Raw genomic sequence first — 72,089 nt, forward strand, 5'->3', positions numbered from 1 at the left:
AAACCAATTAATGAAGATTGGCGAACAGCAGAGGCAATTGACCACATGGGGTTTGGGTGTTGTATCCATAACATTAGTAATAAGGATCAAGATCAAAATCTCTGTTAGTATTAAGAAAGCAAAGAGGTCTGTTTACACTACTCAGCTTTCAATGGGCACTAACTATTTGGAAGGATATTGAGAAGCACCTTTGCAGGGAAAGTACACAGGGGGAGACTATCAGTGTGTGGTTGCATGAATTCTGTGCCCTGTAACACTTACACTGGCTTGCTTGATCTATCTATCTCTCGTCTTTGAGCCAAGCCACCCAGCAACCCCCGATTTAACCTTAGCCTAACCACAGGACAATTTACAGTGATCAGTTACCGACTAACTGCCATGTCTTTGGAATGTGGGAGGAAATCGGAGCAGCGGAAGAAAACCCACACATTCCATGGGGAGGAGGTACGCATTCCTTAGAGATGAGAGCAGAATTGAACTCCAAACTTCAACGCTCCAAGATGTACTAACAGTTGATATCACAGTCTCTCCTTACGACTGGCTTGGTGTTTTTGTAGTTGTCAGAAAACCTTCTTGCATATTTGCTCTGATTTCTCCTTCAATATATCATTTTAGGTAATCGCAAGAAATCCAAAGGAGTTATTCTAAAGAGAGCAGCAACGTCTTCCCAACTGTTCAGGTTAATGTGCAACCCTCATTGCCTAAAGGTTTAACTGGTATTCCTGGAGAGTTGTTGGTGAATGCTTGCTATGTCAAAATTGGTTCCAGGATTCCAAAATTAGATTAGATTAGATTAGATTCAACTTTATTGTCATTGTGTCAAGTACAGGTACAAAGCCAATGAAATGCAGTTAGCATCTAACCAGAAATGCAAAGAATAGTGTTATTTACAAAATAACTGCGAATAAAAAGTAAGTGCTGCAGCACACAAATATAAAAGTACTGAGACAGTACAATATGGGTGCAGTACTGCTTAGCGCTGTGATGTGAGGTTCAGCAGGGTCACAGCCTCAGGGAAGAAGGTCTTCCTGTGCCTGCTGGTGTGGGAACGGAGGCTCCTGTAGCGCCTACCGGATGGGAGGAGAGTAAAAAGTTCATGGTTAGGGTGAGATGCATCCTTGATAATGCTTTTCGCCCTGCCCAGGCAGCGTTTATGGTAGATGTTCTCAATGGTGGGAAATTAGGTGCCAATAATCCGCTGGGCAGTTTTCACCACACACTGGAGTGCTTTGCGGTCCAATACGGGACAATTGCCATACCACACTGAGATGCAGCTGGTGAGTATACTCTCAATGGTACAGTGGGAAAAGTCCGCAGTATCCTGGGACAGAGGTGAACTTTCTTGATGTTCCGCAGGAAATAAAAGCACTGTTGCGCCCTTTTGATCAGGATGAAGGAGTTCGGGGACCAGGTGAGATCCTCGGAAATGTGGACACCAAGGAATTTGAAGCTTGATACACGCTCCACTACAGCTCCATTAATGTAGATGGGGACGTGAGTGTGGCTCCTAGCATGCCTGAAGTCTACATTGACCTCCTTGGTCTTCTGGGTGTTAAGGGCCAGGTTGTTGTCGGCACACCGCGTGACCAGGTGCTGGATCTCGTCCCTGTAGGCCGTCTCATCATCCCCTCTGATCAGGCCAATCACTGTGGTGTTGTCTGCGAACTTGATTATGGAGTTAGAACCATGTACAGGAACTCAGTCATAGATGAAAAGGGAGTGTAGAAGAGGGCTCAGCACACAGCCTTGAGGCACGCCGGTGTTCAGGGTGAGAGTGGAGGAGGAGAGGTTGTCTAACTTAACTGATTGGGGTCTGTTAGTCAGATAATCCAAGGTCCAATTGCAGAGGAATGAGCTGATACCAAGCTGGGGAAGTTTGACGATCAGCTTGGAGGGGATCACAGTATTGAATGCCGAACTAAAGCCAATGAACAGCATTCTGACGTAAGAGTTGGGGCTGTCCAGGTGGGTCAGGACAGGGTGAAGTGCCGTGGAGATGGCGTCCTCTGTTGACCTGTTGGTGCGATAGGCAAATTGATGGGGGTCCAGGGTAGTGGGCAGACAGGATTTCAGATGTGATAGAACCAGTCTCTCAAAGCACTTTGCAATGATGGGGGTGGGTGCACCTAGGCGGAAGTCATTCAGGCCCGAGTGCAAAATATTGCAACGGTCACAATGCTCCTTGAAGAGCTTTATTGATTGTAAAATTTCAGATGTTCTGAGGTTATAAAGGTGGTAAATAAGTACAAATACTGTACTTCTTTCTCCAAAACTTCAAACAGATTTAGACTTCGCTCCTTTACCCTTAATGGCCAGGTCTGATTTGATCTGCATATATTTGTTGTACCAGTGTAATCTATATGGGATTGGTACTTTAAATCAACCAAAGAAAAATCACAAAGGATTCGTTTGCATTCTTCCAGTATAGTACTTTGCTTCAGTGCTGTGCCATTTTATTTTAAGAACAGGAAATCCAATGATTCATTGTGTTGTTCGTTCCAGTTAGCACAAAAGGGTAAAATAAGGTTTTGAGATTTGCTGTTGGTATAACACAACTCTTCTTGCCTACTGCTGTAGGGGAGGAAAGTGTTAAACATTCATAATTGTCTTGCTTTGGTGCCTAGGCATGTTGTTGAAAAGTCAGCAAATTTGTTGTGAGCTTTCCATTATGCATTCAGTCTACTTGCTTAAGGGTATATTTCAGCTGACTGGAGACTTATGGGAGCCTCCTTCTTTCATATTTCATCATATATTACTCACCTCAGTAGCTTTGTGTTCAGGTCATGGAAATAAAATTAGAACAGCCTTCATAACAAACAAGCCCTGTGTTTTTGGTCGTCTTGTGTGAAGCTGGCCGTGCAAGAAGGAGCTGTAGCACTTTGACGCATCCGTTGTAGCAGTCTGCAGATGTTTCATTCTGGTCTATAGCGTGAATCCTCATGATATCCATTCTGAGCTGCAGCTCAGCGGAATAATTTGCTACCAGTGTGTCAGAATGCTGAGTGTATGGTCAGATCCACTGTAATTTTAGAAGTGTAATCCATGTTGTTGCCTGACCCATCAGAGATCTCATTACTTCAAAGAGCAAGTAACCCCTTCCTACAGTCCTGGCTGATAGCTACCCCAAGGCCAACATGTCTAGATTATCTGGCTGTTACCACATTGATATTTATAGGACCCTGATGTGTATAAAGTGGCAAGTACATTTTCTGCATTGCAAATGTGCCTTAAAGCAAAAATACTTTGTTGGCTGTGAAGCACTTTGTGCAGTCTTAAGGTCATAAGAAATGCAAATTCCTTGATGTAGAACCTCTTGTATTTACACATTCCTGTTTCTTTTTTTAACAACAAAAGGTCTTGCAGAATGTCATTTTAGAAAGCTACCTGATACATAGAGACACTTGGTCCTCACAACACCAACGGCGATAGCAGTCTGCTGGACTTCAGCCCATGGTTTAGAATCAGGGCTTCTGGGAAAGTGTCTGATTCCAAAGAGTATGTAATTGCTCTCGTGGCTAAGATGCCAGTGGTTATTTTGAGGTTTGATACATTATTATCAAGTTTTGAGTGAATGATATATTAGTGAATGAGCTAAATTGTTGGACTGCTGTCCTTGGAAGTATAGCTCCCAACTAATTTGATGTTCCAAGCAGCCTTTCACTTGCCACTTTAACCTGTTGTGTGATGTTTCCCTTGTTTACTAACTGAACCAACATGTGAGATTTACACTCAGTGGCCACTTTGTTAGATACCTCCTGAGTTTCTGTTCATGGCCTTCTGCTGCTGTAGCCCAACCACTTTAAGGTTCGACATATTGTGCATTAGGAGATGCTCTTCCACGCACCACAGTTGTAACACGTGGTTATTTGAGTTACTGTTGCCTTCCTGCGTGTACCAGTCAGGCCATTCTCTGACCTCTCCCATTAACAAGGCATTTCTACCCACAGAACTGCCACTCACTGGATTTATTTTTGTTTCTCGCACCATTCTCCATAAACTCTAGAGACTATTGTGCATGGAAATCCCAGGAGAGCAGCAGTTTCCGAAATAGTTAACCCCCACCCCCCCCCCTTTCTGGCACAAACAACCGTTCCATGGTCAAAATTAGATCACATTTCTTTCCCATTCTGAACCTCTTGACCATGTCTGCATGCCTTTATGTATTGAGTTGCTGCCACGTGACTGGCTGATTAGATATTTCCATTAAGGAGCATGTGTACCTAATAAACTGGCCACAGAGTGTATACATTTTTAAAGGAACAGTTATGGATCATTCAGCATTTCAAGTCAATTTCACCTTTCACGGTGGTCTTGGCTGCCTTCTTTAAATTTGTCTGAGCCTGTTTTCCTTTCTCATGGTTTAGTATTTTAGCTAGAGATGCTAGCAGTGTTGACTGTTTTATAGAGCTCTCGAACCCATGGGTATTCCTGCCAGTTTGTAGTACCTCCATAATCCAAATACCCTTGACCTACAAACCCTTCATTTGGTCCAGTCCCAACAGATTTCATGGAGAGGAGTCCCAGTTTTCCACAGTTCATTGGATAAAACAGTTGTCTTTTGCCACTTAAAGCGTAGAGAACTTGTTATGAAGGGGCAGAATGCAGAATACAGGGGCATTTGTTCAAAGTAAATTTATTATCAATGTACATATGTCATCATGTAGAACCCTGGGATTTATTTTTTGTGGGCATACTCAAGAAATCCACAAAAGAATAATAAGCATAACAGAATCAGTGAAAGATGCACTAACATGGGAATTCAACCAAGGTTCAAAAGGCGCCAAAGCTGTTCAAATACAAAAAGAAAGGAATAATAATTAATACGCAGTAAATATCCAAGAACATGAGGTGAAGAATCCATGATAGTTGTGGGAACATGTCAGTGATGGGACAAGTGAAGTTATCCCCTTTGGTTCAAGAGTCTGATGGTTAAGGGGTAATAACTGTTCCTGAACTTGGTGGTGTGAGTTCGGAGGCTTCTGTACCTTCTGATGACAACAGCAAGAACATCAAGTGTAATCTTACTATGAGGAAGAGATTGCTTTTAAGATGTTTAGGACAATCCCTAGTACTTAGGGTCTTTTATTTACGGTAAGTGACTTTTACTAATCTGATCCTGGACAGGAAAGTGACTCCTATGGATTGCTTCAAAACCATGTGTTTGGTCTCTTATCTTTCACCTGACCAAATAATTCTTATTACTCATCAGAAAATATGGGCCTGTGGCTCCTTCTCTTACCATGGCCAACTGTCTGCCTGTTATCTGCATTAATAACAAGTGTAGTGCAGCCACACAGCCAAGTCTGACCTGGCCCCTAGGCATGGCAATGCTACCTGTTTGATCACCTGCCGAACCCAGGCTTCTAACAGCCGTTTTTCTGCTGCCCGGTCTTGAGTCGCATTGAAATTGGCAGAACAACGTGTATCGATGTCCCATCAGACTTCACAAAATATTAATGTGACCCAATTTCACATGAGCTACGTAAGGAGATATTGGGTTAAATGCCCAAGTGCATAGTCAGAAAAGTAGGTGTAACTCAGAGGGGAGTGTGGAAGAAAGACACATATATTTGGGGGGTGGGGGGGTCGGAATTCCAGAGTTATAGACCTAGGCAGTTCCAATTTATAGATCAAAGAAAGGCAAAGGCATGCAATTGCAAAGCATTCCATTTTAAATCTCCAGGCCCTGCCGTTTGTGTAATCTGGTGCTCCGAAGAGATTTCTCTTCTTCCACCTATGCGGCCAACAGGGCCGGACTTCAGGCAGGGCTAGGCTGGGCTGCAGCCCAGGGGCCCGAGCTGCAGAGGGGCCCAAAATAGGTAGCTATCATCATGGCGGACAAAAAAAAAATATGAGAGTGGAGCACAGAAAAGAAAAAGAAACAAGAAAAAGAGGACCGTGAGAAAGGAGCATTAAAAAAGACATTGAAATTGACAGAATTTTTAAACCTGTTCTCGATGATGCAGCAGTACCATAACACTTGTCACAGTCTGAGACCGGTGGACAAATGGAGACTTGTTCAACAGCTAGCGCTAACACCAGCGTTAGCACTGTTACCACCGACCTTGCCACAGTCAGCAGCTAACGTTGAAGAGGCAGAGAGCATGACCTTGGGATTCCCGACCACAGAGGCCTCCGACAACCATGTTGGGCCGCCATTAATGTTAACGTTACTGCTACTGATGATCCTTACAGCACTGATCCTGCTCGCTGGGGAAAGGAAACGTTAGATGATTCAGTCCGAGCATACTGGGCTAAGAAAGGGCCGGAGTCCTGCCAGAACAAGGATGTGGATATCAAAGCTTTGGAACGAGTATACAAACAGCAGAGACATTTTTTCCTCCAGATCTCACTTCAAACGCAAGCTCGTAAATGGTGAGTACATTATCAAGGCTGGCTTTCCACCAGCTGTGTGTTTTGTTTTGCATGCCGCATCTTCAGTGATGGTAGCTGTCAGCCCATCTTCGAAACTGGCTTTAGCGACTGGAAACATGCCGCTGAGCGCATAGGGGAGCATGAAAATAGCCAACACCACAGGAAAACGATACTGACCTACATTACACTAGCATCTAACAGTGGAAAAATAGATACAGAACTGCAAAAGCAGATGGAGCCAGAGTGTGTCTACTGGACCGACGTATTGAGAAGAGTGGTGGCGGTTGTGAAGTTTTTGGTCGAGAGGGGACTGGCTATCTGAAGCTCCTGTCACATATTTGGCAGGCCTGATAATGGCAACTACATAGGCATTCTAGAGGTAAATAAGTGAGTTTGACCTGTTTTTGAAGGTGCACATACAGAAATTTGGAAATGCAGGATCAGGCACCCCTTCAAATCTTTCACCTAAAACGTGAGGAGTTTATTGAGCTCATGAGTGATCGAGTTCTGTCAGGGATCGTCAGTGAAGTCAAAATGGCCAAATATTTTTCTATTAGCATCGATTCAAGCACAGATGTTGCACACGTAGATCAGTTCATATTCATTTTACGTTATGTGTCAACTAATGGAAACATTCAGGAACGATTCTTACGATTTCTACCCATTGAGAGTCAAACAGGGGAGGCTTTATGTGAGTGCGTGCTCAAAGTTTCAGGAGTGATGAATATTGACATAAGCAACTGCAGGGGCAGTGCTATGACAATGCTGCAAATATGTCCGGTGCATACAAGGGCTTACACTCCCGCATCAAGGAAATCAATCCACTTGCTGAGTGGGTTCCATGTGCAGCACACACATTGAATCTCGTTGGAATCAACAGTGTCAACTGTTGTGTTGAAACAGCTGATGTTGTCCTTCAAACTAAGAACCTGCATTACTTTTGTCCTCCCTCTTGAGGCCTGTGAGTTTATAGCCTACGTATTGTACTAAACCAGCGTCTTGGTCCACACCTTTGATATTTAGACCAGTACGACCTTTGCTTTTGATCTTTCCTTTTTTTGCTTGGTACAGCAGCATTTTACGGTGTTGACAAGGGCCCATCAGCACCTCCAGCCCAGGGGCCCCAGCCCCCCTAAATCCGGCCCTGGGGGCCAAGCTCATTCCTGTCTTTGAAATTCATTTCTACATGGGCAGTATGTGTGTCAGTTACATCATTGGAGATTTGTCTGAATTTTCTTTGATGGTAGCGGCTAATGCTGGCAGTTCAACACATTGCGATGGCTCTGGTAAATGTTCACACAGTAAATACTTGGTTCAAATGTTACACATGCCAGGTTATTTTATGGAAGGTATTTCTCTAAAAGCTGGAAGTATGTTTGAATCAATTTAAGTAGGTCCCTGTCAGACTGACATGCAGTTGATGACATCTTAGCTCGTATCGAGGCGCCATTGTCTCTGACACTTGTGACTTGTTCCACTATACCAGAGCTTGGGCATCTATATCTAGGTTGAATCCGAGCAACACACACAAAATGCTGGAGGAACTCAGCAGCCCAGGCAGCATCTATGGAAAAAAAAAGCATAGATCTATGCCAAAAGGGCTGAAACCTTTCAGCAGGACTGAAGAAAAAATGCTGAGGAGTAGATTTGAAAGGTGGAGGGAGGGAAGAGAGAAACGCCAGGAGATAGGTGAAACTTGGAGGGGGAAAGATGAAGTTGATTGGTGAAAGAGATAGAAGGCCATGAAAGAAAGTTGAAGGGGGGAGGAGTACCAGAGGGAGGTGATGGGCGGCCAAGGAGATTACATGAGAGGGACAAGGGGATGCTACTGGTGAGGGGGAAGTGGGGGGAGGCATTACTGGAGGTCTGAGAAATCGATGTTCGTGGCATCAGGTTGGAGGATACCCAAATGGAATATAAGGTGATGTTCCTCCAACCTAAGTGTGGCCTTATCCCGACAGTGGAGGAGGCCATGGATGAACATATCAGAATGGGAAGTGGAATTAAAATGGGTGGCCACTGGGAGATCCCTCTTGTTCTGGTGGACAGAGCGTGGATGCTCGGTGAAGCAGTCTCCCAATCTATGTCGGGTCTCACCAATATACAAGAGGCCACACAGGGAGCACCAAACACAGTATATGACCCCAACAGACTCACAGGTGAAGTGTCGCCTCACCTGGAAGGATTGTTTGGGGCCCTGAATGGTAGTGAGGAAGGAGGTGTAGGGGCAGGTGTAGCACTTGTTCGGCTTGCAAGGATAAGTGCCAGGAGGGAGACCAGTGGGGAGGAACGAATGGACAAGGGAGTCGTGTGGGGAGTGAACCCTGCAGAAAGTGGGGGGGGGGGGGGGAGGGGGAGGGAAAGATGTGCTTGGTGGTGGGATCCAGTTGGAGGTGGCGGAAGTTTTGGAGAATTATGTGCTGGATGCGGAGGCTGGAGGGGTGGTAGGTGAGCACAAGAGGAACCTTATCCCTGGTAGGCTGGAGGGAGGATGGGGTGAGAGCCAATGCTCTTGTCTCTAGGTTGAAGTTGGTTACAGCTGCCAGCCTTCAGATGTCAATTGTCATTGGGTCTAATCTGATATCTTCCAAGTCAGAGTACTCGAAGTATTCAGGATCAGTGACATAGCTAGAGGAGCTGCTGCCTCACAAGCACATTAATCCCAGACCTCATGTGCTGTCTGTGTGCAATTTGCATGTTCTCCCTGTGACCTCATGGGTTTCTTCAGGGTGCTCTTGTTTCCACCTAGATCCTGAATATCTGAGAGTTGATGGGTTAATTGATCATTCTGAATTGCAACTGATGTATAAATGGGCTGTACCAAATGTGGAAGGCAGATGATGGGAATGTGGTGAGAATAAAATGATCTAGGATAGGATTTGTATAAAGTTGGGGGGTTGATAATCAACATGGGCTCCGGGTTAAAGGGCCTGTGTCTGTGTTGTATTTCTATGTCCCTGTGACTAGAGTGTTTTAATTTCCTAGAAAGGGCGGAATTTATTTCCACATTTCATATCTTTCTTGCTCTGAATTTGTTTTTGATATAGAATGTCCCAATTATGATGAGCAAAAGCTGAAATCAGACAGCTTACAAGCCACCTGTGCATTTCTGCCACTCGGGTAACCAAAATTTGGCCTTAAAGAATTTGTAGCAGCAAAACCAAAGCAAAACAATTGTTGCTAGCCTGCCACCGATACTTGTGTGACACACCCCCAGCTGCAATGATTGCTCCAAAAGTCAAATCCCTTATTTGATCCTTTATTAGCAATTGGCAAACATGCAATCTTGAAGTGATGAAACTTAACTGTACCCATGTAAGCTAAGCATTATTCAGCGTTATCTTAGCGGTCAGCAAAAGATACAACCTCCATCGGTCCCAAGCTACAAACTGCCACGAAATAAGCAAGAAAACGTAACTTATTCTCCTTCACTTGTACCACACCCCTACTCATGAGACTGGTTACCATAATAAATACACAACACAGGAAACAAAGCAGATAGAGAACAGGTACGTGGCTCCTACAGAGTTCAAAAGTCACTGCTCAGAGATTTGAGGTACAGAATAAAATTCGCTCACACAGAAGATAAATGCAAAAGAGCAAATAAATCAATACATTTGCTTTTCCAACTCTCACTTCCTGGTGCATGTGTAGATGGTGCAGCTTTGCGCTACGCAAAGTTGGGATGTGCAAGAGTCGTCTGTATTTGGGTGGATGTGACGTTCACAATGAGAAGATGTTAGGGTTAGTACCATGCTGGGGTGACGTCAAATGGCCTGTTTGCCATTCAGTATGACAAATAACTTAAAGTATACTTGTATCTTTTTCAGAACCCAATGCACTGTAATCAATAAAACGTCACAGGAATCTTTGTGTGCTCTATTTTAATTCACTTTGGGACGGTTTTGGGCCAGACTTGGGTAGAAATATCTAAGCAGCTTTATTTGGAAGTTCAGAAGTTCTGCACCAGTGCAATTTTCAGATTCAGTAATGCCACACTAATTATGGGGCTTGCATGGAAGTGTTTCAGTTCTTTGATTTTTGGGCATAATTTTGAAGTCTTTAATTGAGAAACAAGAGGTGTTGTGTTTGTTTGTATATATATTTGTGTCCAGGTATTCTGTATCTCTTTCTGACATAGAAGGAGACTATTTTGGTCCATCAAGTCCATGTCACTTGCAGGGCAACTCCATTATCTCACTAATTTTTCTGGTACCCCTGCATTCCCATTAAACCCTCCTCCCCCCCCCCCCCCCCCAGATTCTCCACACCTGGGGCAATATATGGTGACTAATAATCTAACAACTTGCACATATTTGAAATGTGGGGAAAAAGTGGGGCACGGGGAAGAGATTCATGTGGTCTCAGGGAGAGAGTGCAAACTCCACACAGACAACAAGGGAGGTCTGGATTTGATCTGGGTTGCTGGGGCAGTGAGGCTGCGGGACTACCCTCTGTGCCGTGGTACGGCCCATCGATTTGGTCAGTCCTTGTTGGCCTGGGTCCTTGGACCATAATTGCTGCTGGTATATATAGCCATACTTCTGCTTCCCTGTGCTGGCTAGTCTCATTGGCCTGAATCATATTTTAATCAAAAGTATGATTAATCAAAAGTATTGTATTCATTTCTGGTTGTCCCATTACAGGAAGGATGCAGAGGGTTTGGAAAGGGTGCAGAAGAGGTTTACCTGGATTAGAGACCATGTACTATAAGGAGAGATTAGACAAACTGGGTTGTTTTCGTTGGAGCAACAGATGCTAAGGGGGAAACCTGATGGAAGTTTATAAGATTATGACAGGCATAGAGTAGACAGCTGGTATCTTTTGCAAACTATCTAGAGTGTATGCATTTAACATGGGGGGTGGGGTAAAAGGAGATGAGTGGAACAAGGTTTTTTTTTTTATGGTTTTGAGTGTCTGGATTGTGCTGCCGGCGTGTTGTTGGAGGCAAATACAATAGAGGCATTTAAGAGGCTCTTTTAGGCACGCGAATGAACAGAGAATGGAGGGGTATGGACATTGTGCAGGGAGAAATTTGGTTCAGTAGTTCCATTTAATATCAGAATGTATACAATATACAACTTGAAATTCTTATTCTTCACAGACATCCACAAAAACAGAAGAGTACCCAAAGAGTGAGTAGCAGTAAAAACATTAGAGCCCCAAAGTTCCCCTACTCCCCCCTCCCATGCACAAACAGAAGCAAAACAATGACCCTCCCCTCACTTATTTTAGCATAAAAGCATCAGCACCTTCCACCCACCAGGTAAGCAGTAGCAAAGCCCCCCAGGAGAAACCATGATCTGCAGTACAACAAAAACTAATTGTTCACCCAACAATTCGACATACCGCAGTTTCTCGTTCTCCCTTTAAAAAAGAGAGGGGAGATGAACAAGACAAAAAGAAACACTCATTCATTTATGGTGTTGAAGACTGCCATATCGCTTTATTGCCCCGAGTTCTCCAACTTGAGAACTGGCAACAAACTCTTCCCCCACCAAGGAGAGAGAGAAGGCAATTCGCTGAGTACTGTGTCCACCGACAGCCAATCCACTGTTCACAATATTCCGTTTTCTCCCACGATGCTTGAGTCAATGGCACTGGCATAGAATTGGCTCGTCCCCAGGGCCGCCAAGCCTCTGAACCCCTTAGGTGTGTTTGTCTTCTAGGCCGCATCCTTGGGATATTGAAAACGGCTGATCCGTGAGTCCTGGGAGCGGGTCCCATCGCTGCAAAGGATCGAAGTTTGAGTGTAGCTCCATGTCAGGGTCTTCGACAGAACACCGTCCACCTTGAAAAGGGAAAAGAGAAGCATTAAAGGTAGAAATTAAGCTGTTTCTGCAAATAAGCTTGAAGAAGTTGCTGTCTAGCGCCATTGTAGCTCTGCCCAAAAACCATCGTAGCTCCGTTCCACATCGTAGTTGGGCCTTTAATTACTTGTTCAAGCAAGACACACAAAATGCTAGAGGAACTCTGAGCCCTGATGAAGGGTCTCAGCCTGACTGATGAATTCCTCCAGCATTTTCTATGCGTTAATCAAGATCTCCAGCATCTGCAGCATCTCTTGTGCTTATAGTTACTAGTTTGCAACAACACTGTGAGCTGAAGGGCCCATTTCTGGGCTGTATAGTAGAGTTTACAATGTTGATCTGGAGGGCAGCATGGATTTTCTGACACAGTGAAATGGCTCAGTCTCAAGGGTGAAAGTGACATAGATTATTCATCCATGGTCTATTTTTTGGAGGTGATACCCCCAAAGTTGGAGGCAATCTAAAAAAGTTTCTCTAGGCTATGTTCAGTGTTCAGAACTGTGTTTGGTTCTGGTCAGCTCACAACAGGAAGGATGTGGATACTATAAAGCAGTGGTCCCCAACCACTGGGCCGCAGACCGGTACTGGGCTGCAGAGCGTGTGCTACCGGGCCGTGAAGAAATGATATGAGTCAGCTGCACCTTTCCTCATTCCCCGTTACGCACTGTTGAACTTGAACATAGGGTTGCCCACTGTCCCATATTTGCCAGGACATCCCGTATATTGGGCTAAATTGGTTTGTCCCATACGGGACCACCCTTGTCCCGTATTTCCCCTGCTAAGGTAGAGCGTTCCTATGAAACCTTTCGTGCCGAAATGGCGTGAGGCGACGAAGCAATTACCATTAATTTATACAGGAAAAATTTTTGAGCGTTCCCAGACCCAAAAAATAACCTACCAAATCATACCAAATAACACATAAAACCAAAAATAAATAACACTATCATATTGTACAAGCAGGAATGATATGATAAATACACAGCCTATATAAAGTAGAAATAATGCATGTACAGTGTAGTCGGGAAGATGAAGGCAAAACCCATTTGTGGGGGAAAAATCGGCACGTACGCACATGTGCACATCACATGCGCACGTCATGTATGCGCACACAGGTGCCCGCGCAAGGATTCATGGTCATGGTAGTCTTTCCTGGGGTAAAGTGTCCCAGGATTTGACTGCTACTTTTGTCCTTTATTTGGGAGTGAGAAAGTTGGCAACCCTAACTGTGAAAGACATGTTGAGGTGAGTTTAACCCTACTTGAACACCCCCCCCCCCACCCCCAGGTCAGCCGGTCCGCAAAAATATTGTCAATATTAAACTGGTCCGCAGTGCAAAAAAGGTTGGGGACCCCTGCTATACAGAGAGTGCAGAGGAAATTTACAAGGATGTTGCCTGGATTGGGGAGCATGCCTTATGAGAATAGGTTGAGTGAACTTGGCCTTTTTCTCCTTGGAGCGACAGAGGATGAGAGGTGACCTGATAGAGGAGTATAAGATGATGAGGGGCATTGATCATGTGGATAGCCAGATATTTTTTTCCCAGGCTGAAATGGCTAACGTGAGGGGGTATAGTTTTAAGGTGCTTGTAAATAGGTACAAGGGGGATGTCAGGGGTATGTTTTTCACACAGAGTGGTGGGTGTGTGGAATGCACTACTGGTGACGGTGGTGGAGACGGACTCAATAGCGTCTCTTAAGAGAATCTTAGATGGGTACATGGAACTTAAAAAAATAGAGGGCTGTGCGCTAGTGAAATTCCAGGCAGATTCTAGAGTAGGTTACATGGTTGGCACAACATTGTGGGCTGTAGATTTCTATGTTCTTGGCTAGATCCTGGGATGAGAGGATACAAGGTACAAAGTAAAATTTATTTATCAGAGTACATATATGTCATTACATACAACCCTGAGATTTTTTTTCTCCAGGCATACTCAGCAAATCTATAGAGTAGTAACTGTAAACAGGATCAATGAACAATAAACTGTGCAAATGCAGATATGAATAAATAGCAATAAATAATGAGCATGAAATAACAAGATAAAGAGTCCTTAGAAGAGTGTAGTTATCCCCTTTTGTTCAAGAGCCTGATGGTCGAGGGGTAGTAACTGTTCTTGATCCTGATGGTGTGAGTCCTGAGGCACTTGTACCTTATACCTGATGACAGCAGTGAGAAAAGAGCATGGCCTGGGTGGTGAGGACCTTTGATAATGGATGCTGCTTTTCTACGACAATGTTTCATGTAGATGTGCTCAATGGTCAGGATCGTCTGCTTGAGAAAATGCAATATCTCCTCTTGACTCCTGAGAGTGTCTGGCAGAGAACACTCAACGTGCAAGACAAGCATTACGTATGGGATGGAGAACCTCAAGAGCATGCATTAGCAGCAGAGAGATCCTGCATCACCACAGCAACTACCCATCCTCCACCTTGGAAGTCTATGAACAGAATAAAGGAGGAGTACAATATGGCTGCTTTTCACAGTGCCTTACTAGCATTGGATTTGAGCTGCTGGATCTGTTTATTGAATACTGAAGGGGATGAAAAGTGCCGTGGCTAGTGGAGCTGCTATCTCACAATCCTGACCTCCTGTGCCATCTGTGCGGAGTTCTCACGTTCTCCCTACACCAGTTTCCCATAGCTGTGCAGGTTGATAGGTTAATTGGCCACTGTAAATTACCCCAGGTTTGTGGGTGACTGGCAGGATCTGGGGTGGGGGAATGTGATGAGTTGATGGGACTGTGGGGAGAATAAATTGGGATTTGTGTGGTCATTTCTGACGATGACAGGAAACCTGTGGGGGAGACTTTTTAAAGTGAAAGAGGCTTTCCACTGGGGCACTCCCACTCTCTTGATCTCAGACGTCCAAGTCTAGTGGTACGAACAAGTGTCACAGACTGGGATAATCCTTGGTTGTGGTGGTTGACCATGACTTCTTCTGTGCCTGGTCATGCCCTTCAGTCTCCAGAGAGCATTGCAGGACCGCCTTCCTGACCATTGTATCTCACTGTAGATCTCATCTGCCTAGTCCGCTGGAGCTGACAACATGCTGGGCCAGGCATGTCCCTAACTCACCCGGATATGAGGCCCACGCCTGGTTTAGCCCGCCTGTTGAAGTGGTGTGGCCGCTGTCACATGCAAACAGCTTCTTGGAGCTACAGGTGAGAGCTGAGTGTCTGGTGGGGACCAAAGGTGAGTGAGGTGCCCTGCCATGGACATTGCAAGCCCCTACACCAGAGGTACTGCGCCTCCCTGGACACCCCATACACTCCAGGATTGGTATAGGATTAGTGCAGATGTGGGCTTGTTTAGTTGAAGGGTCTGATTTTGAGCAGTATAACTCGGAATGAATCCTGTTAGTAGTGTCACACAACATGATGCAGACTGCTCTTGGTTGGGGCGTTGTCTCCACTACTACGCTCCTGCCATCATCACGTCATTTGGTGAAAATGAGATCAAATAAGTACTCAAATAGATCTGTTGCTCCCTCACCATGACCCATTTTAACAGCTTGCCCTTATGGACTCGACCAGCTCAGTCAGTGCTGGTGCCCCTGGCGCCCTCTGGGTGATGAACATTAGGACACCCAACAAAGAAGTTTACTCTTACCCTTTGCACTGCTCCAAGCGAGATACATTTTAAAAATATATCACTGATATTCACCATATACATTCAGTGGCCACTTTAGGTACCTCGTATCTAATAAAGTGGACATTGAGTGTATGTTCATGGTCTTCTGTTGCTGTAGCCCATCCACTTCAAGGTTCAACATATTATGCATTCAGAGATGCTCTTCTGTTGTAATGTGTGGTTATTTGAGTTAACTGTCACCTTCCTGTCAGCTTGAACCCGTCTGGCCATTCTCCTTTGACCTCTCTTAATAAGGCGTATTCACCCACAGAACTGCCGCTCACTGGATGTTTTATATTTGTTGCACCATTCTCTGTAAACTCGAGAGACTGTTGTGCATGAAAATCCCAGGAGATTAGCTTCTGAGATACACAAACCACCCTGTCTGGCACCACGATCATTCCACAGTCAAAGTCAGATCACATTTCTCCCCATTCTGACGTTTGGTCTGAACAACAACTGAATTTCTTGACCGTGACTGCATATTTTTATACACTGAGATGCTGCCACATCATTGGCTGATTAAATATTTGTATTAATTAGCAGGTGCACCTGATAAAGTGGCCACTGAGCATATATATTTACTGCACATTTGATTAAGCAACTTGCCAACAAGACTTCACCTGTGAGAGTAATTGGCTAATGTCTGTTTGATACTGGAAGAAATGGAATTGTTTATTTTTCTATGCTTTCAGGGAGAGTGCGGGGGGGGGGGAATGTTGAGGATGTGGTAAGCAGGTTCAACACATTCTACTTAATAGAGCCTAGCTATGCAATTTGACTTTAAGAGGACCTGATGAAGTCTGTGAAGGTTAAGTTGCTTTGGGTTTGTATTGTGATAGAAATTAGGTTGAGTTGGCTTTGTCCCTGCATTGGCTCAGGATGATTTTGTTAATTTTACCTCTGTGTTCTCTATTCTTGATCATTTTTTGATGTCTTACCTTCAAACATCAGATTTGTATCAAAGTGTTATGCAGCTCCAAACTGGGCCCTTCGGTCCATCTGCTCTGTGATGACCCAAGATTCCCATCAATGTGAGTCCCATTTGCCAGGGTTTGGCCCATAAAGCTTTAAACCTTTCCTATCCACGTATCTGTCCAAGTACCCTTTAATGTTTTTAATGTACCTGCCTCAACAACTACTTTGCAGCATATTCCATATACTGACTATCATTTCTTGGTGGAAAAAGCTGCCCCTAAGTTCCTATTATCAATCTCTCCTCTCTCATGTTAACGCTATGTCCTCTAGTTCTGATTCTCCAATTCTGGGAAAGAGATTGTGTGCATTTACCCATCTATGCCCTTCATGATTTTATGTACCTCCTTAAGATCGCTCTTCAGTCTCCTATGAAACAGTCCCAACTTGCTCAACCTCTCGCCACAACTCAGTCACTCAAGTCCCAGCAATTTCTCATAAATCTCCTCTGCACTTTCACCAGCTTAATTCCTTGATATATTTCCTGTATTTACAGAGATGATGGAATGGAAAGTTTTCAAGTGATTGTGGTTTTAGATCAGTTGTATGTGGGCAAAGTGGTGTTGGACTTTAATTTTATACCTCTCGTGCGTGAACAGTTTGGAATGATTGGTTTTTGTGTGTGTGGGCAGGATTGATCTGTGGCATGCCTCCCTTTGCAGGGCTGTCCCAGTAAGCAGCAGGTGCTGAGTGCCATCCGGCAGATGCAAAAGCTGCTGTCTGCACAGGAAGCCCAGTACAGTCAGGGGATTCGCATGATGAAGAGGAAGCTTAGCCTACTGCAGAACACAATGAACAAACAGGCTTCCAAACACAATGGTAAGTTAGATGAAGTGCAGGTAAGTACTAGGATAATGAGACCTTTCCTCTGTGTCTCAGGCCGTTTCACACCACAACCATACTCACCATTGGTCTAGACCAAGGTTGGACGGTATCCAAACAAACATGAGCTGCTGGTGGAACCCAGTAGGTGATGTACCATCTGTAGGAGGAAATAGACAGTAGATCCTTCAAGTTCAGAGTGCATCCTGAGCCTGTTACCCACCTTGGTTTTGTAGTGCCTGATGCCCAACTATCTCTATAAGTTTTCAAATTTTCCATATACAGGTTTTGGGGATCTCACATCATCAGTTCTCAGGCAAACTTTGTCTATGCAATTGATCTTCATAAATTAATGCTGATTTCAATAGACCGCTCTTAAACAGCCATTTTTTGTCTGATTGTAGTTCTAAAGCCCATTGAGGCTTTTGCTGCTTTAAAGATACTAAATAGTTGCAAATTGTTGTTCACTATACACTAAGTTGCTCTATTTATTCTTATTTAAAATTTCCATTATCTACATTATTTTGCTTTTCTCTACTCCCACTGATTTCCCCTCAACTGATCTGACGACTTCCTCCGAGTGATCCATTATTTGTTTTCTGAATACAGATCCCAGGCCCACTCTTCCCACCATGTCGACCCCTCCCCGACAGAGGACTCATCATCCCACCCCTGGCAACTCACCTTCATCCCCATCCCATCTCTTGAACCAAGCAGGCCTCAGAGCGTGTAAATGCAAGCCCGTTGATCGCTTAAGGGCTGTTCAGTGGAATATAGGACAGTACATCACAGCACAGGTCCTTCAGCTACAACGTTGTGCCAATATTTTACCTACTCTGAGACCAATCTAACCCTCACCTCACGCTTGGCCCTCCATCTTCCTTCATCCATAATGTTCTGGGCCTCATGTGCTACTGAGTTCTGTGATGATGTACTGTCAAACACAATCTTTGGTGGTCCACTGGTCCACTGTGCACTGAGTGTTTTAACCTGCTTTTATCAGCGCTGCTCAACATTGTGCTGTCCACAACTTGGGTCGGAATTTCCATAGACCTTTAGAATCTCCTTTAGGTAGTTTTGGCTGAAATTAATATTTGTAAATGAAAGAGGCGATTGTAATGGATTAAGGGAAGTAACCGGATTACACCAGGATAACCATAACTCTTTGGTACAGTCTGTCAGCTGATGCCTAGTACATCATAATCCACTTGGGAAGGATCCTCTGTTTAATTTGGAAGAGGAAGAGGGTGTTACTATGAGATCTCCAAATAAAGGCACCCGACTTGTAGATCAGCAGAAGATAAGAGTTTTGAGTTGAGCATATGCATAAATCTTGGCTGATGTGTTAACGTTGATTTACTGATAGCACGCTTGATTTAGATTCAGGAGATTATCCAGATTCAGATGCAGATTTATTTATCACATGTACATCGAAACTTCGGGTGAAATGTGCTGTTTGTGATAACAAGCAACACACATGAGGATGTGCCGGGGGCAGCTTGTGTGTGTCGCCACACGTCCCAACGCAAACGTAGCATGCTCACAGTGCTCAGCAGAACAACATGAACAGCATCAACAACAAAGCAAAGCAAAACAAGACAACCTCTTGCACACTTCCCCACTTCCACACACACCCACTCTTCCCCATGCATACACTTCCACACTCAAACCCCCATACCCCCACCCGCACTCACGCGCGCACACACACTCCGGCATGCTTACACTCCCGCACACTCACACTCACACCCACACTCCCGCTCCCCCCCACACACTCCCACTCCCACACTATCCCCCCACACTTGCCCCCACACTATCCCCCCCATACACACACTTACACACACTTTCTGCTCTGGGCTTCCAGTCCTTGATTCCAGACTCCCAGACTTGCAAACATCAGGCTTCCAACTTCCAGTCCTTCGCCTGAACTCTCAGACCTCTGACCTCTGTCAAGCCAAACCAGAAGCTTCGCTATTTGGGCTTTTCCCTCCGGATTTCACTGACCCCAGGACTCACTGATTATGGGTTTGACCTTCTGGCCTCAACCCCAGCACTTGCATAGACCTCTTACCCCAGTGAGCTGGGGGTTCACCATCCCTCGTGATTCTTGCCCATCTGACCTTCAACCGGTGCTTTGCTAATCTAGAGATGGTTGGTCTCAGTGCCTGCAACCTGACTTCCAGGATTGCTGCCTTTCAACCATGGATCTTCCAACATGGCTCCTGCCCCTGACCTCCAACTCTTCCTCATCCCATGTCCATAAACCCTACTTGATCCTTAATCTACAAAGCTGTCCCCAAAACCATCCCCATGAACCTAAAATACTACAAAGTGGGTCATGACATCAGTGAAAATCTCTACGTGGAGACATTTTGACTGGAAGATCCGGGTCCCAGAATTAGTTGGCCAGTCCAAAGGTTAAAGTAAATTTGTTATATAAGTATGTACATGTCAGCATATACAAACCTGAGATTCATTTTCTATTTCCAAGCATGGTCAATAAATCTGTAATAGAATATTAACCGTAAAAGAATCAATGAAAGACCACACCAACTTGCAGTCACTGGGCTCATTATGGTTTCAAGTTGCATAGCAGAGGTTTAAAATGCTAGAGGAACTCAGCAGGCCAGGCAGCATCTAGGAGAAGCGTACAGTCGACATTTCGGGCCAAAACCCTTTGGCAGGACTGGAGAAAAAAGCGGAGGAGTAGATTTTAAAGGTAGGTGGAGGGGAGAGAGAAACACAAGGTGATAGGTGAAACCTGAAAGGGGAGGGATGAAGCAAAGAGCTGGGGAGGGATGAAGCAAAGAGCTGGGAAGTGAATTGGTGAAAGAGATAGAAGGCCATGAAAGAAAGAAAAGAGGAGGGGGGCGGTGAATGTTGACTGTACTCTTCCTAGATGCTGCCTGGCCTGCTGAGTTCCTCCAACATTCTGTGTGTTGCTTGGATTTCCAGCATTTGCTAATTTTCTCTTGTTTATGATTTGAAATACAGTGTACTATAGGCTGACACCCCTTGGCTTCTTAAGGACCTTCTGCTCAGTAGGAGGTACTGCCTTTGGAAGAGGCATTCTGACTCTATATTTGCCTTCCTGGGTAAAAAAAAAAAGGACATTTGGAGGACAATACTATAAAATATCTTCTGGTGCACTCTTTAACGTCTGCCCTCCTTAGTTTAAAAAAAAGTCCCCAGATCACAACGAAAACAAATTGATCATTTATCTCATACCTATTTAAGGGAACTTGTTCTGGCTATATTGCTGCAAGTGAAATATCTATAACTTGCTGTAAGCTACTTTGGAACACTCCTAGTATCATTAAAATCACTATGTAAATTTAATTTCTTCTTAGTTCTGTGATGCTGATTGGAATTCATTCAAAAATGATTATACTGTGCCTGAACAACCTAACGCCCTTCAACCCCCACCCATTCTATTTTTCTCCCTGTTTCACTTTGACTTTTGTCTCCACAGAAACATGTCCCAGGCTCCAAGCCCCAAATAATGGGAAGAAATTTGGAAGCAGGTACATGGTGGGCCATGAGGTGCATTTTGCCTGTGACCCTGGCTTTGTCCTGGTCGGGTCGAACACTAGGGTGTGCCTTAAGGACAAGAGCTGGAGTGGACAGTTGCCTTTCTGTAAAAGTAAGTCTTCTGAAGTGAAGAATCCATTTTAAAGCTGGAAGGCAAAACGTTGCAAGACACCACTGGCTGAAAACACAGGGCATTCTACAGTAGGAGATCCTGCTGTTTAAACAGAAGAATTATGATATGACTCCTTGTTTTATTACACCAGTCTGGAACATGTTAGTGCAATAATCCGTTCTGAGGAAACCACTTTATAACCCTTCTGAGCTTACAGCTAAAATAGTTCATTTTATTACACTGACTTAAAAGTGCAGACACTTTCATAAATACTAGTATGATGTCCTACATGTTCAAACCTCTTGGATTACTTTACCGAAAGTAATGCTTTAGCAAACTCGTGCCTGCCATTAAACAGCTTCACTTCAACAATCCTGTAATTACAGTAATGTCTAAATGATGTTGCATCAGAACTGAGGCACATACAGTACAATTCAGCACAGAGCTCCTGACATTAACCTGCTCTTACACGTACAAGAATTAATGGTTAGGCGCAGGGATTTGCAAGGTGCAGTACAAGACAGGAAAGGGAAGTAAAAGCATAAAATGTGGGGGAAAAGCTCAGCAAGTTGGGCAGCATGCGCGTAAAGAGAAACAATATTTCAGGTTGAAGACCCTTCATCAGAACTGAGAAAGAAGGGGGTTAGTCTAAGCAGCAGGGAATGTAGGGAAGGACAGTGGAAGCAACAAAGTGAATGTCTGTGATAGGATGAAATGATGTAGTCGTTGAATAGATAGTTAAGCCTCTTTCTCTGTGTGATGTGTTTCTAATACTGCTTAGTCTGCATGGTGCGTAGTCTGGTCTATGGGGACGTGCCAAGCAGGCTAGGGCATATGGCAACGTGCCAAGCTGGCTAGATCATATGGTTGGGGTGTGCCAAGCAGGCTAGGGCATATGGCAACGTGCCAAGCTGGCTAGGATGTACAAACAAAAGAAAAGAAATCTGGAAAATATAAAGGCGAGGACAAATGCCCTGCCCTGATACAAACAGGAAAAAGGTATTGCTGATATGCTGAATTTCTTCTGCATTTTATGTTCTCATTTCCAATGTCCGGCATCTGCAATGATTTTTAATTTTGAATAACAAGATTTGCTTCCTTTTGTATTTATATTCACTAGAGCGAATGCAGCACATTCTACCAGTGTATAAATGTGTTGGCGCAAAAAAATGAGATGTATGCTAGATTTATATTCGTCGATAGAAGGCAATATATCCTGTTTGCATTCAGGAACAGCCTCAGCAATACACATGAGCATCCAGTCTCAGATAGGAGTAAATCATCGCCTTTTACCTTGTATATTTGTAATAGGACTGACATTGAGACGCACAGGCTGTTTAAAACACACTGAAATATATTACTCTCCATTAAAAATGTGTACTAACTATGGACATTTTATAGCATTCTTGAAAATAATTTGTTCGAACAATTGAGGCTAACATTGGTTATTACCATTAACACATAGAAGACAGATAATAGAATTTTAGTTTTCAAAGGAAGTTTCTTAGAAGGAACATGTTGCCTGTAGACTGAAAACATTTAACGTAAATATTGGTTGGTGTTTATATTGACAGAAAGAAACTAAACTATTTGCATTTACAGCTCATGTGCATTAATGAAAAGTGAATATCCATTGCTGATCCCTCGTTGTCCATTGTAGGGGAGTTAACAATGAGCTACATTACGTCAAGGATGTAATTTTCTCAATTAAGTGCCACTGGTAAGCCAGATACTGTCAGTCTGATATAAGAATCTGCAAGCTTTATAGCTGCCATCTTTGTTTTATTTTTAGAATTTATTTAATTAATCATATTTCAGTTCTGCCAAGATGTGATTTGAACTTGTGTAGCCACCAGGTTGCTTGCTAGTCAGTCAGTCAGTGGGTGCCGTCCCGAATCCAGGGCTGGCGGCTATGCACCTCCACCTTCTCGATCTTGCGACAGCACCGAGTACAGCCTCTCCTCCAGTTTGTTCTCGCTGGCCACCTTGGCACCACCCGCCACCGCCCCCTCTGAACTCGAGCCCGAGGCCGTGTCGGCCTCCAGCCGCGGCCGCTTCTTCGAACTCGGCCCTTCCTTAGGTGGAGTCCTTGGGCAGGTCCAGGCACACGGTGCAGCGCCCAAGTTCATCATGTCTCTTCTAACTAGGTGCATAGCATACGATTTGTAGATACGTGGGGAGGCTTTAATCTCTTCCACAGAAGATGGCTGTTGGCTCACAAGGAGCTCATCCGCCCTTTATCAGGTTTTGTCTTTTTTAGTCCTGCTGGGTATCCTCACACCCTCCTCACCAGACTAAGTCCGGTGGGGGAGCTGGCCCAAGTCGCCGAGCGCTGGACGCCCACCCCTCCACCCCCCGCCGAATCTCTCCGAGTGTCCGGCGCCCGCCGAAAACCGTGGTCGAATGGCCGGCGACCAAACTGGAAGTTTGCTAGTAACATAACCTGAACAGGGATGAAATGGGCGTTTTGTCCAGTCAGACTGTCTGATGCATCCCAGTGTTATATTCCTTGCATTTCAGGCCCCCGCTCCAGCATCTCCTGGGAAAGGAAGTTAAATCCAGAAAACAAAAATCTAGTTCAGGGAATTTCTCGGGATATTTCTTGGAAATTTCTCCTGGACTGCATTTCTCTCAGATAATGCAATGGCCCAAGCTAAGGCTAATCAGACTCGTGTATAAGCTAATCTCTGCATCAGCCTCAACATTGTGGATCTCATTTGATGAAATTTACAGAACTGCCATTCAACAATTTTCCCTGCAGTCCGCTTCACAGTTTCGTTGTTCTTGCAGAAAAAGATTACACACATTCTTGATGTCAGATACTACTCTGCCCTTGTGTAACTTTGACTACGTGAGGTGAAAGTGAACTTGTCTTTGCTATGGGACGTCAGCATTGTAAGTGGCAGGTTGTTGGTTGCTCTCCAGCAACATGACTCTGAAATCTATGCTGATCGTTCCATAGAAGCATTGAGGTGGGGTGCTGTTATAGAGTGGGTGGGGGGGGGTCATTTAGAGATGTCTTACAGGTAGGATGTCACATAACTGTTCTCTCATGTCTATATGGTGCTGTTTTGAAGAGAAATGTGCAAGTTTGAGCCAGTGTTTGCTCCTAAGTATTATCACTTGAACAAACTCCAGCAGGTCAGGCAGCACCTATGCAGAGGAATAAACGGTCAATATTTCAGGCTGAGACCCTTCGTCAAGATTGGAAAGGAAGGGTGTAGAAGCCAGAATTAGAAAATAAAGGGAGTGGAGGGGGTAGAAACTTGCAGGTAATAGATGAAACCAGGTGAAGGGAAAGTTGGGGGGGGTGGGTGCGGGGTGATGTAAGAACCTGGGAAGTGATGGGAAGAGGTAAAAGGCTGAAGAAATTCTCCCTTGCCTACTCGTCTCTCACCACTGATCCTGGCACTTATCCCTACAAGTGCTATACCTGCCCCTACACTTTCTCCCTCAACTCCAGTCAGGGCCCCAAACAGTGCTTGAGGTTAAGGCAGTGCTACACCTGCAAGTCTGTCGGGGTCATGTACTGTATCTGGTGCTCCTGATGTGGCCTCCTCTACATTAGTGAGACCCGACGTATTTTGAGGGACTGCTCCACTGAGCACCTTGGCTCTGTCTGCCACGAGAGTTGGGATTTCCCAGTGGCCACCCAGTTAATTTCGACATCTCCTTCCCATTCCGGTATGTCAGTACAAGGCCTCCTGTACTATCACATGAGACCATACTTGGGTTGGAGGAGTAATGCCTCATATTCTGTCTTGAGTGGCTTCCAACATGATGAATGAACATTGATTTCTCTAACTTCCAATAATTTCTCCCCTTTCCCTTTTTTCCATTCCCCATTCTGATTCCTCTCTCACCCCTTCTTTTCTCCTCACCTCTCTCTGGCCCTCCTCCTTCCCTTTCCTTCATGGTCCACTGTCCTGTCCTGTCAGATTCCTTCTTTTCAGCCCTCTACCTCTTCCACCTATCACCTCCCAGCTTATATAACTCATCCTCCCTCATTCTTCACCTATTACCCGTCAGCTTGTACATCTTCCCCTCCCCCACTTTCTTATTCTGGATTCTGCACCCTTCCTTTCCAGGCCTGATGAAGGGTCTCAGTCCAAACCGTCGACTGCTTATTCCCACTCATAGGTGCTACTGGACTTGCTGAGTTTCTCCAGCACTTTGTGTTGCTCAAGATTTCTGGTTAATATTGTTTGCTGACTGTGTGATTTTCCTTATAGGCAGATCGACTACAACAAGGAAGGAGACTATTCAATCTAATGGGTCTTTATCAACACCCAGCCAATCATCCCCATTCACCCGTTTCCTCATACCCTGCACTCTCATTCACACAAACCTTTGATTCATGTTGTCAAATTTTCCATAGCATCCACATATCAAGAGCATTCCATAGGCAGCAAAATGCTTTGGAATGGCCAGAAGATGTGGAAAGCACTGTATAGAACACTACAGCATAGTACAGAGACTTCAGCTCATGATGTTGTGCCAGCTTTTAAACGACTCCAAGATCGGTCTAACCCTTCCCTCCCATATTGCTCTCCATTTCTCTCTCAACTGCATGCCTTCGTAAGACTCTCTGAGATGTCCCTAAGACTGTATATCTGCTTCTACTACCACCCTTGGCAGCACATTACACACATCCACCACCCTCTGCAAAAGAAAAACTTGCCTCTGACATCCCCCTATACTTCTCTCCCATCACCTTAAAATTATGTCCCTTGGTAGCCATTTCCATTCTGGGGGAGAATGGTGCTACTTGTCCATTCAATCTATGCCTTTTATCATCTTGTACCTCTATCAAGTCACCTCTCATCCTCCACTCCAAGGAGAAAAGCTCTAAATCTCTCAACTTTTCCTTAAGACATTCTTTGAAATCTAGGCAGTTTCCGGTAGATTAGAGAATCAGAATCAGTTTTATTGGCCCCGACATGTGACATGAAATTATTAATTTAGCAGCAGCAGTTCAATGCAGTACATAATCTAGCAGAGAGAGAGAGAGAGAGAGAGAAATAATTAAAACATAATAAATAAACAAGTAAATCAATTATGTATGTTGAATAGGTTTTTAAAAAATGTGCAAAAACAGAAATACTGTATATTAAAAAAAAAAGTGAGGTAGTGTCCAAAGCTTCAATGTCCATTCAGGAATCGGATGACAGAGGGGAAGAAGCTGTTCCTGAATCGCTGAGTGTGCACCTTCAGGTTTCTGTACCTCCTAGCTGATGGTAACAGTGAGAAAAGGGCATGCCCCGGGTGCTGGAGGTCCTTAATAATGGACGCTGCCTTTCTGAGACACCGCTCCCTAAAGATGTCCTGAGTACTTTGTAGGCTAGTCCCCAAGATGGAGCTGACTAGATTTACAACCTTCTGCAGCTTCTTTCGGTCCTGTGCAGTAGCCCCTCCATACCAGACAGTGATGCAGCCTGTCAGAATGCTCTCCATGGTACATCTATAGAAGTTTTAGAGTGTATTTATTGACATGCCAAGTCACTTCAAATTCCTAGTAAAGTACCCGTTCTAAAGCTTCCACATGCTTCTTATAATGCGGCATCCAGACTGAAGTATGGGTTTTATGGAGCTGAAAGCTCTTCTTTGAGCTGAGCTGTTACAAATTAGATTGCTATTTCTGAGAAGTCCTGTTCTGTCATCCCTGCCCCAAGTTATTGGTTGGCACATCACTGTGCTCTCTCTATAAGTGATCTGTTTGCTGGGAGTTGTCTCTGACTACAGTCCAAGCATGGCTTTGTTATCAGTGCAGGAAGTCCTCAATCATGTGCAGCGAATGGAAGGAGTGGTTTAGTCTCTAGAGTCTCATTGCTGGTATAACAGCCCCTCTTAGTCCCATACTGTTTGGGTAGCCATTGTTCTCAGCACCAGTTTCACTCATATTAGGCAGGATAACTGCCCTGTTGTATTCAAGTTCAAATGAAAACCTTGGACTTGCCCTTTCCTCCGGCAGGAGTGAAAGAACTTTAATGTGGATAAACTCCACCCCCCCCCCCCCCCCCACAACATAAATCCTCCTGGACAGTTGATAACCCACCACACACTATTGAACTGTTATGAGTATTAAATCTCTCCATTTCCTTTCCTTGCCACCTCCTCATGCCCTGCAGCCTTCTGAGTTTTCTCTGCTTCTAGTCTCTTGTGCTTCCTAGATTAACCATTCCAACGACACTGATCTATAGAGCAGTCCCCTGTTTACAATACTTTCATCTACCCGGAGCCAATGAATTGCAATTCCCTGCTTGAATTGCCTGCGTTTCTTAATTCACTTTCCTCCTTCAATATGTTCCCTTGAAACTATTTGCCCAAGTGTCCTAATCTCTTTTGAGTCTCGGTGTCAAACATTGGGAACTTGGGATTCCATTTGATTAATAAAGGTGACATGTAAATACTTGCTGCTTTAATCAGCTTAAGAGCAGAGCATCAGCTTAAGCACTAATTCTGCCCATTGCCTGTACTCTCTTCCTGCAGATATAAATGAGTGTGCCAGTAATCCTTGTCTCAATGGTGGGACGTGCGTGGATGATGTAAACCGCTTTGCCTGTCTCTGCCGTGCTGGTTGGGCTGGCTTTGATTGCCGCCTTGCTTTAGACTCACGTAAGTTTCACTAGATTGTTGCCATAACCCTCAGCACAGACATAACTCTCAGTTTCAAGCCCATTACCTGGAAGGGTACATTGAAAACACTCTGCTGTCTGCGCACTGTACATTAAATTAACTGCAGTGTCTGTGTGAAACATGCTCTGTAATCTCTGCACTGCGAACACACACTATAATTTCTGCTCTTGTCTTTGAATGGCACGTTCTATTCGCTGTACTATTTGTGAACTACATGCTTAAATCACTGCACAGTCTGAAACTACACACTGAAATCACTGCACAGTCAAACTACCCACTGAAATCACTGCACAGTCTGAAATTACACACTGTGTGGCTGGGGTGAAAATAAATTATGTTAAAAGTTCAAGCAAGTCCGCTAATAGAAAGGTTGTGAGTGGTGGTAAAAATCTTCTGAGGTGTATATATTTCAATGCTAGGAGTATTGCGGGGAAGGCGGATGAGTTGAGGGCATGGATTGACACGTGGAATTATGACGTTATAGCAATTAGTGAAACTTGGCTACAGGAGGGGCAGGACTGGCAGCTTAATATTCCAGGGTTCCGATGTTTCAGATGTGATCAAGGCAAAGGAATGAAAGGTGGGGGAGTAGTATTGCTTGTTAGGGGAAATATTACAGCAGTGCTCAGGCAGGACAGATTAGAGAGCTTGTCTACTGAGTCCTTATGGTTGGAGCTGAGAGACAGGAAAGGTATGGCCACATTAGTGGGATTGTATTACAGACCACCCAATAGTCAACGAGAATTGGAAGAGCAAATCTGCAGAGAGATAGCAGGCAACTGCAGGAAACATAAAGTTGTGGTGATAGGGGATTTTAATTTTCCATATATTGATTGGGTCTCCCACACTGTTAGGGGTCTAGATGGTTTAGAGTTTGTAAAATGTGTTCAGGAAAGTTTTCTAAATCAATATATAGAGGGACCAACTAGAGGGGATGCAATATTGGATCTCCTGTTAGGAAACGAGTTAGGACAAGTGACAGAAGTCTGTGTAGGGGAGCACTTTGGTTCCAGTGATCATAACACCATTAGTTTCAACTTGATCATGGACAAGGATAGATCTGGTCCTAGGGTTGAGGTTCTTAACTGGGAGAAGGCCAAATTTGAAGAAATGAGAAAGGATCTAAAAAGCATGGATTGGGACAGGTTGTTCTCTGGCAAGGATGTGATCAGTAGGTGGGAAGCCTTCAAAGGAGAAATTTTGAGAGTGCAGAATTTGTATGCTCCTGTCAGGATTAAAGGCAAAGTGAATAGGAATACGGAACCTTGGTTCTCAAGGGATATTGCAATTCTGATAAAGAAGAAGAGGGAGTTGTATGACACGTATAAGAAGCAGGGAGTAAATAAGGTGCTTGAGGAGTATAAGAAGTGCAAGAAAATACTTAAGAAAGAAATCAGGAGGGCTAAAAGAAGACATGAGGTTGCCTTGGCAGTCAAAGTGAAGGATAATCCAAAGAGCTTTTACAGATATATTAAGAGCAAAATATTAAGGGATAAAGTTGGTCCTCTTGAAGATCAGAGTGGTCGACTATGTGCGGAACCAAAGGAAATGGGGGAGATCTTAAATAGGTTTTTTGCGTCTGTATTTACTAAGGAAATTGGCATGAAGTCTAAGTAGTGAGATCATGGAAACTGTACAGATCGAAAAGGAGGAGGTCCTTGCTGTCTTCAGGAAAATTAAAGTGGATAAATCCCCGGGACCTGACAGGGTGTTCCCTCGGACCTTGAAGGAGACTAGTGTTGAAATTGCAGGGGCCCTGGCAGAAATATTTAAACTGTCGCTGAGGTGCCGGAGGATTGGAGAGTGGCTCATGTTGTTCTGTTGTTTAAAAAAGGATCGAAAAGTAATCCGGGAAATTATAGGCCAGTAAGTTTAATGTCAGTAATAGGTAAGTTATTGGAGGGAGTACGAAGAGACAGAATCTACAAGCATTTGGATAGACAGGGACTTATTAGGGACAGTCAACATGGCTTTGGGCGTGGTAGGTCATGTTTGACCAATCTATTGGAGCTTTTCGAGGATGTTACCAGGAAAGTGGATGAAGGGAAGGCAGTGGATATTGTCTACATGGACTTCAGTAAGGCCTTTGACAAGGTCCCGCATGGGAGGTTAGTTAGGAAAATTCAGTCGCTAGGTATACATGGAGAGGTGGTAAATTGGATTAGACATTGGCTCAATGGAAGAAGCCAAAGAGTGGTGGTAGAGAATTGCTTCTCCGAGTGGAGGCCTGTGACTAGTGGTGTGCCACAGGGATCAGTGCTGGGTCCATTGTTATTTGTCATCTATATCAATGATCCGGATGATAATGTGGTAAATTGGATCAGCAAATTTGCTGATGATACAAAGATTGGAGGTGTAGTAGACAGTGAGGAAGGTTTTCAGAGCCTGCAGAGGGACTTGGACCAGCTGGAAAAATGGGCTGAAAAATGGCAGATGGAGTTTAATACAGACAAGTGTGAAGTATTGCATGTTGGAAGGACAAACCAAGGTAGAACATACAGGTTTAATGGTAAGGCACTGAGGAGTGCAGTGGAACAGAGGGATCTGGGAATACAGATACAAAATTCCCTAAAAGTGGCGTCACAGGTAGATAGGGTCATAAAGAGAGCTTTTGGTACATTGGCCTTTATTAATCAAAGTATTGAGTATAAGAGCTGGAATGTTATGATGAGGTTGTATAAGGCATTGGTGAGGCCGAATCTGGAGTATTGTGTTCAGTTTTGGTCACCAAATTACAGGAAGGATATAAATAAGGTTGAAAGAGTGCAGAGAAGGTTTACAAGGATGTTGCTGGGACTTGAGAAACTCAGTTACAGAGAAAGGTTGAATAGGTTAGGACTTTATTCCCTGGAGCGTAGAAGAATGAGGGGAGATTTGATAGAGGTATATAAAATTATGATGGGTATAGATAGAGTGAATGCAAGCAGGCTTTTTCCACTGAGGCAAGGGGAGAAGAAAACCAGAGGACATGGGTTAAGGGTGAGGGGGGAAAAGTTTAAAGGGAATATTAGGGGGGGCTTCTTCACACAGAGAGTGGTGGGAGTATGGAATGAGCTGCCAGACGAGGTGGTAAATGTGGGTTCTTTTTTAACATTTAAGAATAAATTGGACAGATACATGGATGGGAGGTGTATGGAGGGATATGGTCCGTGTGCAGGTCAGTGGGACTAGGCAGAAAATGGTTCGGCACAGCCAAGGAGGGCCAAAAAGGCCTGTTTCTGTGCTGTAGTTTCTATGGTTCTAAATGACTGTACAATCAAACTACACACTGAAGTCACTGCACAGTCTTGAAACTACACACTGAAATCACTGCACAGTCTGAAACTACACTGCCTATGAACTCCATGCTGAAAGCACTTCACTGTTTGTGAACTACACATACAACACACTAGGCAAGTTGTGGTCTGCACATCAAAAAAGATGTACCATCTGCTTTCATTAAAACAGCTCTATTAGTTCTGAATCACAATTTGGAAGCTTTGTATTAGGTCTGATTCATACATTGAAATCACTCTCTGAGCTTCACATTGGAAGTGTTGCACTAGTTGAAAATGTTGCTTAAATACAAGTCTTTCTCATGTTTGTCTATGTCTCTTTTCTAATTCTCATTCCTTTCTCTTACTCCTTACAGTGTTTGTTTGTTTTTATTTCCTTTATGTCTTCTGTTCGAAGCTGCACTTGTTTTGAAGTATTTAATTTCCGGGTGCCCCTGAAAGAAAAAAAATCAATTAATAAAACTTTTTCAGAACCTCAGCGTTGGAAGGCTCCGTTGATGGAAAGCAATTGTTGCTAGTTCCTTCTTGATCGCACCTGTAGACTGAAACGGATTGTAAAAGTGTGTGGGACTGTATGGCAAAACAAAGGCTGAGGTGATGCAGAGCAGTCCCAGTAATAGTGGCGAACATTGCTCAAAGGTTTGATGCAAAACAATAAACTTAAATGAAGCCGGTTGTCATTTGTGGAAAATGTGATATAGCACCTGCTGGTAAGAACAGCTGGTTTTTGCTCTTTTTTTTTTACAGTGAGCTTTGTGGGAATTTGGAAACATTGGTTCTATTCAGGGAATTCACGTTATGTCTGCTGCTGAATATCTCTATCAGTTGGATGGATCTCAAAGTATCTCCAGTAACTCTGGCACAATGAGGTCGCTGTTTTGTTCATAAAACAGAACAGGCTCACTCCTTGGGGGCCGAGATCAGTTACAGCAACAAAGAATGGAACACAGTGAGTGAATACAGCGGCAGGAAAATAAATAGCTGTAGGTTCCAGTCTCTAAGCCTCTTCATTCTCTCCTTGATCAACTGTGGGAAGCAGGAATCACGCCTCCTGGTAAAGAGCCCAGGACTAGAAAACGTTTCCTTTGGTGTTCGAAAATGTCCCATGCAGCATAACATGAAGTGAACGATAGACAGCTTCAAAGCGCTGTTCTTGATGTATTTTAGGAACAAAAATTGCCACTTGGCAACAGCCAACAACAGAGAAGTTTTGGTTAGGAGGATAAGTACTTATTCAGAAGTTAAGATTGCACTTAGGGTTGAGGTTTTATTCAGAATAATGTCACTGGATGTGTACCTGAGAGGTATATCGTCTGCAAGTGCCGTCCTCTAAATTTAGACCACATGCACAAGTTTTGGAGTGCACATTGAAGCATTTGCTTCTGATGTGAGTGGAGAATGTTAATAATTATATAATCATAAGCCTGATTCTGATATGGGTCTCTATTATGGACTGAGATTGAGGAGAGGGCAGCGAGAGTGGAATCATAGTTGGGAAAAGGAGAAGGGAGAGGGAAGCACCAGAGAGAAGGTCTATGATGATCAATAAACCAGTTGTTTGGAAGTAAATTACTTTGCCTGGTGTTTCAGGGATGGGTGTACCTGTGCCAGCGTCAATCCCTGGCACTCTTTCTCTACTACCTGTCCCACAGCCCTCCCGCGGTGCCCCACCCTCACCATCCCCAACATTTTTTTTGCTCCCTCTACATCTACAAATTCACTCTCTGCTCCAGTTTGACAAGTGCGGTACTGTGCAAAAGTCAAAGGCAGCCTAGCTATATATATGTGCCCAAGACAAAATCTAAATCTACTGAAAATGTACAGAAATAACCTTGCTACATCCTCAGATGTGTCCACACCCATACTGTATACAGTGGTAGATCTGGTTTTCCCTCCCACATCCCAATGACAAGTGAATCAGTAGGTTAACTGACCACTGACCCCAGTGTGTAGATGAGTGGTAGAATCTGGGGAATCTTTAAAGAGGCTATGTTACAGGGCAAACTGGTGAGGAATTGGGATTTCTTTGAGCTGGGATAAACTGGGAAGTGTTGGGGTAAAGTCAGAGACATATAGCATAGAAACAGACCTTTCAACCCGCCTGGACCATGGCAAACAAAATATCCATTTAAGCTTGTCCCATATTCCCCAAGTTTATGGAATCACAAACTATCAATTTAGAGGGGCAGCATGGTAGCATTGTGATTGGCAGAACACTTTTCAGTACCAGTAATATGGGTTCAATATCCACTGCTTCCTGTGAGGAATTTGCACGTTCTCCCTGTGAACGCCTGGGTTTTCTCCGAGTTTTCTGGTTTCCTCTCACATTCCAAAGACGTATCAGTTGGTAGGTTAATTGCTCATTGTAAATTGTCCCATGATTTGGTTAGGGTTAAACTGGGGGTTACTGGGTGGTGCTGTATCTCAATAAAATAAATAAGTACATTTCCCTGTGTTTGGTCCATGTACCTCTCAACCTTTCCTATCTGTATACAGTACTGTGCAAAAGTCTTGGGCACATGTGTATAGCTAGAGTGCCTGAGATGTTTGCACAGTACTGTACTTGCCAATACAGAACAGACAGCATGTTTGTAAATCTGGCAGGAGCAAAGCATTTTGGGAATGGAAAGCATAGAGCACTGTGGGAGGGGTGTGGGACAGGTGACAGAGAAGGAGTGCCAGGGGCAGGGGTTGGCGTAGGTGCAGACACACACAGCCTTGAGACACCGGGCAAGATCATTTGATTCCGAACAGTTTGTTTATTGATCATTACAGAATGTCTCTCTGGTGCTGTCCCCTCCCTTCTCCTTTTCCCAACCATGATTCCCTTCTCCTTGCTCCCTTCCCACTCTCAGTCCACAACAGAGACCCATATCAGAATCAGGTTTATCATCACTCATATCTGTAATGAAATTTGTTTTTTTTTTTGCAGCAGTAAGGTGCAATATGTGAAATTGTTACAGTAACAGTACTGTGCAAAAGTCTTAGGCACCCTGGCTATATATATGTGCCTAAGATTTTGCACAGTTTGTACCTGTCGAGGCGCCTTCTGAATGTTGTTAATGTACTTATCACAACCTCTTCTGGCAGTTTATTCCATATACGCTAGAGGCAGGAAACATGTTCCTGATGTTGGGGGAGTCCAGAACTAGAGGCCACAGTATAAGAATAAGGGGTAGACCATTTAGAACGGAGTTGAGGAAAAACTTTTTCAATAGAGGGTTGTGGTTCTGTGGAATGCTTTGCCTCAGAAGGCAGTGGAGGCTAATTCTCTGGATTCTTTCAAAAAAGAGTTAGATAGAGCTCTTAAAGATAGTGGAGTGAAGGGATATGGGGAGAAGGCAGGAACTGGGTACTGATTGTGGATGATCAGCCATGATCACAGTGAATGGTGGTGCTGGCTCGAAGGGCTGAACGACCTACTCCTGCACCTTTTGTCTGTTGTCTATACAGATCACCCTCTGAGTGAGAAGGTTGCCCTTCAGTTTCTATTCAATTTCTCACTTTAACTTACGCCCCGTAGTTTGTGATTCCCTGGGGTGTCTGGGAGTGAGTGGGGGAACCCTGGGGATAAGACTATCCACATTGATCCTATCTATACCCCTCATAATTTTACACACCTCTATAAGATCACCCCTCATTCCCTTACTCCAGTTTAAAACAAAAACACACTAACATAGTCCGGGAAGCATTCTCGTAAATCTCCTCTGCATTCTTCCCGGTAGCAGCGTGACCAAAACTAAACGCAATGTTCCAAATGCTGTCTCGCCATCATCTTGTATGTTGTTGTCTCTAACATCACATGGAAATAGGGAAATACTACTACTTAATGACAGAACGGCCTCGGGAGGCCAGGTGGTGTACTGTTAATTCCCTCGGCGTATCGTTTTAGGCACAGTGATCCCACTGGAGCTTTCCCAGTGAGCTGTAAGTTATTCATCTGGCCTCCTGGTTATTTATTTAATGCACTTACACAAACCACTTGCAACTGTTGACAGAATGGACAATGGCGCAGAGCGACCCATCCTTCAGTCGCCAGCCACGATGCACAGATATCCAAGGATCACAACATTGCACCTGTGAGACTGGCTTCCAGCTGAACGGGATGGACCTCAGGCAGTGTCGAGGTAATGCAGCATCCATGAAGATTGACCTGAGACCAATTTCACTGATGGAGGCCTGGCACTTAAATAATCAGAACAAAGCAGCCACTCTTCCCACAGCCACCCCACCCCCCCACTCTTCTCACAACCACTCACCCCCACTCTTCCCACAACCAACCCCCCACTCTTCCCACAACCCTCCTCCACTCTTCCCACAACCACCCCATCCCCCACTCTTCCCACAACCACTCACCCCCACTCTTCCCACAACCCTCCTCCACTCTTCCCACAACCCTCCTCCACTCTTCCCACAACCCTCCTCCACTCTTCCCACAACCCTCCCCCACTCTTCCCACAACCCTCCCCCACTCTTCCCACAACCACCCCCCACTCTTCCCAGAAACCCCTCCCACTCATCCCACAACCTTCCCTCCCTGCACTCACATGCCCTTCCCCCCCAGCACACACCGTTCCACACATCTCCACCCTCCCCTCCCTCTCTTCCTCACCCCACCTGTATGCTTTCACTCATTGCAGAGGCCAGTAGTCACATTCAGTGTCAATGTTTGATGTTCAATGCCCCCTGAAATTCCATGAAGATTTAGTGAAGACCTCTCACCAGTTTTAATCTGCCATACTGAGGAAGCTTGTATTCTTGAAGCGTTCACCAGCCACTCTTGTTTCTTTCAGATGTAGATGAATGTAAGATGTTTCACACGGGCAAGTTGGCTCGCCTCTGTGCACATACCTGTCTGAACACTCCAGGCTCCTATAGGTGTGCGTGCCCTGCTGGATACAACCTAATGGAGGATTCTCGGAGCTGTGAAGGTGAGCACACCCAATCCTCATATTCAACCTACAAAGTTCATCACTGCCTGCTTGTTACTGTAACTCATTGCTGTCTGACCATTATAATTCACTACTTGTGCATTATACTCTCCCGTTGCTGCCTATCCATTGTACCCTTCACAGCCGACTCTTTATGCTCGTCTTCCCCCCCCACCTTCCACCACCACCTGTATACTCTTTCACCTGCCTTCTCATTACACTCTTGCCTGTCCACTAAGGTTCCTTCTGCCTATCCATTCTACTCTTAACAGTTGCCTATCTAGGATACTTTTTCCTGTCTACTTGTTATTCTCCCCACGCCTGTCCACTGTCCTCATGTCTGCTGCCTTCCTTTTTTCTTTCCCCAGTGCCTGCTCGTCGTTTCTCATAGCTATTCTTCCTACTGTAACTTAACCGCTGGCTGTATATTATTTTCTAACTTACTGAATACTGGGCTTCTGTACTTTCCATAGTTGTGCCAACTATGTGTTATTCTATAGTGTTACTTTACTGCTTTTGCAGATATTAATGAGTGTTTGACCAATCGACATAACTGTACCGGAGAAGAGGTTTGCATTAATATGCATGGTGGTTTCCATTGTGTTCGCCCAGAGTGTCCAAAGTCTCGCCACAATGCAAGCTACGTAAAAACATCCCAATTGTAAGTGTTGGCATATCTAAACATACCTCTATTGATGTAAAGAGATTTGCCGTGGGAGGTTAGGTCACAGCAACTCGGAGCTGTTCCAGACCGAGGAGCCACGTGACTGAACTCTCACCTCTGTGAGGGAGTCTGTGAGCGGAATTTAGAGCTGTATCTGAGTGGTGTCATTACAGAGGTATCAGAGGAGAGCTTAGAGAGGGAAATAGGACAGGCAGTGGGGGAGCGTATAATGAACGGACAGTGATGTGTGTTGAATGGACAGACAGTGGAACAATATAAGGGGCAGGTGGCGGGGGAGCGTAAGGGACAGGCAGTAGTGAATATTTAATGGAAAGGACATGGGGGACCTGAAATGTTTCTGTTTTTATTTCAAAATAATTGGAATGACGTCTTTTCTCTCTAATGATACCTAACGAGTGTTTCCAACTTGCCTGTTTATTTCGGATTTCCAGCCTGTTTTGATTTTCAGTTGCTGCTGAGCTTGGCAGGCGGAGCACCTACGAATCTCCGCACCATCATTAGCATGTGTGGGTAAGGGCTTGGCTGTGATGAGGTGGGGGGGGGGGATCTCGTATGACTGCACCTTCCACTTGATAACATCTGAATGAAGCTACCATCCCATCCAAGTTCACAAGCAAGAGCTGAAAGCTAAATTCACATTTTAAAGCTATGTTGAAATAAGAATCTGCCGGAGTAAATCAAAAGGGGAGTTAGGGGTCTTGCAGGCAAACATGAAATAAGGCAACACATCTGATGTGAAAGGTGGATGGATGCTCAGTTGATAGTGGATTGGAAATTTATGCCATTTATGTTCTCAGTAGAACAAACATTTAACCCTTATTTTATCTGGGCTATTTTTCGTTACGCTCTGCGGCAGCATCTAATCTTTGCTCTGATGTACTCATGAAATATTGGCATTTGAAGGATTTGCTGCAGAGTAAAATGAAAGCAATGTTAGTGGAATGTTCAGGATGGACTCCTGGCATTAACCCTTCAAACCTAACAGGGCCATGTACTGAATTCAAATCCCTATATGTGTCGTAAAGCAAGATCTGCTTCACTGTGTTTCAGTCCAATAGTTTAAAATGCTGCCTGTGTTTTTGCCTCAGATCCCCAGATATTAAATTCAGATGGTACATGGTGTGATTGAGGGCAGTGAGGTACAATGCAGTGTGGAGGCACCAAGAGGGAGATGACCACTTACTACAATTATACAGAGAATTGGAAAGATGGCAGCTAAAATATAGTGTACAGCCTATCTAAGGGAGATGTGACCGAGGAAATGCAACGAAAGTTAATTCCTGAGATGGGACCCGATATATTAAGTAGACTGTATCTGCACTCTCTACGAGTTTAAAAGATCAAGTGCAGTTACTGAAACGGTCAAATTTTTGAGGGAGTGGATTAAGAAGATGAGAGTTATGGCCCTCAGCACTGAGCTGGGAATAAGTATCTTTAACCAGAGTGTGGTGAATCTTTAGCATTTTCTACCCAGAGATTCAGTCATCAAACAGAGATCAATAGACTGTGGGCTATTAAATTATATGGAGTTAGTATAGGAAGATGGTGCAGGGGAAAGGAGCAGTCATGATCTTATTTATTGGTGGAGCAGGTATTAGCAGATGAATGGCCTACTCCCTCCTTTGTTTCTTACAATCTTAATTGAATTTTTAAATTTAATTTAGAGATACAGCAGGGTAACAGGCCCAATGAGCCCATGCTGCCTAAGAACACCAGTGTGACCAATTACTCTACTCACCCATACATTAATGGAATGTGGGAAGAAACTCGAGCACCCGGAGGAAATCCATGCAGTCAACATGCAAATTCATTATAGACACCAGTGGGCATTGAATCGAATTGATGACGCCAAAAAGCATTACACTAACCGCTGTGCTACCGTGCTGCCCCATATTCCAAGCTGTCTAAATAGAAGGGTTGAGAAAGTCAATTTAAAAAAATAACAATTATATTAAACCATTTCTTTTTCACCTACGATATGACTTAATAGAATTTTGTTAAGTTGTCTGACCTTCCATTTAAAAGGGGAATGTTGAATTGTGCTGTGCATGTTTTGTAAATAATTTATGGGAATATTTTGCAGTAATCTCTATAAATATAATAAGAAGTTTCAGCTAAGTTACAGGGATACAGCAGAGGTTAATATATCTCAAGCAACATGTTGCAAAATATGGGATACGATTATGTTTTGTCTTGAATATGGTTTTTCAATAATTGACATCTACACTTACTGTACAAAAGCCTGTGTTTGTCAACGTGGAGCGGAGAGCGAGCTTGTATATCTGGCGGGAGCAAAGGATGTTGGGAATGACAAGGGTGGAGCACCACTGAAGGGGCGTGGATGAGTGACAGAGGGGTGCTAGGTGTGGGAGGTGGTGGGGGTGCGGGACACGAGGCAAGTTCATTTGATTCCAAATGGTTGGTTTATTGATCATTACAGAATGTCTCTCTGGTGCTTCCTTCTCCCTCCCCTCCCCCTCTCCTTTTTCTCAATCATGCCTGCCCCCTTCCCCATTCTCAGTCCACAATATCAGAATCAGGTTTATCATCACTCAAGCATGTCATGAAATATTTTTTTTTGTGGCAGCAGTGCAATGCATAAAACTTCTACAGTACTGTGTAGAAGTCTTAGGCACCTTAGCTATAAATGTCTACATATGTGTCTAAAGCTTTTGCATAGTACTATACCTGAACAAATCTTCTACCCCCCCAGCTTAAAGAAGGTAAATGTAAAAGAGGTGGACAACAGAAGAGATTCAAAGACGTCTTAAAAGCCAACATGAAGAAATGTAACATTGACATCAACAATTGGGCAACCAATGCCAAGGATAGGAAACTCTGTGAAGCCATCATCCGAGAAGGAACAGCAACTTTCGAAGCCAACAGATGTGCAGAATTAGAAGAAAAGAGAAGAAAATGGAAAGAGAGGCAGCAACAACCAAAGCCCGATCTGCCATTTGGAACTACCTGTCCTGAATGCGGAAGAACTTTCAAAGCCAAGATTGGACTCATAAGCCGCTTGAGAGCCCATAAGTAGATCAACAGAACGAAGACCATCATCCTCGACCTCGAGGGATAGCCACGATGACGACAATACCTGAACTAGTAATTTCCCCCTTATACAGGAGAATAAGTCACACGCCATAGTTATACAGCATGGAAACAGGTTCTTCAGCACCACTCGTCCATGCTAACTCTGTTGCCCAGTGAGCTAGAACCAGCTTGCCTGTGTTTTGACATATAGCCCTCTAAACCTCTCCTATCCATGTACTTATCTTGATGATTTTTAAGTGTTACTAAGTGAGATACAACGTGGAATAGGCCCTTCTGGCCCTTCGAGCCTCGCCACCAAACAGTCACCCAATTTAATGCTAGCCTAATCATGGGACAATTTACATTGACCAATTAACCTACCAACCGGTATGTCTGTGGACTGTGGGAGGAAACCCACGCGGTCACGGGGAGAACGTACAAACTCCTTACAGGCAGCAGCAGGAATTGAACTGGTACTGTAAAGCACTGTGCTAACCACTATACTATTGTGTGCCTACCTCAACAACCATTTCTGGCAGCTCATCCTAAATACATAGCAGAAACCTAAAATGCATGCTTCCCTATCAAGGAATTTTAAATACACCTAGAATTGCTATCAGAGCTCAATTTCACTTAATACCCTAATTATTTATAATGATAAAATAATGCTGTTCTAAAACACCTAGCCTTATTATTTTGTATTTAAGTAAATTATTACAGTCAGAGTAATTATAATCTTAATTAGGAACTTGTGCATGGAAGCATTTAGTAATATTCTGGAGGTTTCTTCCCTGTGGATTTATTGTGTAATCATCCTCTCAAAGATGACTAGATTTCATTGAGGTCATTGAAGAATGGCTGGGCTGGTCTGTGTTATATTACCCACAGGTTAGAATATAAACTTACAAGTTAAGATAATTATGGCAGGCCTTTGTACAAGGGGTGATTGATAAGTTTGTGGCCTAAGGTAGAAGGAGTCAATTTTAGAAAACCTAGCACATTTATTTTTCAACGTAGTCCCCTCCTACATGTACACACTTAATCCAGCAGTCATGGAGCATACAGAAGTGGTCCATAGCAGGGGTGATTTATAAGTTTGTGGCCTAAGGTAGAAGGAGATGAGTTATTAACTTCAAATTTTCTGCATTATCACTCAAAGAGTTGAACTGCACGTGCATGTAATGAGAGCGTCTTGGACCTCCAGGTGGTCCACAGCAGGGCTGATTGATAAGTTTGTGGCTTAAGGTAGAAGGAGATGAGTTATACAGTTCCCGTTACATGCATGTGCATTTCAACACTTTGAGTGAAAATGCAGTAAGTTTGAAGTTAATAACTGATCTCCTTCTACCTACCCCTGCTGTGGACCACTTCTGGAGGTCTAAGACGCCGACTTCTACAAAGAAGGGATCCGTATGCTCCACAACTGCTGGACTAAGTGTGCAAATGTAGGAAAAATAAATGTGCTAGGTTTTCTAAAATTGACTCCTTCTACATTAGGCCACAAACTTATCAATCACCCCTCGTAGAACACTTCGCTTCAGTTCCTCTCTGGGGTTCTGAACAAAGATTTCTGACAGGGTGATATAATTTTCAATTGTTAAGACAGACAAGCAATTTCTCATTACTTATAGATAGTCCATCAACATCAGCTTAGCATTAATCATCATTCGGAGAAGGAAGTCTGAGAATCGGAGCGGGAGTGCGGCGGAGGCCATTTTGATTTTTTCTTTTTCTCATCTGAGTTGACAGAGGTGGGACTGCGCAGGCATGTGACGTCAGGCAGTGAAGTGCGGAAGATTTAAAAGGTCAGAGATCCTGATTCGGGTTTAATTCGGAGAAGGAAGTCTGAGAATCGGAGCGGGAGTGCAGCAGAAGCCATTTTGATTTTTCTTTATCTCAGCGGAGTTAAGGGAAGTGGGACTGCGCAGGCGTGTGACATCGGGCAGTGAAGCACGGAAGATTTAAAAGGAACACAGCCATATACAGCGGGCAGGGTCGTTTTGCAGGCTGCGGAGTGAGCCGGGAGCAGAGTGAAGGCTTAAGGGCTTTGACTCAATGGGCTTTGGTGGTAACGGGCGAGGCAATGTAGGTTTAGTTTTCAATTTTCCCTGTAACTTGAGGAAAGGGGGAAGTATGAGTGTGTGGGCAGCTTGCTGTTCTCGGTGTCGGATGTGGGAGGCCCTAGAGTCTCCTAGCCTCCCAGACGTCCACATCTGCATCAGCTGCGCCGAGTTGCAGCTCCTAAGGGACCATGTTAGGGAACTGGAGCTGCAGCTCGATGACCTTTGTCTGGTCAGGGAGAGTGAGGAGTTGATAGAGAGGAGTTACAGGCAGGTGGTCACACCGCGGCCACGGGAGGCAGACAAGTGGGTCACGGTTAGCGGGGGGAAAGGGGAAGTGTCAGGTACTAGAGAGTACCCCAGTGGCTGTGCCCCTTGACAATAAGTACTCCTGTTTGAGTACTGTTGGGGGGGACAGCTTACTTGGAGGAAGCGACAGTGGCCGTGCCTCCGGCACAGAGTCCAGCCCTGTAGCTCAGAAGGGTGGAGAAAGGAAGAGGAGGGCAATTGTAATAGGGGACTCGATAGTAAGGGGGTCAGATAGGTGACTCTGTGGACGCAGTCAGGAGACCCGGATGGTAGTTTGTCTCCCTGGTGCCAGGGTCCGGGATATTTCTGATCACGTCCAAGATATCCTGAAGTGGGAGGGTGAGGAGCCAGAGGTCGTGGTACATATAGGTACCAATGACGTAGGTAGGAAAAAGGAAGAGTTCCTGAAAGGAGAATATAGGGAGTTAGGAAGGGAGTTGAGAAGAAGGACCGCAAAGGTAGTAATCTCGGGATTACTGCCTGTGCCACGCGACAGTGAGAGTAGGAATGGAATGAGGTGGAGGATAAATGCATGGCTGAGTGATTGGAGCAGGGGGCAGGGATTCAAGTTTCTGGATCATTGGGACCTCATTTGGCGCAAGTGTGACCTGTATAAAAGGGGACAGGTTGCACTTGAATCCTAGGGGGACCAATATCCTGGCGAGGAGATTTGCGAAGGCTACTGGGGAGACTTTAAACTAGAATGGTTGGGGGGTGGGAATCAAATTGAAGAGACTAGGAGAGAGGAGGTTAGTTCACAAATAGAGAAAGCTAGTAGACAGTGTGTGAGGGAGGATAGGCAGGGGACAGAGAACTGGAGCACTCAGACCAAAGATGTAGGGGAGAAGGAAGAAAAAGATAACAAAGTTGTTTGCTCAATTAAGGATAATCGGAGATTGGGAGGTGGAGAGTTTCTTAAATGCATCTATTTTCATGCTAGGAGCATTGTAAGAAAGGTGGATGAGCTTAGAACATGGATTGATACCTGGAAATATGATGTAGCTATTAGTGAAACATGGTTGCAGGAGGGGTGTGATTGGCAACTAAATATTCCTGGATTTCGTTGCTTCAGGTGTGATAGAATCGGAGGGGCAAGAAGGGGAGGTGTTGCATTGCTTGTCAGAGAAAATATTACAGCGGTGCTTTGGTAGGATAGATTAGAGGACTCATTTAGGGAGGCTATTTGGGTGGAATTGAGGAATGGGAAAGGTGTAGTAACGCTAATAGGGGTGTATTATAGACCACCTAATGGGGAGTGAGAATTGGAGCAAATTTGTAAGGCGATAGCAGATATTTTTAGTAAGCACAGGGTTGTGATTGTGGGAGATATTAATTTTCCACACATAGACTGCGAAACCCATTCTGTAAAAGGGCTGGATGGTTTGGAGTTTGTAAAATGTGTGCAAGATAAGTTTTTGCAGCAATACATAGAGGTACCAACTAGAGAAGGGGCAGTGTTGGATCTCCTGTTAGGGAATGAGATAGGTCAGGTGATGGAGGTATGTGTTGGGGAGCACTTCGGGTCCAGTGATCACAAGGCCATTAGTTTCAGTATAATTATGGAGAAGGATAGGACTGGACCCAGGGTTGAGATTTTTGATTGGAGAAAGGCTAACTTTGAGGAGATGCGAAAGGTTTTAGGTGGAGTGAATTGGGACAATTTGTTTTATGAGAAGGATGTAATAGAGAAATGGAGGTCATTTAAAGGTGAAATTTTGATGGTACTGAATCTTTACGTTCCTGTTAGGTTGAAAGGAAAGGATAAAAGTTTGAGAGAGCCATGGTTTTCAAGGGATATTGGAAACTTGGTTCAGAAAAAGAGAGATATCTACAATAAATATAGGCAGCATGGAGTAAATGAGGTGCTCGAGGAATATAAAGAATGTAAAAAGAATCTTAAGAAAGAAATTAGAAAAGCTAAAAGGAGATATGAGGTTGCTTAGGCAAGTAAGGCGAAAATAAATCCAGAGGGTTTCTACAGTTATATTAATAGCAAAAGGATAGTGAGGGATAAAATTGGTCCCTGGAGAACCAGAGTGGATGGCCATGTGCGGAGCCAAAAGAGATGGGGGAGATTTTGAACAATTTCTTTTCTTCGGTATTCACTAAGGAGAAGGATATTGAACTGTGTAAGGTAAGGGAAACAAGTAGGGTAGTTATGGAAACTATGATGATTATAGAAGAGGAATTACTGGCGCTTTTAAGGAATATAAAAGTGGATAAGTCTCCAGGTCCTGACAGCATATTCCCTAGGACCTTGAGGGAAGTTAGTGTGGAAATAGCAGGGGCTCTGACAGAAATATTTCAAATGTTATTAGAAATGGGGATGATGCCGGAGGATTGGCGTATTGCTCACGTTATTCCATTGTTTAAAAAGGGTCTTAAGAGTAAACCAAGCAATTATCGGCCTGTGAGTTTGACATCAGTGGTGGGTAAATTGATGGAAAGCGTTCTTAGAGATGGTATATATAATTATCTGGATAGCTAGGGTCTGATTAGGAACAGTCAACATGGATTTGTGCGTGGAAGGTTATGTTTGACAAATCTGATTGAATTTTTTGAAGAGGTTACTAGGAAAGTTGACGAGGGTAAAGCGGTGGATGTTGTCTGTATGGACTTCAGTAAGGCCTTTGACAAGGTTCCACACGGAAGGTTAGTTAGAAAGGTTCAATGGTTAGGTATTAATATTGAAGTAGTAAAGTGGATTCAACAGTGGCTGCATGGGAGTTGCCTGAGAGTAGTGGTGAATAACTGTTTGTCAGTTTGGAGGTTGGTGTCTAGTGGTGTGCCTCAGGGATCTGTACTGTGTCCAATGTTGTTTGTCATATATATTAATGATCTGGATGATAGGGTGGTAAATTGGATGAGTAAGTATGCAGATGATACTAAGATAGGTGACGTTGTGGATAATGAAGTAGATTTTCAAAGCTTGCAGAGAGATTTAGGCCGGTTAGAAAAGTGGGCTGAAAGATGGCAGATGGAGTTTAATGCTGATAAATGTGAGGTGCTACATTTTGGTAGGACTAATCAAAATAGGACATACATGGTAAATGGTAGGACATTGAAGAATGCAGGAGAACAGAGGGATCTAGGAGGAATGGTTCATAGTTCCCTGAAGGTGGAATCTCATGTGGATATGGTGGTGAAGAAAGCTTTTGGTATGCTGGCCTTTATAAATCAGAGCATTGAGCATAGGAGTTGGGATGTAATGTTGAATTTGTATAAGGCATTGGTAAGGCCAAATGTGGAGTATTGTGTACAGTTCTGGTCACCGAATTATAGGAAAGATGTCAATAAAATTGAGTGAGTATAGAGGAGATTTAATAAAATGTTACCTGGGTTTCATCTCCTAAGTTACAGAGAAAGGTTGAACAAGTTGGGTCTTTATTCTTTGGAGCGTAGAAGGTTGAGGGGGGACTTGATAGAGGTATTTAAAATTGTGAGGGGGGATAGATAGAGTTGATGTGGATAGGCTTTTTCCATTGAGAGTGGGGGAGATTCAAACAAGAGGACATGAGTTGAGAGTTAAATGGCAAAAGTTTAGGGGTAACATGAAGGGAAATACTTCACTCAGAGAGTGGTAACTGTGTGGAAAGAGCTTCCAACAGAAGTGGTTGAGGCAGTTTCGATGTTGACATTTAAAGTAAAATTGGACAGCTATATGGACAGGAAAGGAATGGAGAGTTATGGGCTGAGTGCAGGTTGGTGGGACTAGGTGAGAGTAAGAGTTCGGCATGGACTAGAAGGGCTGACATGGCCTATTTCCATGCTGTAATTGTTATATGGTTATATACAAGTCATTTTTAAAGGTTTCTACTCTTAGTGCGTTTAAGTGTCTTAGTGCGTTTAAGTGAACTATCGCTGCTCAAAACTGATGGAAACAACACCTTGTGGTTGGAAGCACTCATGGAGGACACCTTGGAGGAAGCGTGGGTGTAGATCAGAATTACAAGTGCGTTTAAGGAAACGGGTTTTAAACTCCCTATACCGACTATCTTGCTGGCAACCATGCAGTCTCTGGTGAATAAAGTCTCAGAGCGAGGGTGCTGAATGAGAGGGACATTATGACCGCATGTGTCCTTTGTTTCACAGAATTCTGGTTAACCTCTTCCATACCGGCTGCAGCGATGCAGATCGACGGGTTTACTATACACCATCAGGATAGATCTATAGAGCCTCAAAAGCAGAGGTGGAGGAGTATGCCTCATGATCAACTCTTCTTGGTACAGGAATATATCAGTGCTGTCCCAATCCTGCTCACCAGAGCTGGAATATCTAGCAGTTACGTGCCGTCCTTTATACCTATCAAGGGAGTTCTCCGGGGTCATTTTGGTAGCAGTATACATTCCACCTCAGGCCAATGTCAAGCAGGCTTTAGATGATCTGAGCATGTGATCAACATGCATGAAACAGCACACCCTAATGTCTTCACCATTGTTTTGGGAGATTTTAACCAGACCAGTCTGGAAAAAGTCACTAAGCAATTACCATCAACAGATCACTTGCAATACCAGAGGAAACAACACACTGGACCATTGTCACACCAGCATCAAGAATGCCTACCATGCTATTCCACGCCCTCACTGGGAAGTTTGATCACCTGGCTGTACCTTTACTCCCTGAGTATAGGCAGAGAATGAAGACTGCAGCAGTGAGGACCAAGAAGGAATGGACAAGGGAAGCACAGGAGCACCTGCAGGACTGCTTTGAATCGGTGGACTGGACTGTATTCAGGGATTCATCTTTGAACCTGGATGAGTATGCTGCAGTTGTTACAGACTTCATTGAAACCTGTGTGGATGAATGTGTGCCTATTGAGACTTGCTGTACATTCCCAAACCAAAAACTGTGGATGAACCAGGAGGTACGTTGTCTGCTGAAGCCTAGATCTGTGGCATTCAAGTCTGGCAACCCAGGCCTGTACAAGAAAACCAGGTATGATTTGCGGAGGGCTATTTCAAAGGTTGCCCTGCCTCCGATATTGCCTGCAACTTCGAACGAGGTTGCAGGCAATATCGGAGGCAGGGCAACTCTGGCAGGGTTTGCAAGATATTACTTCCTACAAAGCAAAACCCAATAGTATGAATGGTAGCGATGCTTCACTACCAGATAAACTCAATGCCTTCTGTGCCCCCTTTGAAAGGGAGAACACAACTACAGATGTGAAGATCCCTGCCGCACCTGATGACCCTGTGATCTCTGTCTCAGAGGCCAATGTTAGGTTGTCTTTAAAGAGAGTGAACCTTAGCAAGGCGGAAGGTCTTGATGGGGTACCTGGTGAGGCTCTGAAAACCTGTGCCAACCAACTAGCAAGAATATTCAAGGACATTTTCAGTCTCTCACTGCTGTGGGCGGAAGTTCCCACTTGCTTCAGAAAGGCAACAATTATACCAGTGCCTAAAAAGAATAATGTGGGCTGCATTAATGACTATCGCCTGGTAGCATTCGCATCGACAGTGATGAAATGCTTTGAGAGGTTAGTCATGACTAGACTGAACTCCTGCCTCAGCAAGAATCTGGACCAATTGCAATTTGCCTATCGCCACAATATTGATGCAATCTCCATGGCTCTTCACATGGCCACCTAGACAACACAAACACCTACGTCAGGATGCTGTTCATCGACTATAGCTCAGCATTTAATACCGTCATTCCCACAATCCTGATTGAGAAGTTGCAGAACCTGGGCCTCTGTACCTCCCTATGTAATTGGATCCTCGACTTCCTAACCGGAAGACCACAATCTGTGCAGATTGGTGATAACGTATCCTCTTCGCTGACAATCAACACTGGCACACCTCAGGGGTGTGTGCTTAGCCCACTGCTCTACTCTCTAAATACATATGACTGTGTGGCTAGACATAGCTCAAATACCATCTATAAATTTGCTGACAATACAACCATTGTTGGTAGAATCTCAGATGGTGACGAGAGGGCGTACAGGAGTGAGATATGCCAACTGGTGGAGTGGTGTCGCAGCAACGACCTGGTACTCAACATCAGTAAGACGAAGGAGCTGATTGTGGACTTCAGGAAAGTTAAGACAAAGAAACACATACCAATCCTCATAGAGGGATCAGAAGTGAAGAGAGTGAGCAATTTCAAGTTCCTGGGTGTCAAGATCTCTGAGGATCTAACCTGGTCCCAACATATCAGTGTAGTTATAAAGAAGGCAAGACATCGGCTATGTGTCATTAGGAGTTTGAAGAGATTTGGCATGTCAACAAATACACACAAAACCTTCTGTAGATGTACCATGGAGAGCATTCTGACAGGCTGCATCACTGTCTGGTACGGGATGTGGTGGGGGGGGGGGGGCTACTGCACAGGACTGAAAGAAGCTGCAGAAGTTTGTAAATCTAGTCAGCTCCATCTTGGGTACAAGCATACAAAGTACCCAGGACATCTTCAGGGAGTGGTGTCTTGGAAAGGCAGCGTCCATTATTAAGGATCTCCAGCACCCAGGGCATGCCCTTTTCTCACTGTTACCATCAGGTAGGAGGTACAGAAGCCTGAAGCCGCACACTCAGTGATTCAGGAACAGCTTCTTCCCCTCTGCCATCCAATTCCTAAATAGACACTGAAGCTTTGGACACTACCTTGCTTTTTCTGATATACAGTATTTCTATTTTTTGCACATTTTTTAAAATCTATTCAATATATATATGCTGTAATTGTTTTACTTTTTTATTATTATTTTTATTTTATTTTTTCTCTTCTATATTATATATTGTATTGAACTGCTGCTAAGTTAATAAATTTCACATCACATGCTGGTGATGATAAACCTGATTCTGATTCTGAGCTACTGACTTAAGTACACCCTGTGACTCAGCCCCACAAGATTCATCACTCTCTGACAAAAGAAATTCCTCATCTCCATTCTTAAAGGACATCTGTCTATTCTGAGGCTGTGTCCTCTGGTCTTAGATTCCTCCACTAATGGAAAATTCTCTCCACATCTACTCTATCAAGTCCTTTCAACATTCGATAGATTTCAATGAGGTCATCCCTCATTCCTCTGAATTCCAGTCAGTAGAGGCCCAGAGCCATCAAATGCTCCTCTCATGATCAGCTTTTCAATCCCAGAATCATTTTTGTGACCCTCCTTTGAACCTTTTCCAATTCAGCACATCTTTTCTTAGATAATGGGCCAAAAATGGTTCACAGTATTCCAAGTGAGGCCTCACCAATGCTTTATAAAGGCTCAACATTACATCCTTGCTTTTATATGTCCAAGGCTGCATATTGGATAGGAGGGTAGGCAGAGGGGGTGGTGTCGCTCTGCTGGTAAAGAATGGCTTCAGATCGGTTGAGAGATGTGACGTAGGATCAGAAGATGCTGAATCCTTGTGGATTAAGTTAAGAAACTACAAGGGTAAAAAGGACATTGATGGCAATTATATCCAGGCCTCCCAACAGTGGCTGGGAGGTAGACCACAGATTACAACAGGAAATAGAAAAGGCGAGTCAAAAGGGCAATGTTATGGTAATCATGGGAGATTTTAACATGCAGGTCGATTGTGTAAATCAGGTTGGTGATGGATCTCAAGACAGTGAGTTTGTTGAATGCCTAAGAGATGGCTTTTTAGAGCAGTTTGTCATTGAACCTTCCAGGGGATCAGCTATGCTGATTTGGGTGTCCTGAACCGGAGGCGTTTAGGGAGCTTAAGGTAAAAGAACCCTTAGGAACCAGTGATCACAATATGATTGAGTTCAACTTGAAACTTGATAGGGAGAAGGTAAAGTCTGAAATAGCAGTATTTCAGTGGAGTAAGGGAAATTACAGTGGTATGAGAGAGGAGTTGGCCAAAGTAAATTGGAAGGAGAGGCCTTGACCAGATGAAGCTCACCCTAGGGATCTGAAAGAGGTAGCGGCAGAGATTGTGGAACATTAGTAATGATCTTTCAAAAATTATTGGACTCTGACATGATGCCAGAGGACTGGAAAATTGCAAATGTCACTCCACTCTTTAAGAAAGGAGGAAGACAGCAGAAAGGAAAGTGTAGACCAGTTAGCTTGACCTCAGTAGTTGAAAAGATGTTGGAGTCAATTGTTAAGGATGAGGTTATGGAGTACTTGGAGATACAGGACAAGATAGGTCAAAGTCAGCATAATTTTTTTAAGGGAAAATTCTGCCTGAAAAACCTGTTGAAATTCTTTGAGGAAATTACAAATAGAATAGATAAAGGTGATGCAGTAGATGTTGATTATTTGAACTTTCAGAAGGCCTTTGACAAGGTGCCACACATGAGGCTGCTTACCAAGTTAAGAGCCAATGGTATTACAGGAAAGTTACTGGCATGTTTAGAGCATTGGCTGATTGGTAGAAGGCAGCAAGTGGGAATAAAAGGTTCCTTTTCTGACTGGCTGCCAGTGAGTAGTGGTGTTCCGCAGGGGTTGGTGTGGGGACTGCTTTTTATGCTGTATATCAATGATTTAGATGGAATAGGTGGCTTTGTTGCCAAGTTTGCAGATGACATGAAAATTGGTGGAGCAGCAGGTAGTGTTGAGGTAACAGGTAGACTGCAGAAGGGCAGATTAGAAGAATGGGCAAGAAGGTGGCAAATGAAATACAATGTTGGAAAATGTCATAGGCAGAACTTTGGTAGAAGGAATAAATGTGAAGACTATTTTCTAAATGGGGAGAAATTCCAAAATTCTGAAAGGTTAACTTGCGGACCTCATTTCAAGAGGTCTAGAATACAAGAGCAAGGATGTGAAGCTGAGGCTTTATAAGGCACTGCTGAGACCTCACATTGAGTATTGTGAATAGTTTTGGGCTTCTCATCTAAGAAAAGATTGCTGACATTGGAGAGGGTTCAGAGGTGATTCACTGGATGATTCTGGGAATGAAAGGAACATTTGATAGCTTTAGACCTGTACTCGCTGGAATTTAGAAGGATGAGGGGGGAACCTCACTGAAACCTTACAATTGTTGAAAAGCCTAGACAGAGTAGATGTGGAAAGAATGTTTCCCATGGTGGGGGAGTCTAGGAAAAGAGGGCATAGCCTCAGGTTAGAGGTGCATCCATTTAAAACAGATGTGGAGAAATTTCTTTAGCTAGAGGGTGGTGAATTTGTGGAATTTATTACCACAAGCAGCTGTAGAGGCCAGAGTCGTTTTGTATACTCAAAGCAGAGCTTGGTAGGTTCTTGATTGGACATGGCATCTATAGTTACGGGGAGAAGGCTGGGGAGTGGGGCTGAGGAGGGGAGAAAAAGATCAGCCATGATTGAATGGCAGAGCAGACTTGATGGGCCAAATGGCCTAATTCTGCTCCTTGTCTTATGGTTTTGTATTCTGTATCCTGCTGAATTCTCTTTGGCAAATTGCATCAGAAAATCCTTTAACACAAGGATGTCTTTCTCATTCTAGCTTGAAGAGCCCTACATTAGCCAGCACTTGGCCAGCCACATTTCCACAACCACATCCCCTGTCTTCTTGGCTGAGACAGAGAACCTTGTTCCTTCTCACTCAGGTCATGGGCTCAGCCACTTAGCAAGCATAGTGCACTGAGAAATCTGTGGTGGAGGTTGGATTTCTGAGTGAGAGGCCACATGTTAGAGATTGGCAAGATCCCCACTGGGTAGGCAGTCAGGAGGTTGGCTTCTCAGCAGTTGTTGAGTGTCTTTGCCAATCCATCACTTTCCAACTGGAAACGGGTGTAATGGCTTGCAGGCGGCCTGGATAATCTGGCCCATTAACATCTGGTGTCAAACAAAGGGGGATGATCCATATACAGTATCAATGTCACCTGATGTAAATTGGTTGGTATTAAGTTTGGGGCTGAGAAGTAGCAGATGGAGTTCAACCCAGGTAGGTGTGAAGTGGTTCATTTTGGTAGGTCAAATATGATGGCAGAATATAGTATACACTGCCATTCTTGGCAGTGTGGAGGATCAGAGGGATCTTGGGGTCCGAGTCCATAGGACGCTCAAAGCAGCTGCGCAGGTTGACTTTGTGGTTAAGAAGGCATACGGTGTATTGGCCTTCATCAATCGTGGAATTGAATTTAGAAGCCGAGAGGGAATGTTGCAGCTATATAGGACCCTAGTCAGACCCCACTTGGAGTACTGTGCTCAGTTCTGGTCGCCTCACTACAGGAAGGATGTGGAAGCCATAGAAAGGGTGCAGAGGAGATTTACAAGGATGTTGCCTGGATTGGGGAGCATGCCTTATGAAAACAGGTTGGGTGAACTCGGCCTTTACTCCTTGGAGCGATGGAGGATGAGAGGTGACTTGATAGATGTGTATAAGATGATGAGAGGTATTGATTGTGTGGGTAGTCAGGGGCTTTTTCCCAGGGCTAAAATGGTTGCCACAAGAGGACACAGGTTTAAGGTGCTGGGGAGTAGGTACAGAGGAGATGTCAGGGGTAAGTTTTTTTACTCAGAGTGGTGAGTACATGGAATGGGCTGCCGGCAACGGTGGAGGTGGATATGATAGGAACTTTTAACAGACTTTTGGATAGGTACATGGAGCTTAGAAAAATAGAGGGCTGTAGGTAAGCCTAGTAATTTCTAAGGAACTTTGTGGGCCAAAGAGCCTGTATTGTGCTTGAACAATATGTTTCTATGAAAGATCTACCCTCATGCATTTGGTGCAGTCAGATTAGCGAGCCTGAGATGAATCAAGCAGTCTGTCTGACCCTTAATTAACATCTGAACATTTTCAGCATCTTTCTAAAATAGAACTTCTAAATATATTGCATAATGTTCTGAAATACAGAAAACCAAATTTCATACCTATTTTTAGCCTTTATTTCCTATGCATGCAAACTGAGTCTGAATATAAAAGATTATGAATTTAGATATTGACCACAGAAACTTAATAGACTAAATGCTCACCAAATGATAAGTGCATACCCTGGATTTTGCTACTTTTTTGGTCACTCTGTGTGTGCTTTATTTTGTTGTTAATCTGAAACCTCCGTAGAAATGCTCAAGTGTCTAAGCTCAATCACCATGTCTGTTGCATTGAACAGTGCACAGTCTGGTTCCTCACAAGTTCCAACTCCGTTTCTGTTATAAATGTGGGACACGCTGCTTTGCTCGGCCAAAACGCTTTGCTGATTGTGATATCTTGCTGTGCACAAATTGGCAATCATGCTTCCCACGTTTCATAACAACAACTCTTTTAAAAAGTACTTTATTAACTGTAAATTGCTTGGAGACGTACTGAGGCAGTAATGCTTGTCTCCCTTTTCAAACATTGTTTAACAACAAATCAATGGAATTTTCAGCTGATTGCGTGCCTCTTGTTCAGTATTTTGGGACAGGAAGTGCCTGTATGATAAAAGATCCAACACGCTCTCTTTGTCCTCTTTCTTACTTGTTCTTACACTTTTCTCTTTTAATCGCAGTAAATGTGAGAGAAACCCATGTCCAATGGAGAGCAAGTTGTGTGCAAATGCTCCCTACTCCATTACCTTCCATTACCTCACCCTGACCTCCAACCTGCGAACCCCCAGAACTCTCTTCCGGATGACAAGCAGCCGGTTCACAGGAGACACCATGCGCTTCAGCATCGTAGGAGGTGTTGGGCAGAACCACTTCTCCATCCAGCGGTCAGACAGGCAGACAGGGGAGCTGGTACTAGTGCATCCCATCCAAGGCCCTGCAACTTTGGAGGTTGAAATGGAGATGACGGAACTTCATGGGAAAACAGTCCTTACCAAGCATGTCTCTAAGGTCATTGTCTTTGTCTCACAGTATAACTTCTAGATGAACTTCACTTTCTGGTGTGACTCCTGTTACTGTTTCTTAAAAGAGAGCCAAGATAAATGAAGTATATAACTAATAGAGTGTTAAAATGCTTAACGGAAGTATTAACAATAATGAGAGCTACACAATAATGGGAAAGTATGCTGCTGCTGTGTCAGAATGAAGGAGAACCTCTGAGGGACAAGACTGAAGGTGACGGAAATGATTGCATTGATGTCTAAGTGGGCAGAGGACCAACAATGTCTTATGCCATTGTATGTTCTTGAAAGGGCAAGTTCTTTAAAGCAATATTTTCAGAAAATGCATGCTACTTTCAGCTGGCATTGTCTTATATGGTGATGTGGGTGCAGATCATGCCAGTCAAACATCTAAGGTAATAATAGAGCCATTTTGAGTGAATATCTATTCTTCATCTATCTCCCTGTTCCATGAGGAGGTATGGGGAAATAGCGTCTCACAGCATTTTGTCATTCCCCTATTGATCATTATTGTTTCCCTATTCATCATTATCATCATCATCATCATCCGGCATCATTATCGTCATCATCCAGCGTCATTATCCTCATCATCCGGCATCATTATCATCATCATCCAGCGTCATTATCCTCATCATCTGGCATCATTATCATCATCATTGTCGTCATCATGCATTATCATTGTCATCTATCATCCATTATCATCATCTCCATGATACATTATCATCTATCATCATCATCATCCAACATCTCCATGGTCATCCGTCATCTCATCGCCATTCGTCGTCCATCATCTTCTCCATCGTTCATTGTCGTCATCATTATCAACATCATCATCACCTAGCATCCATCATCCCCATCTCTATTATCATCCATCATTACCATCGTCCACCCCCATCCTTACCCATCAGCGCCCATCACCTTCACCATCATCACCTTGATCGCCATCATCGCCCATCATCACAACCGCCCGTCACCCACCACCGTCCAACACCATCTATCATTGCCCATCGTCACCTATCATTGCCCATCATCTTCATTGCCTTCATTACCTTCATTTTCATCACCATCGTCACCCATCATCACCATCATCAGTCATCACCTTCATCACCATCCTTGTCCATCGTCGCCCATTGCCATTATCGGCCATCGTCGCCCATTGCCATCGTCAACCATTGCCGCCATCGTCATCGTGGCCCAGTGCCATCTTCATCCATCGCCGCCCGTCACCGTCGTTGCTCGTCGCCTTCATTGCCCATCATCACTGACCATCACCATCACTGCCTTCATCACCATCATTGCCCTTCATCACCATCGTCGCCCATTGCCCATCACCTCCATCGCTCGTCGCCTTCATTGCCCATCATTGTCTTCATCACCATCATCATCATCACCCATCATCCTTCATTCATCCATCCAGCTTATCCAATATTCATAATAGAAGTACAGGAAGAAACAGCAAAATCAGGCTAGTTGGCAGTTTAAGCCTTCTCTGTCTTTTGATAATATACTTTATCTTCTGCCTGATTTCCATATTCCTGTTCAACCTTCCTACTTGTTGATTCCCTCGGTATCCAAAATCTACTGATGTCTCACCAATTGAACATTATAATATAACATTTCTGATTCACAACTTTTTGAGTGAAGAATTTTATCTGTCTTAAAAATCTGAATGTGATCAAATTCTAGACTTCTGAGGTGATGTGACATCCTCTCAGTCTTTAACCACGTGTGAACCTCCTAGATACCTGTTTTTACTATCACCTTGATGCACGTGACTTCTAGCTCCATTTCCAGGCCACCCAGTTCAACCCCAGCCAGGACGTCAGGCATTTACATTCCTTACATCACAATTCCCAATGGTTCTTCCTCTATGCCTCCATTCCTAGTTCATTGGTCCTCGACCTCCACCTTTTTTCCCCCATCTCTAAAACCCCTCTTCCTCTTGCACATGCCTTCCTGGCTTTTTAACCTTCTCTCAGCCTTTTCATTTTCAACTGCTGACACAACATCAACCATTCTGAGTTCTTCATTCTGCTCACTCACTGCTCACTCCACACCTAACCTCACCCCACCCTCAGACTTGTTGACAAGGGTAGTGCTGTTGTAGCCTGGCAGAGGGTAGGGAGCAGCTCTCAGAGGCACCTCCTACTATGACTCCACCAACAATCATCAGACCACTGTCTCCCATACCAGCAGTTGATGGTCCATTTCTCTGCACAGCTGCTGCCTGGCCTGCTGAGTTCCTCCAGGATCTTGTTTGTTTGATCCTCTCAATCTATTCCATACTAGTTCCTGCTAAGTATGTGAATCACCTCTCCTTGTTTTAAACAAGGAATATACAATATACAGTATCTCCTCCTAGGGTAGTAACTACATCAGAGAACCAGTCCAGATAATCGATATTACATTCTCCATTATATTTTTTTCAAAACAAAAGGTTGAAACTGACCCATATTGACACTGATGAGCTATCCCTTTGGCAAGTGAGTCTTATTATCATCATAACCATCCTCATTGCATCACTGTTTCAGTGAGTTAATCTCTTTATTTCTTCTCCATCTGCACATATCATTGCCATTACTGTCATCTCTTATGAAAATAGAATTTCAATGGTATAGGGGGAGTACTTTCAGCCCATTGGTCCATTGATTTTTTTTTTGTAAAGACTGTCACTTGAGGCTTGGTTTCAGTTTCTGAACACATAGACCTGAAAATATTTATATTTCCATCACATACTTACGTGCGCAATCAAATCTCCATCCTGCAGTCAGTGCTTAAGAAAGATCTTCCCAACCCCTCTTGGTTCTTTTCTACTTACCTTAGATTTTCATTTGTTCTGAATTGTTCTAACTATGTGATGAATTTTCTTTTTTTTTTTGGCCTCAGTCCCTCCTTATCTTGAACATCTCTATTAAATAATTTCTTAACCTTAATGTCTGGAAAGAGAACCCATTGCTACAGTCTCACTGTCATAATTGTATCTCACTGCTGTCACCCCCCCCCCCCATCTCACTCTCATCGCACTCTGCCATTGTGACTGACTCATTGTCATCAGCGCCATCTGATTCACATCCTGAAAATTACTTCACCTTTATCAGATTATCTGTCGTTGTATCCTTCCATTTTCTACCTTCTGCTCACCATTCTTATTCCATTCTCAAATAATTCTCTTCACTTCTATCTCATTTCCTTCCTTGCTATCTCATTTCCAACAGCACTATCTTGTTCTCAACACCTCCATCCCTTTCTCATTATTTTCATTTTCTTTGCTACCATCTCAACATTATGGCTACTAGCAACACACATCAAAGTTGCTGGTGAACGCAGCAGGCCAAGCAGCATCTGTAGGAAGAGGTGCAGTCGACGTTTCAGGCTGAGACCCTTCGTCAGGACTATCCTGATGAAGGGTCTCGGCCTGAAACATCGACTGCACCTCTTCCTAGAGATGCTGCTTGGCCTGCTGCGTTCACCAGCAACTTTGATGTGTGTTGCTTGAATTTCCAGCATCTGCAGAATTCCTGTTGTTTATTATAGCTACTAGTTCATTCCCGTTGATAACCACCATTGTCTAATTTTTATTGACTCAATTTTCTTATCATTGTTACCACTCCCTTTCTCACTGCTGCATCCTTGCTCCCAATTTATTTTAGTTGTTATGCATCTCACTGTTTCATCAGAACTCCTGTGCCCCCATTCCATCGCCGTCACATTATCATCATCCCATGTCATCACTGTTCTATCTGCTGTTATCACAATATCCCCATTTCATCAGCAGTCATCAATACTTCCTCATCTCAAGGCTTGCCATCCCAGAAGGCAGTGTGATGAGACTTCGCTGCTCTCCATCTATTGTAATATACTGTATTTTTGAGGCAAAAAGATTGTTGTACATAATAATCCAGTTACGATTTTGCCAAGGTTATAATTAAATTAAGTAATCTTTGCTCCAGCAATAAATCCCATCACTATCGCTCCCATCTCATCATTGCATCATTGTGATATTCATGGTTATCACCACACACTCACTGCATTATTGTAATCATCATTTCCATTGCATGGATGTTACTGCCATTAAATTATCCTTGCTTCCATCTCATCATTATCACTTCCACCACATCACTCGTGTTTCATCACATCACTGTCATCATTCATTCCATCTCATTGTTATCGTGTCCATCTCTTATAATCAGTCTCATCATCACTCCCAACTCGTTACCACTAGTCCCATCACATCTTTACTTTGATCATTTCCATCTAATCCCATCACTCTCATATATCATATCATATCAGTGGTGTCTCTCACATTTAATTATTGCCATTGTTCATTCCATTTCTTCACCATTAATTCCAACACATCACTATTATGATCACTCATCACATTTCTATCACTACCATTGCAGAAGCAGTCAATTGTTATCAATTTTATCACATGCGTGTCACCCCCCCACTCATCTCATCACCATCACTCATTCCATTCCATCATCTTCACTCTCAGCACTATCGTCCCAGCACATAAGAGCCATCTCATTGTATGTTTTCCTCTCATTAGCATCACTACTATTGCACCATTGTCGTTATTGCTCCCACCTCATCACCTGCACTACTGCCTCATTGTTCTCATCATGACTCCATCTCTTTATTACTTCGGTGTTTTGCACCTCATCATTGCCATCATCATGTTCATCACGACCCATTACGTGCATCTCATTACCATCAGTCCTTTCTTTCTTTAGGGTCGGCACAACATTGTGGGCCAAAGGGCCTGTACTGTGCTGTACTATTCTATGTTCTATATTTCTCATTGTTATTAGTTCCATATTATTATTGTCATCGTCATCACTGTTATCATTTCCCATTACTCATTATTACACCCGTTGCATCTTTGTCACTATCTCCCCATCTCATAAACATCACTGTGATCTCATAACTGTTTTTGCATTACATCACCATTACTCCCATAGCATCAGCCACCACAATGACACTGACTTATGTCAGTATCACTCCTATCTCATTGCCAACATCCCATGGCATCACTGTCATCACCATTTCATTCATGATTGTTTTCATCACATCTCCGTATTGTCATTCATTATTCCCATCTCATCAATATTATCATCATGCCCATTGTGCCTCTATCTCTCTAGTGTATCCTCACTATCATTCATTATTGTTATCACTCCTGTCTCATCCCCTCCATTTCCATTGCATCATTAAATCTTAATGACTTGCATCTTGTGGTCATTCCTTCTCACCATCACCAAGATAATCATGACTCTTCTCTCACCATCACTCCCAACCTGCCTCCATCATCATCCCATTGCATTGCTATTATTTCCACCTCACTACTGCCACTGGAAACTTGACATCATAACCAGCAGATAAGCATGTCCATCTTTTCATCACTAGAACCACTGTCACTGCCATCTCATCATCTGCAATGAGTCTAGTTATCTCTACCATTTTCATCATTATTATCATAACCCTTTTCAATATAAACTTGACCGTTGCATTTTGATCATTCTGCTTATTAGCATTTTTATTGCTATTATATTTGTTTCACAGTATAACTTTATTTCTGTTTGCAACAGTTACGATGGTTATTATCCTTTTCCAACATCATAATCTTTATTATATTACCATTTGCTGTTGCACGGTTATTAACATAGAAAGGTAAAGGATTCAATTCTTCCAGTGCTGTGACACATTTGCTTTAATAATCAGTAAGAAAATTAAAATATTTGGTGTTAGGAATTTTGTGAACATGGTGGGAATATAAATGGTCAAACTTTAATAATCAAAATGAATTGATTCAATATTACAAGACATGGGTATTTATGTATAATGGACATGTGGCATTTTCCAGTGCATGCTTCATGTGATTCTGCATAATTTACCATTTCAAGCAAAACCAGTATGTATAATACGTGTAAAATTTTTTTCTCTCTGTATCCTCACTATCATTCTATTCTTCATCTTTGATGCCCATGTTCCATTATGTGTATTTTAATCTTCATCATTCATCTCATTGTTGTCCATCTAATCATCTTTATGCCATCACTAATTCCATTTGCTTTTAAATGTCACAATGATCTTAAAATCAATTTACTGACCCCTCAGTCATCAGCTCATCATTTACTGCTGGATGTGTCCTTCTCCTCCTCGTTCATCTTCACCATTATCAAGAAACCCAGTAAGCTGAGGTGCCTCCAGCTGATCTCCGTTCTGGCAAATGTAGGCTGTGCCTACCTCCTTCTAATGTGTCTTCTTTACATTCCCAGAGGACGTTTGTCTTGCTTTTCTGCCATCTAATTTCAGCAGGTCAATAAAATCCTTCTTAGTTGTAGCAGGCATCCTGATCAATGAATACTGAAACTCTACCCTTATGACTTTTAACCCTCACAGTGATTGCAATGAAGGACTAGAATACTTCCATATCACCCTTCAAATTGTTAATGGCCATAAGCACTAATTTTACCTCAAAGTTTGCATTGGTGTGGCTTCTCTTGTTAGATAATGATGAGGCTTACACAGGGAAGATACTAAACACTAGAGGTGGCCCTGAGCTTGTTTGAAGCTTGGTAGTGGGAATCATGTTACAAGTTCTTGGTCTTTTCTACACCTCTGTTGGCCACTGGTAGATCAAGGTCAGGCAGCTTCACAGATAAAAGATCAGATGGGTGAGGTGGTCACGGTCTAGGTTCTGTGCCATGGCAACTCTGCATAGAATTGGTACGTGCTTCAAGGATACACTCAGTTAAAAATGGAAAGGGAAGGATTATTAGGAGGCCGAGACAGTGCCTGAAGCTTCATTCCAAATATTCTTTTGCTGCACCCTGTTCCTTGTACTGTTTCATGGAATACCATGAACAGTGCTAGTAATTGATGTAGATGCAAACATCTCAGTAGATAGCTGATTGAAATAGGATGCAGCAACTTCGCTTTTACAACAAAATTAAAGGTTTTAATAGAGCTAATTTTATAAGCAGTGTATTTTTGTTTAGAATTTTAAACTGTTGCTGATTTATATGTCAGTAAATTATCTTAAAGAATTGTACACAATGAATGTAAACCATACTGCCTGAATCATTAAACTATATCATTTTACATGGAGTGGAGATGACTTTTTTCAACTCGTACATAACACAATGGTCAATTATTTAAAACTAGCTTTCTTTTCTGTTAGGCCTTAGCTTTGGCCACTTCTGACATGAGGTCAACAACTTAGAATAACCCTATTTGGTGGGTGTAAGCATATGATGTGTGCCCATGCATATAGCATAGTTAAAGAACCAGGTAAGCAAGATGCCTGTGTTCTAACAACTTTCAAAGTTTCTTCACGATACCCAGTAGACCCACAGTCACACACATGCATTTGCATTACAAGTAACACAGATACAGTACAATTGCATTTCAAATTGATGACAAGAGTATTCGGAACAAGCCTTCTGTTGAGCAGGAAGACATCTCTTTGAGCTACAGTAACAAACAACAGCTAGAGGACTTGCCGTGTCAACCAGCATCTGTAGAAGACAAGAAATTGTTGACGTTTTGGTTTGAAATCCTTCATTGGGACCTGAAAGGTCAGCAATTCCTTTGGCCTCTACAGACGCTGCCTGACTTGCTGATTTCTTCCAGCAGATAGTTTGTTGTGACAGGCCTCGACATTTGTCTGTGTCTTCTCTGTGAACTGACTTGGTTTCAAGCACCAGCTAATTTGCTGAGTGCAGCTGCAGTTAACCCTGAGCAAGTGTGGGCACAACAGAGAATGGTAGCCAAACTGCAGCCAAAGGAAGAACATCACCGTTTAGGAGGCTCCAAAGAGACTAGTAATGGTACAACCCTTCTACAGTACATCTTGCTATAATACATATCATTAGTGGGACATGTCACTGTGTGTGTTCTTTGTAAGGAAACTGCAGTGTCCAGGGGAGTTATGGTAGAAAAAAATCACCGTTGGGTTGCGGCCTGTGAGCAAAACACTAACACAGAGGTAAGAGAACTTAGCACATCCTGGTGTGATGTCATCAGTAGGTCTTGGGGTACTTGGAGGCGCATGATAAGATTGGCCGTGGTCAGCATGGATTCCTTAAGGGAAAATTTTGCCTGACAAATCTGTTGGAATTCTTTGAAGACATAACAAGCAGGGGTAGACAAAGGACAATCAGTTGATATTGTGTACTTGGATTTTCAGAAGGCCTTTGACAAGGTGCCACACCTGAGACTGCTTAACAAGCTATGGTATTACAAGAAAGATTCTAGCATGGATAAAGCAGTGGCTGATTGGCAGCAGACAAAGAGTGGGAATATGCTGTAGGCATCCTTTTCTGGTTGGCTGCCGGTGAATAGTGGTGTTCCACAGGAGTCTGAGTTGGGACTGATTCTTTTTACGTTGTTTGTCAATGATTTGGATGATGGAATTGATGGCTTTGTTGCAAAGTTTGTAGACGATATGAAGATAGGAGAGGCAGGTAGTCTTGGGGTAGTAGAGAGGCTACAGGAGGACTTGGACAGAATAGGAGAATGGACAAAGTGGCAGATGGAAGTGTATGGCCATGCACTTTGGCAGAAAAAATGAAAGGGTTGACTATTTTCTAAATGTGGAGAAAATACAAAAACTGAGTTGCAAAGGGACTTGGGAGTCCTTGTGCAGGATTCTCCAAAGATTGATTTGTAGGTTGAGTCAGTAGTGAGGAAGGCAAATGCGATGTTAGCATTCATTTCAAGAAGATTAGAGTATAAAAGCAAGGATGCAGTGTTAAAACTTTATAAAGCACTGGTGAGGCCTCACTTGGAGTATTGTGAGCAGATTTGGGCCCCTTAGAAAGAATGTGCTGAAACAGGAGAGTGTTAAAAGAGGTTCATGAAAATGATTCTAGGATTCAGTGGTTTGTCATATGAAGAGTGTTTGGTGGCTCTGGGCCTGTATTCACTGGAATTCAGAAGAATGAGGGGTGACCTCACTGAAACCTGTCAAATGATGAAAGGCCTTGATGAGAGTGGATGTGAAGACCAGAGGACACGGCCTCAGAACAGAGGGGCGTACTTTTAGAACAGAGATGAGGAATTTCTTTAGCCAGAGAGTGGGCAGCTGTGGAGGCCAAGTCTTTATATTTAAGGCAGAGGTTGATAAATACTTGATTGATCAGGGCATGAAGGGATATGGGGAGAAGGAAGGAGATTGAGACTGAGAGGAAAACTGGAACAGCCATGATGAAATGGTGGAGCAGACTCGATGGGCCAAGTGGCCTAATCCTGTTCCTATATCTTATCATCTTATGGTGCTGCTGGGAGATTGACAGTCATGGCTAGAGTGCCCTTACACAAAATTAGCTTAATGGGAGCATTAAAAAACTAGTCTTATAACTGAAATGTATTCTAACCCATACAGTACATTGGCAAATATTTTTGTCACAGAAAGCAAAATAGGTTCATTTCCTCAACATAGGAGTGGGCCACTTAATCTATTTTTCAACGCAACCTGTAACTTTGCTCACAATCTCACCTACTTACCGCAGTTCCTGCCACTGGCTGTGTAAGGGGCCATTTATGGCGACTTAAAACCTGTCATTCATAATGTTTGGAATGCTGGAGGAAACTGCAAAACCCATGTGGTCACGGGGTGAACATGCACACTCCACACGGGCAGTACTGGCAGTCAGGATTGAACCCGAGTCACTGGAATTGTGAGGCAGCGGCTCGACTAGCTACGTTACCGTGCTGCCCATCGTTAGGTGTTCTGGGAAATTTTGAAAAATCAACCTGTCAGAAATTGTGAAGCCCGGCAAGTTTGGAACTAGGAATTGAAATGCAGGTTGGATCATCAGGGAACAGTTTGAATTGGTTCACGGTGGAATCGGCCCAAGTTGTCTCCTCAACTGACCTCGCTGCAGCACCCGTCTTCTGCGAAAGCACAAAGATCTTGGTCCTTCCATGACCTGTCTTAGCATGCAATTTTACTATCTCTTTCGATAGATGAACAAATTCAATGAAAGTTATTAGGCACATTGTATCTTACAGTTGAACTTGTGTGCAAGATTACTCCTTAGGAGAAACCAACACATTAAAAAACCCCACTGAGAGGAGTGCAAGTACGAATAAGGTAGCTGCTTAGGATCATGAAGCAGGAGCCACAATGTCTTTCAGAATTAGAAACAAGCCCTTCAGCTCACCTCATCCCTACCTCTACTAATGTCTCTGGCCTGCATTAATTCCATTTCCCAATATACCTTGATCATCCTGTTCAGATGTCTCAAGTGTCATGACTGTCCTTGCCTTCACCACCCCTCTAGCAACTTATTCCAGAGGGAGGAGAAGATGGCGGCGTGACGTAGCTCGCAGCGGCCACTCTGGTGGTGATGTCTGTTATTTGTCAAGTAGGGGGCAGTGCACAATTCTGATTTGATGGAGACGGAGGAACATCTGGTGAAACTTCTGAAATGCCTGCTTCGCTGCCACTGCTACTGTGTGGTCCAGAATCTCCGGAGGAGAAGGCCCCGAGTCCTTGGCTTTGCTTGTTGCTCGGCGGCCGGGGCGGGGGGTTCGAAGCGCTCGACAGAGGATGGTGCTCAGAGAGGCTGTATCGGAGGGGCTGATCGGAGGCTCAAAGTTTTCAGACGGACTCAGAGTCGGCTGTGGTCGGGTGCTTCCAATGCATCGGGAAGTTGTCGGCGCTTGGAGGTTCATGGCAGGGAGAGTTTCTCCCTTCTGCCGTCTGCGTGAGATGATGAGTCAATTGGGACTCTGAGACTTTTATTTTTACCGTGCCCATGGTCTGCTCTTTATCAAATTATGGTATTGTTTTGTACTGTTGTAATAATGTTATAATGTTATAATTATGTGGTTTTGTCAGTTTTAGTCTTGGTTTGTCCTGTTTTTCTTGTGATATCATTCTGGTGGAACATTGTATCATTTTTTTAATACATGCATTTCTAAATGACGATAAATGAGAACTGAGTGCCCTCCTAATCTAATCTAATACCAACTACTCATTGTGTGAAAAATTTACCCTTCGGATCCCTTTTAAACCTCTCCTGGACTGCTAGCCTAAGTTGTTTAACTTTAGACACTCCTACCATAGTGACAAAGACCACAGCCTTGTTTTGCAGATTTCTATTTGATATCTTCATGAAGCAAATGATATTATACCTTTGGGTTTTTCATCATACCACCCCCCCCCCCCCCCCGCCCAGCATCAAATGGTGCAGCCAAGAGACCAATGCAAATTATCAAAGAAATCATGAAGGTAGAAGTATTACCAGCGTACTTGAGTTTAACAATGAGACATCAATCAGCAAACCTCTTGCTAAGCTGCAGAGTGCCATCTTCCTCAACAGGTTCCGCCTGTGATGTATTGCTAATGCATAGAAGCTTCAGAACATGGCTGAGCATCGTGGAGCCAAGCATTGGAAAGTAGATTGAGATGGAAACTGACTGGCAGACAACAGTACATGTGCTTGCAACACTGTGTGTCCGACAGAGTGATCAGCAGCACTGAGGCTCCACAAGGGACTGTCTTGTCTCCCTTTCTCTTCACCATTTACACCTCGGACTTCAACTACTGCACAGAGTCTTGTCATCTTCAGAAGTTCTCTGATGACTCTGCTATAGTTGGATGCATCAGCAAGGGAGATGAGGCTGAGTGCAGGGCTATGGTAGGAAACTTTGTCACATGGTGTGAGCAGAATTATCTACAGCTTAATGTGAAAAAGACTAAGGAGCTGGTGGTAGACCTGAGGAGGGCTAAGGCACCGGTGACCCCTGTTTCCATCCAGGTGGTCAGTGTGGACATGGTGGAGGATTACAAATACCTGGGGATACGAATTGACAATAAACTGGACTGGTCAAAGAACACTGAGGCTGTCTACAAGAAGGGTCAGAGCCGTCTCTATTTCCTGAGGAGCCTGAGGTCCTTTAACATCTGCCGGACGATGCTGAGGATGTTCTACGAGGCTGTGGTAGCCAATACGATCATGTTTGCTGTTGTGTGCTGGAGCAGCAGGCTGAGGGTAGCAGACACCAACAGAATCAACAAACTCATTTGTAAAGCCAGTGATGTTGTAGGGATGGAACTGGACTCTCTGACGGTGGTGTCTGAAAAGAGGATGCTGTCCAAGTTGCATGCCATCTTGGACAATGTCTCCCATCCACTACATAATATACTGGTTGGGCACAGGAGTACATTCAGCCAGAGACTCATTCCACCGAGATTCAACACAGAGCGTTATAGGAAGTCATTCCTGCCTGTGGCCATTAAACTTTACAACTCCTCCCTTGGAGGGTCAGACACCCTGAGCCAATAGACTGATCCTGGACTTATTTCCTGGCATAATTTACATATTAGTATTTAACTATTTATGGTTTTATTACTATTTAATTATTTATGGTGCAACTGTAACGAAAACCAATTTCCCCCAGGATCAATTATGTATGACTATGACTATAACTAAATAGCTGAGATGAAAAAAAAGTTTTGAGGACTTGAATGAAAGATGACATCCTGCAAGGTCCTGACAGGGTGGATTTGGCAAGGGTGCTTCCACTTACTCGAGGGTACTGTTTAAATAATTGATCACCCTTGATTTACAGAAATGAAGTGATTTTTTTTCTCTTTCAGGGTGTTCTGAGCCCTTTAAAGGTATTGAACACAGAATCTCTGAATGTTTTTAAGGTTAAGCTTGATAAACAAGGGAGTGAAAGGTTGGCAGGGACATGCAGGAGTGTGCCCTTAATGTTGTAATCATATCAACAATGATTTATTTAATGGTGGGGCAGCTAGAATCAGTTACCTTTGTTGGTAATTGAAGAAGATATGTCCTCGTGCTTACAAAAGCAGTTCATTGCCCTCAGTATGAGGGAGAGATTGGGGCTGCCAGAAGTTTACACTGGACAAGAATGTTTCAATAGGTACATTCAATGTCAGAGAAATGTATACCATATATGTCCTGAAATTCTTTTTCTTCACAAACATCCACAAAAACAGAGGAGTGCCCGAAAGAATGAATAACAGTTAAATGTTAGAACCCAAAAGACCCCCCCCCAGCTCCCCCCTCCCACGCACAAACAGCATCAAAGCAACGACACCCCTTCCCCCACCAGCAAAAAGCATCGGCACCCCCCACTGAGTACTCAAGCATGCAGCAAAGCATCAGTAAAGACACAGACTTGCAGTACCCCAAAGACTACTCGTTCACCCCGCATTTGACGTACCACGGGCTCTCTCTCTCTCCCTAATAACGGGAAAAAGAGGTGTCCCCATTTCACAGCGAAAGGGGAGACATAACAAAGGAACTTGCTGATTTATGGTGTTAAAAGTCTGTGCATCCCTTTTTCCGAGCTCTGTGCCCAAATAACTTGGGTATCTGGCCACGCAGCAAGCAGCCAGGTCGCTGCTTACGATCTTTCGTCTCCCACGATATAACAGGTGGTGGCACTGGCCTCAAGTCCGCCCACCCGCAGAACCACGAAAATCCGGCACCCTGAAGGCACGCTTGTCTTCCAGGCCACGTCCTTGGCATACCGAAAAGTGTCCGGTCGTGAGGCCTCGAGAGCAGTTCCCATTTCCACAAAGGACTGAAGTCAGCATGTAACTCCAAGTCAGGGTCCTCAAAAGAACCCTGAAAAGGAAAAAAAGAGATATTAAAGATAGAAACAGAGCTGTTTCCAAAGATGCAAGCAAAGGAGTCGTTGTCCTACTAAGCTCCACTATTATTATGTTTTCTTGAAGATATCATTTTGTAAGTATTAGCATTTCTTCACTATTTTCACAAGTTTTTGTAAGTTTTATTTTTGACAGACCTAATAAACACCTTTGCACTAAATGACTCCAGTCAGTTTTCTTTGGTAAAATTAAAGGTCATAACCCGCATTTTTAACATATGGTCAAATATTTTTAACATCTAGCAAAAATGACACTCAGGTATAAGAGCAAAAGCAGAGTTGCTGGAGGAACTCAATCAGTCAAGTAGCATCAATGGACCCAAAGCGATGGTTGACATTTTGAGCCGAGGCCATGACTCAAGATTGCTTGTAGGGTCTCAACCCAAAACATCATTTCTCCTTTGCCTCTACAGATGCTGCTCAATCTACTGAATTCTTCCAGCATCTACCGTCTCTCAGCAATGGAATATTGGAATGGCATCCTTGGAATATCAGAAGACTGAGAGGTGTGCACTTAAATCAGAGTTCGATGATTACTAACACATTCCAAAGTAGAGACTGTGCAAGTAACAACACAGGATTCTATGAAATAAATGAAACCACATGAGGTCAAGGAGAAAACATAATAGCAATGACACAAGATCCTTTGAGAAAATCAAAACACTCAAGAAACCTGCGAATAGTTTAATTTTGTAAATAACATGAAGAAGTGAACACATTTTGCAAAAAAAATGTAGATGGCAGGATGTCGTGTAATGACAGAGTTGAATAAACAACACACAAAATTCTGGAGAAGCTCAGCAGGTCGGGCAGTGTCGATGGGAATGAATAAACAGTTGAGTTTCGAGGTGAAACCCGCCCCCCTTGGCCCAGAGAAGGAAGGGGAAGGATGCCAGGCCAGCTGGAAGTTGATAGATGAATTGTAAACACAAAATAATCCGCAGATGCTGTAAAAGATCAAAGCAACACTTTCAGTACGCTGGATGAACTCAACAGGTCTGGCAGCATCAGTCAGAAACGATGAGTCGACATTTTGGGCTGGAACCCTTCGTTAGGACTGAAGAATGAAAGATGGGGACGGATTTGAAGAATGCTTGTAGCGTCAGTTGATAGACCAGTAATTTGAAAGACAAAGGGGTGGGGGAGGGGAAGCATTGACGCCATAGCCCTGAAAACAATGGGTGGTAGAAGAAGGAGACGGAACCATGAGGGAGCTGGGGGAGGGGGCAGAGTGACATAGGGATAGAGAAGGGAGGGGGAGGGAATTACCAGAAGTTGGAGAATTCTATGTTCATACCAAGGGGCTGGAGACTACCTAGACAGTATATGAGGTGTTGCTGCTCCAACCTGAGTTTAGCCTCATCATGGCAGTAGAGGAGGCCATGTATGGACATATCCGAATGGGAGAAGCAGAGTTGAAGTGGGTGACTACCGGGAGATCCTGTCTGTTGTGGCGGACAGAGTGGAGGTGCTCGACGAAGCGGTCCCCCAATCTGCGTTGGGTTTCACCGATGTAGAGGAGGCCGCACTGGGAGCACCGGATGCAATAGATGACCCCAACAGACTCACAAGTGAAGTGTTGTCTCACCTGGAAGGACTGTTTGAGGCCCTGAATGGTTGTAAGAGTTGAGGTGTAGGGACAGGTGTAGCACTTACACTTACAGGGATAAGTGCCGGGTGGGAGATCCGTGGGGAGGGTCGTGTGGACCAGGGAATCGCGGAGGGACCGATCCCTGCAGAAAGCGGAGAGGGGTGGAGAGGGAAAGATGTGCTTAGTGGTGGGGTCCTGTTGAAGGTGGCGGAAGTTGCGGAGGATAATGTGTTGGATCCGGAGGCTGGTGGGGTGTTAGGTGAGGACAAGGGGAACTCTGTCCCTGTTGTGGTTGCGGGAGGATGGGGTGAGGACCAAAGTGCGGGAAATTGAGGAGATGCGGGTGAGGGCATCATTGATGACGGTAGAAGGGAAACCACGATCCTTAAAGAAAGAGGACATTTGAGATGTCCTGGAACAGAAAGCCTCATCCTTGGAGCAGGTGCGGCGGAGACGGAGGAACTGGGAATAGGGAATGGCATTTTTGCAAGTGGCGGGGTGGAAAGAGGTATAGTCAAGGTAGTTATAAGAGTCAGTGGGTTTGTAGAAGATGTCTCCACTCCTCTCCGCTTTCCGCAGGGATCAGTCCCTCCGCGACTCCCTTATCCACACGTCCATCCCCACTAATTTCCCACCTGGCACTTATCCCTGTAAGCATAAGTGCTACACCTGTCCCTACACCTCATCTCTTGCAACCATTCAGGGCCCCAAACAGTCCTTCCAGGTGAGACAACACTTCACTTGTGAGTCTGTTGGGGTCATCTATTGCATCCAGTGCTCCCGGTACGGCCTCCTTTACATCGGTGAAACCCGACGCAGATTGGGGGACGGCTTCATCGAGCACCTCCACTCTGTCTGCCACGACAGACAGGATCTCCCGGTAGCCATTGTCCATACATGGCCTCCTCTACTGCCATGATGAGGCTAAAGTCAGCTTGGAGGAGCAACACCTCACATACCGTCTAGGTAGTCTCCAGCCCCTTGGTATGAACATAGAATTCTCCAACTTCTGGTAATTCTCTACCCCCACTTCCTCTATCCCTATTTCACTCTACCCCCTCCCCCAGCTCCCTCATGGTTCCCCCTCCTTCTTCTACCCATTGTTTTCAGGGCTATGACGTCAATGCTTCCCCTCCCCCACCCCTTTGTCTTTCAAATTACTGGTCTATCAACTGACGCTACAAGCATTCTTCAAATCCTTCCCCATCTTCCATTCTTCAGTCCTGACGAAGGGTTCTGGCCCGAAACGTCGACTCATCATTTCTGACTGATGCTGCCCGACCTGCTGAGTTCATCCAGCGTACTGAAAGTGCAGTTTATAGATGAAGGCAGGTGGGTGGGATGCATATTTTCTTGCAGTTCTCTGTATTTGTAAATGATCCTCAATATACTTTCAATGTTAAAATAAGTACCATATACATATGCAGATTCCTTACCTGCTCAATGTCGTGCTGAAGGTGTGCTTTCTTTATTTTCCTCCTTGCACGAATGTAAATAATTCATGGTGCCTTTTGAGCAAAAGTTGAGGAAAGTTCCTGGTGCATTGGCAGACAGAACTAAGAGAATTAATTGTTCATTTACTAAGTTTCAGTTTCTGGGATGTAATGTCCATAAATTGGCTGCAGAGTTTCCTACGTTACAGCCAGAAAGTACATTTTGCAAGTCGTAATTGTCACAACATGGACTCTGCCACGGAGTCTGAGTGCCTTCACATGTGGGCAGCTGAATGGGGTCAGCAATCATGCTTGTGAGTATTCATATTCCATATGTACTCTTGTCTAGGCCTTTCAACATTCAAAAGGTTTCAATGAGATCCCCCCTTATCCTTCTAAATTCCAGTGAATACAGAATCAGAGCCATCAAACGTTCCTTGTATGATTGTGCTGTATTTAACTGTCATTTTGAGTCTTGACCAAAGCACAGTGAAACCTATGCTCCCTGCTTATCTTAGTCTTTGTCCCAGGGAAGAATACTACAGCTTAGATTGACGCTGTAAAGGGGGTGGAATTAATTTTGTATTAAGTTCCTGCTTCTGAGCTGCAGCGCTGGTGCTAGCTTTAGTTTGAGAGTTTTAGTTAATGACCCTGTTAGCCTGACATTTATTATTTTTTCCTTTTGTTCTGCACAGTTCTTATTAAAATTCAGTGAACTGTTCAATCTGCTTCAGTGTCTCTCCTCTACACTGGGCCATCACCACACCATCTTGTCAGCAAGACCTGAACCACCAAAATAGAGCCAGCACAGAGAGAGAGAGAGCAGCTGACATGGATCTAATAATTATTGGTCAGCTAGGAGAATAGTTAAAGTCAGTAGAGGCTGTGATGGCAGAGGTGGCTCATGTAAAGCGACAGCTACTCGCAGATTGATAAACTCAGCTCAAACTGAAGTTCTTGGAAGAGAAGTTAGTCAGTAGAGACTGGGTTGGCAGAAGTGACCCACGATGCGATAACTACTTCTAGAGTGGTGAACCCAGTCCAAGCAGGAAGGACAGGTGTCCAGTTGAGCACTCACCACAGACAGCCAAAATCAAGTTACATTTATTACTGCTCCCACTGCTACTGTTCAGCAGATCAGCACAGACAGCCAGAATCAGTGGCAGCCATTACTGCTCTTGCTGCTGCAATTCAGCAGCTTCAGCTCCTAATGCCTCAACTCCCGTGACAGCATCCGGACTGCCAGACAAATACTCTGGTGACCCCAACAGCTGCAGGAATTTTAATACCCAGTGTGTGAGCTGAATTTCCGATCCAGCCATATTGGTTCAGTCCCTCAACACCAGCTCCATAGCAAAGAAAGCAGTGTCTCTACTTTCTGCGAAGACTGAGAAAAGTCCATCTCCCACCCCCCCATCCTCACCACATTCTACAGAGGTTGTATTGAGAGCATCCTGAGCAGCTGTGTCACTGCCTGGTTCGGGAATTGCACCATCTCGGATCGCAAGACCCTGCAGCGGATAGTG

At 43.9% G+C, this 72,089-nt stretch overlaps 1 protein-coding gene across 1 annotated transcript; it reads left to right on the top strand.

Annotated features, from left to right (window-relative positions):
- The first annotated feature begins 1,390 nt into the window (after positions 1 to 1,390).
- LOC140193803 (fibulin-7-like) lies at positions 1,391 to 54,090 on the top strand. The gene is made up of 8 exons (XM_072250994.1): positions 1,391 to 1,411; positions 17,449 to 17,605; positions 21,078 to 21,248; positions 27,738 to 27,863; positions 35,158 to 35,286; positions 35,953 to 36,090; positions 36,613 to 36,751; positions 53,545 to 54,090. Exons 1-8 carry the CDS (start codon positions 1,391 to 1,393, stop codon positions 53,903 to 53,905), a joined length of 1,242 nt encoding a protein of 413 aa, XP_072107095.1. The 3' UTR covers positions 53,906 to 54,090.
- Positions 54,091 to 72,089: the final 17,999 nt, after the last annotated feature.

This window comes from Mobula birostris, chromosome 1, assembly GCF_030028105.1.
Source record: "Mobula birostris isolate sMobBir1 chromosome 1, sMobBir1.hap1, whole genome shotgun sequence".
Lineage (NCBI taxonomy): Eukaryota > Metazoa > Chordata > Chondrichthyes > Myliobatiformes > Myliobatidae > Mobula > Mobula birostris.

What these genes read in the sequence shown, in the direction of transcription:
- LOC140193803 (XM_072250994.1), top strand. Translation starts at nt 1,391, where the DNA reads ATGAAGGAGTTCGGGGACCAG. An exon ending in CCGCCTTGCTTTAGACTCAC is followed by an intron (nt 27,864 to 35,157) that starts GTAAGTTTCACT and finishes AACTGTTGACAG; the next exon opens with AATGGACAATGGCGCAGAGC. An exon ending in TACGTAAAAACATCCCAATT is followed by an intron (nt 36,752 to 53,544) that starts GTAAGTGTTGGC and finishes TTTTAATCGCAG; the next exon opens with TAAATGTGAGAGAAACCCAT.